The 72089-nt window shown below is 39.1% G+C and overlaps 1 protein-coding gene and 1 non-coding gene across 2 annotated transcripts; both read right to left on the minus strand.

The window, feature by feature from the left end:
* Positions 1–1603: 1603 nt before the first annotated feature.
* LPL (lipoprotein lipase) lies at positions 1604–28481 on the minus strand. The gene is made up of 10 exons (XM_008979195.4): positions 28207–28481; positions 19737–19897; positions 16283–16462; positions 14512–14623; positions 13603–13836; positions 11738–11980; positions 9576–9696; positions 7861–8043; positions 6329–6433; positions 1604–3566 (listed from the first exon to the last, which is right to left on the minus strand). Coding segments are annotated over exons 1-10 (1428 nt in total). The 5' UTR covers positions 28295–28481; the 3' UTR covers positions 1604–3565.
* Positions 28482–67089: 38608 nt separating this feature from the next.
* On the minus strand, positions 67090–67196 carry LOC118146980 (U6 spliceosomal RNA). Its single transcript, XR_004733163.1, has one exon. It is a non-coding gene; the product is annotated as a U6 spliceosomal RNA (small nuclear RNA).
* Positions 67197–72089: the final 4893 nt, after the last annotated feature.

Consider the following 72089-nt stretch of genomic DNA (forward strand, 5'->3'; position numbering starts at 1 on the left):
TTTCGCTCTTGTTACCCAGGCTGGAGTGCAAGGGTGCGATCTCGGCTCACTGCAACCTCCACCTCCTGGGTTCAGGCAATTCTCCTGCCTCAGCCTCCTGAGTAGCTGGGATTACAGGCACGTGCCACCATGCCCAGCTATTTTTTTTTTTTTTGTATTTTTAGTAGAGACAGGGTTTCACCATGTTGACCAGGATGGTCTCGATCTCTTGACCTCGTGATCCACCCGCCTTGGTCTCCCAAACTGCTGGGATTACAGGCTTGAGCCACCGCGCCCGGCCAGCAAAAAGTTTCTGAGGCGCATCATATTGTATCATATATCAGCTACTTGTTCTTTTTACTTCTGAATAATATTTCATTATATGAGTTTGCCACATTTGCTTATCTCTTTCACAAGTTCGTGGACATTTGGGTTATCCACTTTGGGACTAATCCGATTACTGCTGCTATATACATTTGTGTGCAAATAATCGTGCAAATAATCTCTTGGGTATATACCTTGGAGTGGAATTGCTAGGTCATATGGGTTAAATGCTATGCTTAGCTTTGTAAAATACCACCAAATTGTTCTCCAGAGTGGCCGTGCCATTTTACATTCCTATCAGCAACTTATGCAGGTTCACATTTCTCCACATCCTCAACAACACTTGTAGTTGTCTATTGTGTTGATTGTATCAACAGGCATTGATGGGCAGTGGCCAAGTGTAAACTGGGAGTCCCCTCCTGTCAGGGGAGACCCGAACTCCAGAAGACCCCATGCCTAACTGACAATAAAAGTGTGGGTCAAGGCTGGGCACGGTGGCTCACGCCTGTAATTCCAACACTTTAGGAGGCTGAGGAGGGTGGATCACTTGAGGCCAGGAAGTCAAGACCATCCTGAGCGACATGGCGAAATCCCATCTCTACCAAAAAATACAAAAATTAGCTGGGTACAGTGGCCTGTTCCTGTAGTATCATCTACTTGAGAGGCTGAGGCGGGAGAATTGCTTGAGCCTGAGAGGTGGAGGTTGCAGTGAGCCATGATGGCACCATTGCACTCCAGCCTGGAAGTTTGGGTCAGTGGCCACTGAAGCAATTGTTTTCTGGGCTAAATTCTTCCTGACTGTACTAAGAAGCAATCCCTACTTAGCTATTTAAATGGACGATATGCTATTATTTTAATTATCAAGGTAACCCAAAGCAAAATTCTAAAAAATGTAGCCACCCTCCCATCCCAAATGGTTCATTTTATTGCACAAATACTACTTGTATTATAACAGTGAGGACTCAGAAATACAGATGATGTATACTATAAAATGGCCAAAGATAGTTTATATTAGTCTAACATTTTGCTTGTGAAAAGGCATATTGTAGGCAAGAATAGTCCTGTGTATATTATGCAGGCAAAATTCTGTATCATTTTTTCTATAGTCAGTTTAAAGGATATCTAAGGTTTTGTATAGCTTTATACAAATATAAATGTTAAAAATATGTATAATGTGCACTATGATTCTCAGAAGCGCTTTGGTTTACTAAGTACAGTGGTTACTTAGTCAAAATATGCTAAATGAATCTGACCTAAGAATAAATTTACTTTAAAAATGATACAAAATAATGACTTTGTATTGTAATAAAATTGTCAATTTTATTAAAAGCTGATTCCATTTCTTCACACAGTTAAGTTTCTTTCTTGTTTTGTTAAAGCCCATTTTATTGTATTATTTCATAAGAATAAGTTGGCTCTGTGAGACCATCACTGGTAAAGACATGTACAAAGTTAGCACCACACATTTATAAATGCAGATAGCCACAATGACCTTTCCAATATGTACAAGCTCCTTTTACACATCCACAGATGTATTCACAGCTAATAAATAAAATGTAAAGCCAAAGCACCCTTAATATATATAGCGAAGTTTTTCAGAGCCAGAGTTCCCAGTGCTATATGCTGATTAGTGAATCTTTTAAGTAAATGCACCCTGGGTCACAACCCAAATCCAGAAATTTAATGAATTAGTAATAAGGGGGATGCCAACAACAAATCATATATCATTTTATTTTTAGAGAGAATTCATTCCAAGCCTAATGATGTCAATCACAACATTGGTCCTTCATTTTATAGGCACGATCATCTCTCTCAGAGAAAGGGTCAAAGTTCTGGCACACTGGGAACAATTTCTACTCCAACACATTTCAATGTACATCCCTTGATCTACTGTTTTCCCTTCTGAATTATGCTGAAGAATGAGCATACACGCAGAGCTTTCTAAGTCTGTGTTCAGATATCACACACTTTCACAGTTGGGTTCCCAGCTATAGCCTCTGAGATATTTGACTTGTTTATCATTTCATATTTATACATAGAAGAGCATTCTGAAAATATGAGATCTAGTTTATAAATAATTGTTCACTCACTCTTGATTAGTTGTTAAAAACAACAAATAGCAACCCTTATGGTGCTCCATGTGGCTCCTTGCACACAATGATTTATAAGCACTGCTTAGGAATCCACCCCAGGAACTTCTCCACCCTTTACTTAGTAAAAACCATCCTTGTCTAAAATCTGTAGAAGCTCACACAATGCAAAATTTGAACTCGATCACATCTTTTCATGTCAAAGCCGGGTACAAAAGAGACACACTGGAAGTACAAAACAAGCATGACTGAGGTAAGCCTAAAACTGAATAGTCACTATCAGATATTGAATGATTTCAAATTGATGAAAATCATTTGAAGAATCTGATAATAAAATTATGGTATCTTTTTTTTTCTGCACCATTCAGATTATGTGTCAGCCGAGGATTACAGGCTTGTTTCCAACACCTACCCAGAGAACATTATTAAAATTTTCTTTGTCTTGAGACAAAGAAGAAAGGTGGAGAGAGGGATTAAGCAATAAATGATAAAGCCTATTAAGAATTAATTGATGTAGATTTTATATCTCCCTGAATTTGTAACTTTGTCATGTCGCATGCCCAACAGTAGGAACTGTTTAAAGGTTGTGGGTTTGTCAGTCCCTTTCTCTATCCCTCTCCAAGTCACATGTTCCTGGTTGACTTCTGGACCACATCCCAGTAGCAAGAGGGAATCATTCCAGAAATCATGCATGCTGCTAGGTAGATGAGTCTGATTCATGCTGCAGAAAAGCATTTTCTGTATTCTTGGAGATTTGGAGTAAACTTTGAGAAGGCCTCAGTCTGAAAGATCCAGAATCCAATTAAAATAAGAGGTTCTAACCAATTATAGGCTATGGCCCAATATGCCACATGAAAGAGACTTATTTTACTATGCACCCAAACAATTACTTCTTTCTCAAAGGACAAAACAGTGCTTTTCATGATCTGCTGTCTTTTAACATTGGAGGATGTGCTATTTGGCCACTATACCCCACAAATTGAATTAGCCACTTTTTAGTGTGCTTGAGACTGTATCCTAAATAACTAACAAAGATAGAGCTGGGATTAATATTCAGCAAAATCCACTTTTGAAACACCCAAACACTGGGTATATTTTGTAAAAGTTACTTCCTTCACTTCATTCTTCACAGAGTTCATGTGCTGTTCTTCCTCCTGTAGATCCACCCAGTTTCTGAGAAAAAGCAGAGGAAAAGGGCAATTTATTATCTGCTGAGTGTTTTACAATCCCTGCCCCCACCACCGGTTTTAGGGTGAAAAAAGCCTTCTGCTGGAATTTCAGAACAAAGATTGTGAGAATAAACCCAGGGGAGATGTGTATAATGGATCAGGTAATGGCAGGTTGGTAGGAGTGGAAGACATTGGAACGACTATTTAGCCAGGTCCCAATAAGTTGCATCATTTTTGGAGGACTGGGCCAAATCACATCTAAATTTAGAGGATTTCTTATTCTAGAATCCTCTAAAAGCCTGTTCCATTTCTTTTCTTGTGATATGAGGTTTCTGAGGAGTTAGCAGAAGGTGTGAGAAAGAGAATATTTGATTTAATTGATTTTAATCACGGAAGAAAGAAACTATAGAAGATTATTAGTCTACTTTGTAATTACCTCCTAGATAAAGTTCAGGTGCATTTTTTAAAAAAATGCATCTGGCTGGGTGCTGTGGCTCTTGCCTGTAATCCCAGCACTTTGGAAGCTGAGGCAGGCAGATCACCTGAGGGCAGAAGTTCAATGACCAGCCAGACCAATATGGTGAAACTCTGTCCCTACTAAAAACACAAAAAATAGCCAGGCATGATGGCAGGCACCTATATAATCTCCAGTACTTGGGAGGCTGAGGCACAAGAAATGCTTGAATCTGGGAGGCAGAGTTGCAGTGAACCAAAATCTAGCCACTGCATTCTAGCCTGGGTAGCAAAGCAAGGCTGTCTCAAAAATAAATATAAATAAAATGCATCTGAACATTCTCTGCCTAAATAACTGTGCTTTCAGTAATCCTACAATCAAACAAGGAATGCATCATTAGGCTTTCTCAGATAAAGTCTTGTGACTTACATAAATAATATGATTGGATGTCCTTTACAAGCAGCTAGAGTTATTTCCTAATTTAATGCGGTTTTATTTTTACATTCACATATAGATTTAAAGTTGTAGATGCTCTGAGAGAATATGCATGCTATTTATGTGTAACACAAATGCATATATAAAACTTCATCTAAGGCTGGACACAGTGGCTCATGCCTATAATCCCAGCACTTTGGGAGTCTGAGGTGGGTGGATCACCTGAGGTCGGGAGTTCAGGAACAGCCTGAACAATGTGGTGAAACTTCATCTCTACTGAAAATATAAAATTAGCCAAGTGTGGTGGCGGACACCTGTAATCGCAGCTACTTGGGAGGCTGGGGCAGAAGTGCTTGAACTCGAGAGGCGCAGGTTACAGTGAGCTGAGATCATGCCACTATACTCCAGCCTGGGCAACAAGAGAGAAACTCCTTCTCAAGAAAAAAAAAAAAATTCATCTGAAAGTCTTTTTCTAAGAATTGAAGAAAGTATGATATTGCCTCAGATTTGTGATGAAGAAAAGCAAAGTAATAACCTCTTAGAAAAGTCTCCAGTTAGGTGAGAATTGCTTGATTTTCCTTTGCTCAATACTACTAACTATTCTCCATTTTGAGTTTATCTTGAATGTTGTTACATTAATACTTTTGATCGAGATGGTCTCATCTAGTCATTCAGAGTTAATCCACCTTAATTCCATTTTTGTAAAAGATGAAAAACATATAAACATTATGTATATATAATGTCAGAAAGGATAGAAATCAAAACGTTAATTGGGTTTGTCTCTGAGTGATACAGTCACAGTGATTTTATTTTCTTTTTGCTCATTTTTCCTAATCTATAGTAAATATGTATAAATTCTATTATAAAGTAGAAATTGAAGATATTAAAGATGTTCTATATGGGGTATTTAATATGCTTTTTGTAATTAGGTAATTCTTATTTTATATTTTTGTCTCTAAATGCAAACTAGGAAAAGAGAACAAACCAAAAGCAATTGCTTTTCCTATTTCCAGGTGACGCTGTGTCCAGCCTTTCCCATCATTTCTTGTGCCACTGGCTTGTATGACATGATCTAATATTTCTCCCCTTTATTCCTGTAACATATTAGCACTTGCTTTCTGGCCGGGGATGTGTGGAGGGATGAAAATGGCATATTCCAGGAATTCAGAACAGGAGTGGTGAAGGTCACATGCTTAGTCTCTGCTTAGTACTGACGCTCTGGAAAGATTCAGTTAACAGCTGCCACATGGATTACCCTTAAAGGTCAGGTAGGAAAGAGGCAGAGAGTTGTCTGGACAGAGAAAAAAGAACAGTCTCCTATAACTCTCATTCCATTCACTTGGCAGCTTCAAGGGTTTTGAGATGGGTGCTTGGGCCAGCCCTGTTGGCTGTCTGTCCTGGAGTGTGCTGGCACTTGGAGAATCAAGAACTATGTGGCTGCAGGTGATGCACTGAGACCTTTTACTTCCCTGAATACATCCTATGAAAAGCTGCACCCATAGCCAGAACCACAACTAATAAACTTGTGTTGCATGCTCTGCAGATGGCATCTGCAAAGACAGCAGAGACGCAATAGAGAAAAAAGCAGAAGTGAAGATTCAGGGGTAGGTCAAGGAGTAAAATAAAACCTAAAATGTGTGCCTGGGATGAAGGTCAGGGCTGGGAGAAACAATGGGAGGAAGAAAATAGAGGAAGTATTGCAAAAAGCAACAGAGCCATCTGATATGTATGCAGAAGGACTAAGAAAGACTGATTGAAGGTTTTGATCGTGTGAGTCAGGGCAACCTGTTGGTGATGGGGTGAAGAGGAATACATGAAGCTGTCTCCCTTGAAGTGCAAGCTCAGATACCCAGAGAGCTTTAGCCCAGAATGCTCACCAGCCTGACTTCTTATTCAGAGACTTGGCATGGCACTTCACAAATACCGCAGGTGCCTTTCCTTTCTGCAAATGAGACACTTTCTCCCTAGAACAGAAGATCACCCTGTGGAAGAAAATGCATGTGAATATGCTATGTAGAACAATCAAAATCAGTGTTCAAAAACGTACAGTTCTGTCAGGACTGTTTCAATACCACATGATCGTACTGGGTAATTGTTTTGATATTCCCAATAATTAACTGTCACACTCAGGCCATATCAGAATCACAGGGTAATTTGAGAGCCTAACCCAGTGTTCAGCAAACAAGCTAGTTAATTTAGATAGACAGGCATGCAGACAGCCTAGAGCAGCCTTATATCACTGGGCTTTCACCAAGAGATCATAAAAGATCAACTCTGCCGTCTCTTAGCATCTGCATTAAGGAATTAGGGCACCTGCCTTCAACTAGAACTTGCTAGTGACAAAAAGGTTCTGTATAACATTTCCATCCTCAAAATCTTTTTCTGTGTGTGTGGTACAAGCAAATGACTAAAGAGAAATAATTTGTCAATCCTAACTAAAGAGTTTTATTAGGTTTTATTAACTAAAGAGTTCAGTTTTATTAACTAAAGAGAAATAATTTGCCAATCCTAACTAAAGAGTTTATTTATAAACTCCTTATAAAACTAAAGAATTTTATTTATTTAGTTTTAATAACAGCACACTATAGTTTTCAGAATCCCAGCACATTTAGTATAAAAGTTTTAAATCCTGGCAGGGCATGGTGGCTCACGCCTATAATCCCAGCACTTTGGGAGGCCGAGGCGGGTGGATCACGAGGTCAAGAGATTGAGAGCATCCTGGTCAACATGGTGAAACCCTGTCTCTACTAAAAATACAAAAATTAGCTGGGCATGGTGGTGCAGCCTGTAATCCCAGCTACTCGGGAGGCTGAGGTAGAAGAATTGCTTGAACCCAGGAGGTGGAGGTTGTGGTGAGCGGAGATCGTGCCATTGCAGTCCAGCCTGGGTAATAAGAGCAAAACTCTGTCTCAAAAAAAAAAAAAAGAAGTTTAAAATCCTATAGGGTTCTTTATGTAATTCATTTTCTGGATACATGTGGGTGGGGCTGGGGAGACAGGTTGAGATTATCTTGGAATCTTATCCTTCTTGAAAGGCTGGTTTGAATCTTTGATGGTCCAAGTAACATCTCTCAAGTTTGTTCTTCAACGATGTTGTACTTGCAAGAAATAGTGCTAAATGAGAAGCTGAGATTCCTGACTTCCACTCCCAGCTCTCACTGAATAACTGCGAGTGATTTAGGGCTTATGTTTTCCTTACATGAAATACAAAAATACTGTCATTTTCCAAAAAAAAAACAAAAAAAATAAGAAAATAAAAGAATACACCTAAAGAAAATTCTAGGTCATATAGTAATATACACAAGGTTTTCTAAAGCTCTCCCTGAACCATGAAGGCCCCTGAAATACAACCCCTGGGTTATGACATCAGGTGGGGTCTAAAGTCAATGGAGAAAAATACATCTAATTACTTTTTCTGAGTTTCTCCTGCTTTGACTCTGATCTTCTCAATAGCAAAGCCGGGACTGCTCCACCAGTCTGACCAGCTGAAGTATGAATCGCTGTTCCATTTGAGCTTCAACATGAGTAGTTCTCCAATATCGACCTCTGTGTAAATCAGGAAGGAGTATGTCTTATTTGTGGAAACTTCAGGCCTAAACAAAAGAGCAATAAATTTGGTTAGTTATAGAAATCAGCTCCCTCCCCCACTTTTTTCTTCTCCCAATATATAAATAGCTTTCTTGTTTAGGGGATATTTTAAAAATGCAAAAAATGCCCAACAAAATAAAATGAAGGTCAATGGCATTTAGTGTATTTTAAATGATATCCACATCCCTTTGGTCTATTCCAGCATTTATCCTAACGACATGAACCATTTAATACAATTCTAAAAGAAAATCCTTTAGTCAGTCATTCAGAAATATAATTTTCATTTTCATGTATTCCTTTTCAATTTGTATTGATACCTGGTCATATTTTTATTTACATACAATAACAGCACACATAAGATTCTCTAGTCTTTTTTCTCTTTATATTTTATCTTCCATTTTTTACCATGTTTTCTTGTTTTGCTAGAATTACAGTTTTTAAAGGCTGGATCAATTTTATTGACTTGATAAGCCACAATGAATTTAACCATTGACCCAGTGTTGGATACTGAGTTTCTAATTTATGCTAGTATATGTACGACTGTAAGAGATGTTTGAAAAATTTTTTTGTTGATAATTTCTTTAGGATAAATATTAGAAAAAACACTTCCTTCTATGTAATAACATTCTGTAGCTATGGAAAGTGACTGACACGCTCCCTTCCTCACCTAGAGGGTTCTAGCCATGAACGACGCACAGTGGGTTCACATGTTCTGCTTCCACCTTATCTGCACTGGCTATTTTTAAAGATTTGTTCATCTAGTAATTGTAAAAGAATATTATGTTGCCTTAATTTTATATTTATTTTATTAATAGTAAGGGGTAGGCCTGGCACGGTGGCTTATGCCTGTAATCCCAACACTTTGGGAGGCCGAGGCAGGCAGATCACCTGAAATCAGGAGTTTGAGACCAGTGTGGCCAAGAAGGTAAAACACCGTCTCTACTAACAATACAAAAATTAGCCAGACATGGTGGCGCCATCTGTAGTCCCAGCTACTCATGAGGCTGAGGCAGAAAAATTGCTTGAACTTGGGAGGTGGAGGTTGCAGTGAGCCAAGCTCGTGCCACTGCACTTCAGCCTGGGCAACAGAGCAAGACCCCATCTCAAAACAAAAAGTAAGGGCTAACATTGTGTCATGGACTTCTTAGTACTTATATTTTCAATATATTTTATATAATATATATATACACACATACATCTATAGAGCCATTTTCTGTTACTATTGTTCATTTTCTTTAACGTCAAACCTTTTGAGATAATTTAATTGTATTGTTTAACAGCAACTTTATAAAAGAAATAAGCAGATATAAGATGACAAATAAGAAAAAATATAACTAGTAAGTGAAAATAAAATGGCCAGTTTAAAGCATTTTTCCTCATTATAAAATAGAGCAAAGACCTCAATGTTGAAATTCCGATTTATTAAACTAGAGACTTGTTTTCTAGGCATCCCTCTCTGCTTCTGCTTGCCACTCAGACCAAGGGTTATGGCCGGGGAGGGAGCAGTGCCATGATGACTGCCCCCTGTGCTACTCACAGGGTGAATGGGATGTTCTCGCTCTCAGCCACGGTGCCATACAGAGAAATCTCGAAGGCCTGGTTGGTCTGGGTTTCACTCTTAGTCCCAGAAAAATGAATCTTTACTTGGTAATGGAAGACTGTCAAGGAGGAAATTGGAACACATACTGATCAATCTTTATGAAAATATCACTACCCCAAACAATCAGGCAATTCAGAACCACAGAAGGTATCTCACTAGTGCCCAAACCAGAAGTGCACACACACGGACCCACTGGTATGGCTTGGAAAGACTTCATTGTGTACAATGTTCATACCTAGAAAATATAGACCTGGAATTCTATTCCTTTTCAGAAAAGTGTGGCTATATGCATAGGAAAAATCCAAATGTTGACCAGGCACGGTGGCTCACACCTGTAATCCCAGCACTTTGAGAAGCCAAGGTGGGCAGATCATAAGGAGTTCGAGACCAGCCTGACCAACATGGCGAAACCCCATCTCTACGAAAAATACAAAAATTAGCCGGTCGTGGTGGCGGGTGCCTATAATCCCAGCTACTTAGGAGGCTAAGGCAAGAGAATTGCTTGAAGCCGGGAGGCAAAGGTTGCAGTGAGCCAAGATCGAGCCACTGCACTTTAGCCTGGGCAACAGAGTAAGACTGTCTGAAGAAAAAAAAAGAGTACTTGGAATGTTTTTGTCTTCTATATCCCACTATCCTAGGTCAGATTTTTTTCTTATTTGTGTTACTATTAAATGTACTTTCTCTTAAGCTGAGACAGATCTCTTAAGACTGACGGTTTAGAATATAGCAAACTATACACTTTCATGCCGCTTTAGACTTGTTCAGGTGAAAACAATTTTCAATAAAAGTTGTTGTGAACTTCTGATAACAACTTCTATTTTGTTTAGAAATTATCTTTTTATATTTATAATTATCTCTTTTTATAATTAAACAGTAGCCAGATACTAAGCAAAAACAAACAGAAAAACAAGAAAATCCCACAGCTACTAAGGCTGTCCTCTCCCATTTTTCCACCATTTCTTTAGGTTTGGCTCTAAGCAAGAGGCCAAACTTGACATTCCAGTGTGAAACAAACTCTTGACAAAACAGCAATATCTTAGAAGGCGTGAGATATTCTTGCCTTCTAGGAATAGTTTCATTGAAGAAGACAGATGAGGCCAAGGAGGGCAGATCACATGAGGTAAGCAGCTCAAGATGAGCCTGGCCGGCATGGTGAAACCCCTTGTCTACAGAAATACAAAAAATTAGCCAGGCGTGGTGGCGTGTGCCTGTAGTCCTAGCTACTCAGGAGGCTGAGGCAGGAGAATCGCTTGAACCTAGGAGGTAGAGGCTGTAGTGAGCCAGGATCGTGCCCCTCTACTCCAGCCTGGGAGACAGAGCCAGATTTCATCTCAAAATAATTAAATAAATAAAAAGACAGATGGTTATTGCCTTCTGTCATGAACTTTCCATAAAGTGGCAGGGAGCAAATATTTTAGGCTCTGTGGGCTATCAACTCTGTTATGGTGGCAGGAAAGCAGCCTTTGACAACATGGTCACGAATGTGTGTGGCCGCGTCCTAATAAAACTTTGCATGGGCACATAGAGGGTAACAACAGACACTGGGGCCTCCCAGAGGGTGGGAGGAGGTAGAGCTTTGGGAAAAATAACTAATGGGTAGTAGGCTTAGTATCTGCGTGATGAAATAATCTGGACAACAAACTCCCATGACATGAGTTTACCTATTTAGCAAACCTGCATACATACCCCTGAACTTAAAATAAAAGTTAAAAATAAAAAAAAAAACTATTAAAAAAGCAGGAAGTAGGCTGGGTTTGCCTCAAGGGTTGTGGTTTGTTGACCCCAGGCAGATAGTTCCAAATGAGCTCTGAGCCCTGTGCTGATTAGCCACGCTAATGGCCACAGTTACAGGGCAGGGCAGCGAGCAAGGCTGTGAATCCCAGCCTGAGCACCAAGGTCTTGCTGGCAATGGGAATTAGGAGCAGCAGTCAAATGGATCAGTGCACCCCCTCATCAACAGAAACACCAGTGGGGGCTCAGGGTTTAGTAATATCAGTCATAGTCTCTGTTCCAGTGGCCAGAATCAGTACATGTGTTGTGCTAAGCACGATAAAAATAGGACTCCTTGCTTTCCTTATCTCCAGCAGTCTCCAGCCTACCTTTGTAGGGCATCTGAGAACGAGTCTTCAGGTACATTTTGCTGCTTCTTTTGGCTCTGACTTTGTTGATCTCATAGCCCAGATTGTTACAGCGGTTCTTTCTACAACTCAGGCAGAGCCCTTTCTCAAAGGCTTCCTTGGAACTGCACCGGTAGGCCTTGCTTGGATTTTCTTCATTCAGCAGGGAGTCGATGAAGAGATGAATGGAACGCTCATGGGAGCACTTCACCAGCTGGTCCACATCTGAGTAAAAAGAGACACAAAGAGTGTATCTCTGCAGACATCGACAGTGAATGTTTCACTTGGCATGTCTAAAATAGGTTAGATGTGGCATTAGGATAAAATGACTCAAGGATATAGTCCTGCGCATTTACGATGTAGGCCCTATTTCAGCAGATATTCTTGGTGGTAGCTGCCCCCCCGATCTCCAAGACAGTGAAAGTTGCAAGTTCACAGGGAATTTTTGACTTTTGTGCTTCTTACATTTATGAGTATGTTTATGAAGCCATAATAAGCCTCCAAGGTAGAGGTTGATTTCCTCATTTATCTCATCCTTTTCTTATATTGAAAGTGTCTAACACTTCTAGGTGCTTCTAGAAACATATACATGACCCTTACCTTACAATAAATTCATCATGAGTCAAAAGTATTGTAAGTCAAAATGCACTTAATACCCCAAAACCATTATAATGTCAAAAAGTTTAAGTTGAACCATCATATATACATACTCATGCTTCTCAACTTACAATAAGGTTACAGCCCAATCATAAAATTGGAAAAATTATAAGTCAAGGACAATCTGTATTTCTAGAAACTACATCTTAAGGGCATAATTGTTAAATGAATTTTATTCTATCATTGATATTATGTATAATTGAGGATTCTGCCCCTACTAACCCTCTTTTACATCAGATGAACTATAGAAATAATCAGCAATGCCATAAGAATAAATTTCTTACAAGTTTTTAAGACAATTGAAAATAGTAACGTTATTCTCTAAGATTTATAATGTACACAAAAATCACAAGAATACCCTAGGGAGGTCCCAATGTCTATAAGGTATGCAAAGGGCTTAAAAATAAATCATAAACTGGGCATGGTGGCTCACATCTATAATCCCAGAACTTTGGGAGGCTGAGACAGGAGGATCACTCGAGGCCAGGAGTTTGAGATCAGCCAGGGCAACATAGCAAGACCCATTTTTCTACAAAAAATAAAAACATTAGCCAGTCATGGTGGTGTATGCCTTAGTTCCAAATACTTGGAAGGCTATGGCAGGATGATTGCTTGAGCCTAGAAGTTCAAGGCCACACTGAACTGTGATTGTGCCACTGTGCTCCAGCTTGGGCAAGAGAACAGACTCTATCTAAAAAAAAAAAAAAAAATCACTAATTTAACACAAGCTAACATGATTATTAAAGTCAATACTAAGCTAATACTAAATTATGTTTTCTTCTGAAAATTTTGGAAGATTGTTGCTAATTAACATCTCTTTCCATTTCAATAACTTTAAAAATCCTTCCATTGGCTTTGCAAGTACATTCAAGGTATGACAACATATGGCCAGATAGCATTTTATGATGCCATTATTGAGGTCGGTGGAGTTTTCCTGTCTAAGTCTCACCTTTTTCTCTTGCTACTATAAGTGCACTTCTCAATATAGTCTACAATATAATACATAAAAGATAAATGGCTATCTGCCTGGCTCTAAGGTAGTCATGCTGAACACTGCAGAATTCTTCAGAAACGTAATTTATCCAAATGTGCATATGAAAACTACATACTTTGCAGCTACTGAGGAGGACATTGGGTCAATAAGGATTAAGGATAAGACTCAGTTTAATTCTCTTCTGAATCATACTTACCTCCAAGGCCTCTCTCTGCAATCACACGAATAGCTTCTCCAATGTTACATCCTGGCTGAAAAGTACCTCCATTTGGGTAAATGTCAACATGTCCAACTGGTTTCTGGATTCCAATGCTTCGGCCAGGGGACCCTCTAGTGAATGTATGTAAGACGTCTACAAAATCTGCATCATCAGGAGAAAGGCGACTCGGGGCTTCTGCATACTCAAAGTTAGGTCCAGCTGGATCGAGGCCTTAAAAGGGAAAAAACAGGCCCACAGATCTTTAAATCTCCATTCGTATGACATTAGCATGTCACTACTCATCATTTGAATGTACTGGCAGCTATTTAGATTCTTCTTAGCTCCTATTCTGCAGTCACTGGATCTTTACATTCCTAGAGATCCATAAAAGGAGGCTTGGCTCCTTCTAAAATGAATTTGAGTCTCTTAAACTAGCCTTACACAGTGATTTTCACTCAGGATGGCTGGATTTCCTTTTGTGGATTATTTCTCAATCTGTTGAGAAGATGTCTAAACAGAAGTGGGTTATTCGTCTTTGTGTGGATGCCACACCTTTGCATAGATTCTTTCCAAGTGGCTTTGATATTGGTCCTTTTTCTTGTCTCCTAGTACAGATGTGCCTTACACTACTAAAACAGAGAGCTGAGGAAAAATGCTTCCCAGAGAAATCTGCAAGAATTGTGTGTAATTCTGCTTTATTTCAGTGCTGTTGCCAGTGGACGGTAAGCCCGTCAGAGCATCTATATGTTTTCTTATCTGTAATAAAGAGCCCTACAATGAGATAATCAAGTGCTGGGCATAGCTACTGGAAGAACACTGCAGATTTAAGAAAATTTGTTCTGATTCTCTCTCAGAATGACAGTCTTCTCCACTCTTATAATAAGACCAGTGAAATTACTTAATTACCAGTAATTCTGTTGACTTTTCTATTGGTCAGACTTCCTGCAATGCCAGCAGCATGAGCTCCAAGGCTGTATCCCAAGAGATGGACATTGTCCAGAGGGTAGTTAAATTCCTCCTTTGGAAGAGAAAAAGAAAACGAAGGTCCTTATAGTTCTGCCAAAAATCAAAACTTAAAGAAACAAAATGAATATAAATATTGTTTTCAAACTATAGGAAATACTGAAAACTAATTCTACTTATTTTAATTTTGTGTTACAGGTAAGAGAGAAGATATTGCCTAGTGTTGCAATTTTCTCTTTTTTTTTTCACTTTTGCATAAACAAATCCAGTATAGATTTTCTCTTTCTTTAATAACAGATTTAAATTACAAAGGCTTTCCAAGCATCTGAAATAGCATTATTTATTATGTAATATATCTATACATATTTGTATATGTGTATGCATTTGCATATATAACCATATACTCTATGTACAAACATATACACATTTGTATGCATGTATGTGTATGTGTATATGTTTGTGTATGTAGTATATGGGTATGTATTTTCCCATCATTCCCTACTCTAAATACCTGTATCACTTTATCACGGAAGGTTAGCCAAGCAATGATAGACTCAGGAAACATTACAGTAGGAAGGATCAGAGACACATGGTCCAGCCCCTCATTTAACTGGTGAGAAGCCTGAGCCCCAGAAAGGTGATCCCATTTGCCGGTGTTCATTTGCCTGGTCAGCAAAAGAACCAAGAAAAGAACTTTTGTCCTTTGATGGCCAGTCTAATAAATACAGCTTATTTTTACTTCCAACTACCTGGTTAAAATAATTTGCCTCTGTCAGAGTATTCGCTTCCTTCCAACCCCAGCATACTTTTTTTTTTTTTTTTTTTTGAGACGGAGTTTCACTCCTGTTACCCAGGCTGGAGTGCAATGGTGTGATCTCGGCTCACCACAGCCTCCGCCTCCTGGGTTCAGGCAATTCTCCTGCCTCAGCCTCCTGAGTAGCTGGGATTACAGGTACGCGCCACCATGCCCAGCTAATTTTTTGTACTTTTAGTAGAGACGGGGTCTCACCATGTTGACCAGGATGGTCTCGATCTCTTGGCCTCGTGATCCACCCGCCTTGGCCTCCCAAAGTGCTAGGATTACAGGCTTGAGCCACCACGCCCGGCCTCCCAGCATACTTTTTAGAGGTACTTTTTAGGGAATGGTCTGAAAAAGTGGATCTCTTGCAGCTAAGTCAGAACTCTCGACCTCAGTTCCCTTCTATCCTATGCACCTTCCCTTCCAACATCTTCCTAGCTCCATTACATCACTTTCTAATGCTCAAAAAAAAATATTCATCCTTATTCCACACTAAAGAATAAATACTAATGTTTTCATAGAAGAGATTGGTATATCAAGGCGAGGATAAAATGTCCACAGGCCAGCCAACTGGTGGGGAAGGATTTGGCGGGACATACCATCTTTCCTTTGTCCTGAAATCACAAGCTTTTGTCTGTTGGGCCCACTTAGTTCTTGATCTCAGCAGATCTATTCACTATGAAAATATCAAACAATAGAGCACTGTAGGACTATTATTGTCCTTATAGACTGTTCTTATCAAAATGGTGCTTTTGGCTATAAAATAATACCCATGTTCATTCTGAAGTTCTGAATTGACCCTAGAAAATATTTATATCTTTATATCTAAGAGAAAAAGAAGAAAGAACAGCCATTTGTCTGGTTCCAGTCAACAACATTGTTTTGGACACATAAGTCTTCTTCTCCCAGTCTTACCTCCATCCAGTTGATAAACCTGGCCACATCTTGTCCCACCAGCTTGGTGTAGCCCGCAGACACTGGATAATGTTGCTGAGCCCGTGACAGCCAGTCCACCACGATGACGTTGGAGTCTGGTTCTCTCTTGTACAGGGCGGCTACAAGTTTTGGTACCCAACTCTCATACATTCCTGTTACCTGAAGACGATGACACAGTTTTCTTAAAATACCACCTACCACTTGTCATAGATATGTCAGCCTAATACACCTGCATGAGATGGAAAAAACAAACTTGGAAGTCCACTGGCACAGATAGAAAAATCAAATACCGGAAGAGTGTTCATACAGGTCTGTCCCTTCCAAAGCAGATCTAAGTACAGCAGGAAGGGATGGGTTGAGTTGAGGAACAGCAGATTGGAGTTCACCATGCTTTCCATTTTAAAAGTATATTTTAGACATTCAGTAAACTTTTGATTGTTTATACTATTAGAAGGAAAGATATGTCTGAATGCAAAATGGGTCTTTGAGGAAACTAGCAGGAGCTCCTGACTGGGAACAGAACCCTGAGGAATCGCTCCTACCCCACTCACCTTCTCCTCCCTACCTATCTCACCTTCTCAAGGTTGGGGCATTGGGTACCCTTTGTAGTTGACTTTCAGGATCAAGATAAGATGTAATTTCTTCAGAATATAATGTTCATGGCTCCCTGTTTTAGCCAGGGTCTCCGACTTCACAATGGAAACCCTGTACTTAAAGCCAGTGTCATCCAGGCAAGTGGCAAAGCTGCAGGACAGCTGTGTCTAAGCAGCAGGCTGGAATGTATCGCATGCATGCTGCATGCTAAGAGTTCTTTCAGGTCTCTAGTGACACAACTAGAGAGCCTCCTTGTCGCCCTTAGTCTGTGCCCTTGAGTCCCCAGGCAGCCTTTTTCAGATAAAGCAAGAAAATCTTGGTTAACTCTAGGTCCTGTTATAAGTTTTTCTGTATTACCAGCATTTGTTTCTTTTTTTCTTTTCTTTTCTTTTCTTTTTTTTTTTTTTTTTTGAAGCAGAGGCTCACTGTCTCCCCTAGGCTAGAGTGCAATGGCACAATCTCAACTCACTGCAACCTCCACCTCCTTGGTTCAAGTGATTCTCCTGCCTCTACCTCCTGAGTAGCTTGGACTACTACACACACACCACCACACCTGGCTAATTTTCTTGCATTTTTTTTTTTTTAGTAGAGATGGGGTTTCACCATGTTGGCCAGGCTGGTCTTGAACTCCGGAACTCCAGTGATCTGCCTGCCTTGGCCTCCCAAAGTGCTGGGATTATAGGCGTGAGCCACCGTGCCCAGCTCAGTGTTTCTACATTAAGCAATCTAAAAGGGCTGGCCATCCGACTTACTCCTATAGTGGCTGACACCTTTATTAACTGCACACCAACTAATTGAATCCTTTATATCTGATGAACATAAAACACTGATGGAAGTAACCCCAAACAAAGTGAGTGAAAAATCTAAGTACTCACCTTCGGCAACTCAAAAAGGGTTTTATTTTCTAAGTCCTTTCAGTCTGAGCTTTTCTTCTGAGGTTCAGTAATTACTATGTTTTAAATCTTTGGTTTTCAGACACGCAGCTGAACTGAAGCCCTCCCTGCCACCTGTACAAGGTGGGCCACCTGACCCTGCCAGTGAGTTCACTGAGATAAGCCAAGATCAGCGTGGCTGGCTTAATTCTTGCACAGACCCAACTCAGTCCCACAGCCAGACACCAGTCTCTGGGCTCAGGCACTCAAAGTGTCAGGACGCAGGATATGAAAGATGCAGGTGGGCTTAGTGGGGCTGTAGGACCGATGATAGAAGTGGCACCATCTGTTGATATTGGGTTGGTGATGTCATCTTAGTATAAAAAACAAATATGTTTTTCCACAACTTCCCAAGTCTCTCAGGGATAAGATTGAGATGTCTGAGACATTCAGTTTATTTCTGTTGTATAAATGTGTTTATTAAGCTCAAAATTTTTGAAAAGTATTCAAAGCCAAGTTCTGTATATAACCAAAGTGCCTCTACAGATTCCTTTTTCTGGGCCAGACAGAGTGGCTCATGCCTATAATCCCAACACTTTGGGAGGCCGAGGTGGGTGGATCATTTGAGGTCAGGAGTTCAAGACCAGCCTGGCCAACAGGGTGAAACTCCACTTCTACTAAAAATACAAAATTAGCCAGGTGTGGTGGCAGGCACCTGTAGTCCCAGCTACTCAGGAGGCTAAGGCAGGAGAATCGCTTGAACCTGGGAGGTGGAGGTTGCAGTGAGCCAAGATCAGCCACTGCACTCTAGACTGGGCAAGCAAGTGAGACTCCATCTCAATAAAAAATTTTTTTTTCCTACTTACACTTTTTAAAATATAAAAGGATTTATGTTTAGGAATTTGAGCTTTTATCATAAAATATTGAATTTACTATGTTAACACTAGTAAATGGGTATACTTTATTAAACATCAGTATGAATTCTGTTAGTAGCAGTCTTCACCTCTATAAAAATTATAGCAGTTTTCCTCTTCAGTCAGTAACAAAGGCATTTAAATTATGTAGGGAAAGAAATGTGGACTAGATCAATCTTATTTTTAGCTAGTTCTTCTCACTAGAAATTAGTATGATAATATTCACAAGCTCTGACATAATGCATAGATAATATATCCTTAGCAATCCATTTTACATAAATCCTTTTAAATAAGTAACAATCTACTCGGGATTGAAAAATTTTAAAACAAACTTAGCAAGGACTACATATGTAAAGTGACATATTTAGAGAGGAGACTTTTATCAATATTTTTTAAATGTAAATTTAATCACACTTTCACTTTTTCTAATCATCTGGCATTTCCCAGCTCTTTTTGTTTAATTTCTAGAAAAGCTCCCTAAAGTTTACACCTGAAAAGTTCTGGAAGTAGAGTGTCCTAAGATATATCTAGTACAGTCTCTGCTTTATGGATCAGTAAATGGAGGCCCAGAGATGATAAGTGACTTGACCCACTGTGCAGAGCTGGAGAATGGCAAAGCCAGCACAGACCCCATACTTTCTCACTCCACTCCAGCCCTCTCCTCACTCTTCCAGACTGTCTTCTTTAGAAAGGTTCTCCTGGCAATGTGCTGGATGATGCAGGATCATGCCAGGATTCCACCAGTTCCCCACAGCAATCACCTATCTTCTGCTCTGTGGCTGGGCAGAGCACCATTTTTCCACCTCCCAGGAAGCTCTGGCTCAAGGACACCAACCAGGTACAGTGTTACGATGAAGGCTGGCACTGCCTAGGGGGAGTTCTCATGAACCTGTGGCTTCAGATCCCACATGAGCCAGAACCGTATTCAAGTGTAAAGGAGAGCCATGAGAGATATGGGGTGTGAACCCATCACTGGGTCCCCAACAACTAGGGCAGGCCCATCAGGATACCTGGTCAACCCCAATCCAGTCTTCCACAAAGAGCCTCCCTTACCGTCCAGCCATGGATCACCATGAAGGTTTTGCTGCTGTGATTGAAGTGGCAGGTAGCCACAGACTCTGCTATTCCAGGAATGAGGTGGCAAGTGTCCTCAGCTGTGTCTTCAGGGGTCCTTAGGGCAAATTTGCTTTCAATGTCTATAAAATCTCTTCTGCCTGTAAAGAAAAAAATTGGATATGAGGTTAACTGGACAGTTGCTTGGTGTTATTTGTTGGAATGGTATGTTTTAGGTTCAGAGGCAACCACCGCTGATGCTATTTTTGTTTCTGAAGTTTTTTCAAAAACAAATGTGGATTTCAAGAGAACAGATCCCCCAGCGTTGATCAAAGTTGACAGAGAGACAGCCTTAACTCTGAGCCAAGATTGTCACAAGTCTTCCAGCCTCTCCTGTAGCTCTCCTCAGTCAGGGTGTGTGTGTTCATGATTTCAAGTATGTGAACTGCTATTTGGAGATTACTTAGTTAATTCAATCTTCACTCAAGACGTGAATTTAAGTGACTTGTCTGGAGTTATCCTACTATTAGTGGGAGAGTGAGGACCAGAACCAGGTCTCTGAGTTCTACTTCGAAACTTGCTTTCCTAGAGAACATCAACTCATGCATGGATCTTGTGTGCTATAGTTCCACTATTTGTGGATTTTTGTTGTTGTAGCTGTTGTTTTGAAACAGAGTCTCATTCTCTGGCCCAGGCCAAAGGAGTGCAGTGATGTGATCTTGGCTCACTGCAGCCTCACCCTCAAGTGATGCTCCCACCTCAGCCTCCTGAGTAGCTGGGACTACAAGCATGTGCTACCACACCAGGCTAATTTGTATTTCTTGTAGAGATGAAGTTTTGCCATGTTGCCCAGGGTGGTCTCTATCTCCTGGCCTCAAGTGGTCCACCTGCCTTGGCCTCTTGAGATTATAGGTGTGAGCCACCAGGCCCAGCTAATTTTTTTATTTTTAGTAGAGATGAGGTTTCACCATGTTGGCCAGGCTGGTTTCGAACTCCTGGCCTTAAGTGATTTGCCCACCTCAGCCTCCTAAAGTGCTGGGATTACAGGTGTGAGCCATCAGGCCTGGCCTCTATTATTAATAAAATAATTTTAAAAACATTTTTTAAAGAAAATTGAAAGCATGCAGAAGCTTTTGTATGAAATTTTTCCCACCCCATGGCAAGATATACTTCAAAATGTTCTAAGAAATCATTTAGTAGGTTGTTCAGAAATATTCATGCTAGGTATGAGCCATGGTTAATTCTCTTCCCAAATATTTATTTTCCCTCTATGTCACTGCAATCTTCCACACAAAGGCAAAACTTGAAAACTGCAGCAAAGCTTGTTGTAGAAAGGGTTCATTTTGGTTCTTCATAGTTAATTCCAAACTAGGTAAGAAGAGAAAGACAACCTAGTTTTTGAAACTATGGACAATGTTGATAAATGCTACTAAATCTTCACGGGGTACAGTGAATCAGTGAATCGCTGAAGTAAATTATTTTGCAAATAAAATCAGACTTCACAAAGCAGAGCACAATCAAAGGGAAGTTATATTAAGGGAAGTCATTTAATTCCTTTTCAAGTAAAAAAAGTAAAAAAAATAAATAAATAAACCCTACCTATTTACTATAAGAAGGTAATAACTTGTAGATTTTAGATTTTGCCATTCAAAACTTTCAGGAGATTAATGAGGCTGCTAGGACTACTTCTCATTTCTTAATCTGAATTTTCTCTTTTTTTCAACTCAAAATGAGAAAATCTATAAATTCAAAATAACTGCAGAAGTCAAGCCAAGAATAAAAATAAGAGTGACATAGTAACAACAGCGAAAGTACAGGCATTTGAATCAGCCTTGTCTAATTATCTGAGGACTCACCAACATCTTCCTTTTGAGTAATTATTTTCCACAATTCCTTAAACAGTATTATGGCTTAAGAAATACACAATGAGTTGGTTACACACACATACACACACGTGCGCACACACCTCCATCATCTAAAATGTAGGAGCAATTTCTTAATGATTCTAATTATGAGAAAAGGAGTTTTGTTACAAAGGGTAAACTAAGATCATCTATTCAAATAAGAATCTGTGCTAACCTACTGATCTTTAAAGCTCTTTTTATTTACATATAGTAAAACTGCACGTGAACCCATCCATTCACCAAGAATGTGCTCTATCTCTCATCTCTATTTGAAGATGTTGGTCATCTTCCTTCCCAACCAGAAAGCACTCTGGTAGCTTTACTATTTCTCTAATAATGGAAACGAGTATTGAGTACTCTTAGTATAATTCTCTTTAGTGCCCAAGAACTTCATTTCCTGTTAAAAAGTGCTTCAGAAAATTTAAAACTAAGTTAATTTTACCCTCTCCCACATCTTTCCACCTTAAATAGCTCATACCTCCTCTCTAGTCTTATTTTAACATATTCGATTATCAATCTTTTTAAAGCAGAGATGATCTGAACCACCTGGCAGACAAATCTAGCTTACCACCTATTTGCCGAGTTGATATTTTAAGAATATTGCTCAGGTGAAGGGGAGAAAGGAAGCAAAACACACTGCCATGTGTGTACCTATGCAACTGTCTTGCACGTTCTGCACATGTACCCCAAAACCTAAAATGCAATTAAAAAAAAAGAATATTGCTCAGTACAACCCAGAGCCTGCCATTCACTTTTAGTCCACTTCCCCCTACAAATTATGCAACTTGGTGTCCCTGGAATTGCTGGTGGTTTTGAAATAACCACAAATTTTCTTTGAAATGACTAAGATTGCTTTTGTATAGTTCCATGAAAAAAAGTCTATTCAATCCATAGATCCTATAGCAGATTGCATGTATGGCTCACTGACAGGTCCAATTTCCCTCTGTTGGGTCCAGAGCATGTAAAGAAAAATATGAAATTTACACATTCTCTAGGAAATTTGTATTTGGAGACTTTGATTTCACTTTTAAAGGAAATGATTTTAATTTGACAGGAAAATAGTGCCACTCTATGAGCTATGGGATGGTTTCAATTCAGATTTCATATGTCAGATATGAAATCTTAAATCTTACTGGCACTTAGTCAAACTTTCCTTTTCTTGGATGTTCTGATCATTTTCACACTACCTGTGTCTGCAACCCGCCGAGGATGTCTTGGTGTCCTAAAGATGAATGTGTTTCCTAAACGTCAATCAGCTCTCTGGCAACTGAACTTAGACCATGTAGAGATGGGTGGGAAGATGGACCCTGGCTGTAGGGCAGTCAGTATATTTAGTTGTCTCAGTGCACACTGTGATTGCTATTGGGTGGCAGATGAACTGAGTTGATGCAACTGTTACTAAGGAAACTATTATTTTCCACACATGGAAATAATGTTAGTGACTGCACTCATCCAACTAGACTGTCTTTTACTGTGTCCCTTAGAAATTAAGGCCACCTTAGAATTGAGAAAGAGAAGGAGTACACGAGGTGGGGAGAGAGGGAGGGAGGGAAGGAAGAAAGGAAGGGAAGGAAGGGAAGGAAGAGAAGGAAGGGAAGGACCTCCATCCTGAATTTAACTTAGCATCTCGGTACCACTTGCCAATCAGGCCTATTAGAAACATCCATATTAAACACTTCAGGGAAAGTTTTGGGTAATAAGCAAGTTATAAATTATGCTTTTCCTGACTATGTAATCTTTATTCCTAAATAAACAATACAAATCTGAGTGTGTAAACAAAGACAATTTATTCTAACATACATTATAACTCACAGAGAGAAAATTAGGTTGAGAAGTTAAAGCACATAGAGAAAGATAAATATATAGAGGAGAAGAGTGGGAATTCTTGTTGCTAGAAAGAGGGAAGCACTGAGCATCCCAGGAAAGCAACAGATGGTGCTCTAAAGGCAGATCAAAGTTACCACATGAGTAAGATTAACATTTATGCAATGACATGAGATACAAGAGCTCAATGATAATGCAATTATCTTTGGAATTTCTATAGTCCCTTTATCTCCCCACCCCTTTCTCTCTCTCTTCCCCCTTTTCTCTCACTCCTACAGAGCTTCCTCAGTAATTCATTTGCTCTTTGAGACTGATGGTCATAGTTACTGACTCAGGCAGTGTCTGTAGGATATCAAAGAACAAACTGAATTACTGATGTGGTCAATTTGGTGAAGAAAAACATCAATATCATGATCACACTGAATTCATCAGTCTGTTCAGATATTCCAATTCAAACAATGCTTATCAAACCAGCAGGTTTCCTTTTTATAAAAATTGTTTTATTATTGGAATAGTAAAAAATAATTCTGTATGTATCACCTGAAATTTATACTGAATTTTCTTCAATATTAGGGCTAATCTTCCACACTACTGAAGAGATGGGTTAGAAAATAGTTTCACAGATGTGTGTTAAAATTGCCCAGTTGAAGTAGACCATCAAGTGTGAACAGGTGTAAGTCATCATTATTCTTTGGGTCTTGTGGACTGGTTAATGGAATAACTTGGTTGAGTGTCATCAAGTAGGCATATTTAAGTCAAGATTTTTAAAGTGAAATACAAAATGTTTACATGGTTAATCTGAGACTACTTTTTTCTTGTTGCTGGAAAATGGCAACTGGAAACTTCCAGTTGTCTCAAACTCACACAATGAAAGTCAATGATTACTTTGCTAACAATTGTTCTATTGGACGGAAGCCTGGATAAAGACTGGGATGCTATTCTTTTTAGTTAAAATGTAAGTGCTGACTCTCACACTATTTGTCACCATAATTAATTCCGCAACCAATTTTTTTCAAAAGTACATTGTTCATGTCATGATAGCTGTATCTCAAATGAAGGGCTGTTGACAATCTCTAAATGCAGATCGATTGACCTACATTCAACACCATCCTTCCAAAAGCATCTGACTTTTCATGCTACTTAAAAGCTTCTCTAAACTTCTGCACTATACTCATATTAATCCAAGTCAGAATGGCATTACCCATACCTTACTGCATAGAAAGAGACTTCTACATTTATGAAAACACAGATGAGCGCACACAGAAAAGGCGATTGAGTACTGTGAACATGGTGGCTGGATTAGACAAAGTGTGGCCACGCCACCTGGGTCATCTTTGTTCTGTCAAATAATAGTGGGAGACATTTTCTTGTATTCATTCAAAAAGTCAAAATCACCGAACTACTTAGATAGCATTTGATCATTCTGAGAGCACAGACTGGGACCAGCAAAAAGAGTGAATTGGCACAAGTTTAATAGGCTCACTTTCAGCAGAATTTATATCACCTACGTAAGATCATTCATTCTTTTTTAGTAGATATTTATACGAAGTAACATTTGTTGAGTACCCAAATGGCGTCGATGCACACAATCTCAGAATGGCCACAAGACAGCAAAGTGCAGTTATGCAGTCTAATAAACAGACATTGTCCAGAGTAAATTTCAAATTCTTAGCCTCTAAGTAAGTTGGAACTCTATCCTATTACTCCTTCAGAAAGTAACGGAGCCTTCAACTTTTGCAAAGGCAGAATGTGACAAAAGCACTGTGATGAAGACTTTACTCCCAGGTTAGAAAGTCTCTGTTAATAAAAGGCATTTAGTTCACTGTGGTGACAAATTCATTAAATGGATAAATGCTCCCAAAGCTTTACACTAATAAGTGCTTTTGTTTATATTGCCATAAAAGTTGGAATTTACGTTATGAGCAAATCCAAATTGTCTCTTCATCCAGACCTGAAAAAATAATGATACTCATGTCTTGAATATTTTCCTTATACTTTGTGATCCAAAATCATCACCAAACATCATCTTGATGGCTAGAAAATCTTCATATTTAAGTCAATGCAGCCTTTGTGGTGGTCACAGAAGAAACTAGCAGCAAAATGTTGTAAGTTGCAAGGCACTTTCTTGAACAATCTGGCATAAGAAAGGCAGTAAACTGTATGACCTGGTTTTTCCTCCATAATAAAGCAAGAATAGAGAGCTGAGTTAAAAATAAGCTGCTGAAAGAAAGTGAAAATTTTCCATTGCAACTCTTCCCCCGTACCTGACTCCCACCTGTCAATACAGCTATTAATCACTCCCTCGCTGAGCTCTCCTCCAGTGACATCTGCTATTTTGCTCTCCTTTGCCATCACATTCAAATCAAAAGATAGACTGGAAATTCACGAAGGCCAGGCAAACAGAACTGCAGCTGCTAAGCACTGACCATATGCTCCTTTTCCTTAGCTCTTCACATTTCCTAATTGGGGCCAGGCAGAGAGGGTGGTGGCTCCCAGGACAAAGTACCTGAGGGCAGTGCCTCATACCTCACATTCTTCTCAGAAAGAATCCAGAATGAATAAGTAAACTCAAGAGCCCAGAGGAGGTGCTTCCCTCTGTTAGGAGGACCAGCAATGCTGTTACCACAGAGACATCTTTCTCACCCTGAAATTCTTACCTTCCTAGATGAATGCATCTGGAGGAGAAAGAGGCAGAAATTTGCAATGATGGGAGAGGCATGATATATAGGATAAGTAGAGTGAAAGTAGAAGGGTTGAGAGGGAGTTGTTTCAAGTCTACTTTGAAATAATCCTTCCTTAATGCATTTACAGCCAGGAAAACATGTGTTGGCTAAAACTCAATTAAACTAATTACTCACATAAGTGTCCACTTAAATAAAAGAATTAAGAGTTACAGTGGCCTCAGAGAACACCGGCCTCACCCAAACTCATCATTACGGAATTGAGGAAGCTAAACCCAGAGGGGTGACACTGACTCCCAAGAATTTAGGGACTTGAACCTCTAAGGGAGCCTAGCAAAAATTTGAATGTGCCGACATATTTCTGTGCTTGTTTTGCAATGAAAATAACATTATTCTATGGTGTGCTTTCTGAAATAAGAATTTGGAGTTGGCTCCTACGATCTTGTCAGTGCTAAGCAGTATGAAGGGGAACATATCCCCACATAAGATGTTGAAGACTTTCTCATCCACTCTACAGTGTTTTCAAACCGGTCCAATAGAAAAGGTACTTTTTTGTCTTAACCAATTTTGCTTTGATGGAATCAAAATTGTTTGTTTTAGACAGGGTCTCCCTGTCACCCAGGAAGGAGTTCAGTGGGGCCATAGCAGCTCACTGCAGTCTCCTCGAACTCCAGGGCTCAGCCTGCGGACTAACTGGGACCACAGGCACATGCCACCACGCCCAGCTAATTTTTGAATTTTTTGTAGAGATGGTGTCTCCCTATGTTTCCCAGGCTGCTCTCAAGCTGCTGGCCTCAAACTATCCTCGGGCCTCCGCCTCCCAAAGTGCTCAGACTACATGGGTGAGCTGCTGCTCCTGGCCAACTTTTTTTTAACCTGACAAAAATGTTGTTTCACAAATTAATGCCAAAATAAAACAAACGTTCAGCGGCAATCAATCTTGAACCACTGAGGACATGCCCCCTGAAAGCACATCTATGCTACACCACCTAATTGCAATTCCAGCAAGGAAGAAAAAAGCAAATGCTGGCCCCTGTTATGAATGGCTTCAGCTGCTGTCTGTGTTGCTGCTACAAGTTAACTGAATCAAGGTTCGCATTAAACAGGCTGCCTCCATTGCCGGCAGGTCTGAGACATTCCTGCCTGGCCTCGAACGCCTGGACCCCTGCGAGAGGGCGGCACCCTGGCGGCGGTGACAACCGCCTGCCCGCGGCTTCCGGCAACCGCACGTGCTCCCAGCCGCGCCGCCGAGAGCCCGGAGTTGGCCGCAGCCCCAGGACAGGAAGGGTGGCCAAGGGCAGACCAGGTAGCCCCCGAGTCGGCGGCCACAGATTTCTGATCGCTGCACCACGTTTTCGGGAGGGTCAGCCCCTCCCTGGGGCACTAAGAAGAGAGGGGCGTGCAAACCTGGGAGCTGGAGAGAGTCCCTGGCGCCCGATAGCGGACGGGACGCCGCGTCCCCAGGACTCCGCGCCACGCGTTCCTTCTCCACCCCACACCCACTGCCACTCCCACTGCGGAGCGTGTCTCGAGCGGCTGAGATGCCCGGAACGCCTCCCCACGCCCTGGCTTCCCCAGAAGGTACATTGTCGGCTCGCGTGTCCCGGGGCGAGGGCTGAGCCGCAGTCCCAGCCAAGCCGAGGTCACCTTGGCCCGCGAGCCTTTCATTCCAGGGCCCCTCCGGCAGGGAAGTGACAGCAGGTCACCGCCAGACGGGCCCTTACTCCCCGCCTCTGCATTCCCGCCCCCCATACCCGCAACCTCCCCAGCAGAGCCCGCGCGCCGGGGGGCAAGGTCCCAGCCTGAGTGAAAGGGGCAGCGCGGGAACCCGGGAGAGAAAAAGCGGGAACCGCGGGCCGCCGCTTCGCGATCGCGGGGTGATTCCCTCCTGGGCCCTCCTGGATTCCACTCCACGGACCCTTTCTGGGCCAGTGCCCAGACTGGGAGAGTCCCCGGGCGCAGCCGCAGCCCCTTTCAACTTCCTCCGTCCCATCCTCAGTTCGGGAGACAGCTGCCACCGCCGGGTCTACAGGTGGAGGGGAAATTGCGCGCAAAACTTACGGTCGGCGGCGTCCACCCCTCCGCGGGAGGCGGTCAGACTCTGGAGCCACACGGCCAGGGCCAGCAGGAGCAGGGCTTTGCTCTCCATCTCGGGGCGCGTCCCTCTGGAGGAGCTGCAAGGCGCGAACGGACTGATGGACGGGCTGAGCCGCGGGCGGGAGAGGGCTGGAGCCGCGGTTTGGCGCTGGGCAAGTCGCTCTTTAAGGGAAGGGCAGGGCAGCTAGAAGTGGGCAGCTTTCCCTTGAGGAGGAGGAAGAGAGGGAATGGAGTCTGACACTGTTTTCACGCCAGCGCTGCTTATGTGACTGGAAATATGCAAATAAACCTCATCACCTATTGGCTATAAAATCATAAGTTGGGGGGAGGGCCCTAAATTCATTTCCAAACGTTTGAGCAAACCATAATGAGGATCAACTCTGCCAACGAGAAGCAGGGGAAAGGGCAGATGGAAAAAGTTGCTCTGTTAGGCTCCTGTTGACTTAGCCTAAGGGGTTCCACTCTCCCGGGGCCCCCTGGCTAAGCACCAAACGCAAGGTTTATCTAGATTCGTGTTAAATGCTCAACAATCACCTGTTTTCCAAGGAGGGAAAGTATAGCTGTTAAATGACATTTGATCGGCACTTTAATACACCCCTCGTTTGATGAGTCCTGTTTATCACTTGCAGTCCTCCCCCCACCCCCGCAAAGTCAGTGTAGGGATTCAGGGACTCATATTGCCTCCCAGCTTGTGCTTGTACAATCTGGTATTTTAACATTGGCAAGATGGATCAGCTTATGTGATGGAGAAAAGCCCACTTGCTCTAACTAGTTTCTAATTTTTGCCTCATGCAAATTATTCTCAATCCTCAAACTCGTCAAGGAATGCAAGGATAATATATTATGTTCAGAGCCAGTACATTGAGGTCAAATAATCTAAAGACATCCTGAGTTATGACAAGTGAAAGAAGATAGTCACAAAAGACACATAGTGTATGATTCCATTTAAAGTGTCCACAAATAGATAAATCTATAGAGACCGAAAGTAGATCAGTGGTTGCCTGGGGCTGGGTAGTTAATAGGGGAGGGGAAGAATAGACAGATTTGGGGGGAGTTGATGACAATGCTCTAGATTACATGGTGATGCTGCACAACTCTGTAAATATACTAAAAACAACAGAATTGTGCACTTTAACTGGGGGAATTATATAGTATTTAAATCATAGGTCAAAAAAGCTATTTTTAAATGGGTGAGAGGCATGCACATAAAATAAGAAAAAAATCACATTGGATTCTGTGCTTTTCTGCCAAAAATGGTTGGAATAATTTTAAATATCTTCTTAAATATAAGGGATTTACAATAGCCAGAAAGGACAATGAACTCTATCCCCCACCCCCTCCCAGTTTATGGCTGAGAAACTGGCTCATCAAATCAGAACCTCCAATCCACTATATTCATGGTCTGAATATTTTAAATATCTCCTTCTACTTATCCTGCCATTCATCACACACACACGAACACACAATGTACATTTGTAGGTTAGAACAATGAAAGACTTTTTAAAAACTGGGCTCACTGTTTAATTTTTTCTCGAAAAATGAAAAAAAATTGATAATACCCAGATAATTCAAAGGTTGCTATTCTGCACAAAAAAGTTCTATCATTAAGTTGATGCATTCCATGCCACAACAGAGCACACTGGCACACTGCCTTGTATTGTGATTATTACACAATATGTTGTGCACGTTCACTTTGTCCTACAAAGTATGTAGAGAATCTTCAAACCTGCCAAAAATTAAACTCTGCAGAACTTTAGAAGTGGCTGAAGAAACCATGCAAGGGATGAATAACTACGATGTGGCCATCCTCCAAAAATCATGTATAAACTCTAATTTTAAAAAATGACAGAAGATGAGTACAATTGCTTTGGATGTGTTCATGGTGTAAATGGCATATAAACAGACGTGCAAACATGCCTGCTATCTTATATAGAATACTCCTGCCCCACTTGTATGCGTAAATGTCCTTTGATAAGACAACCAAACCAAACTGCACTTCTGTGCGTTTCAGGGAACTGCAAGGAGATTTTATGTAATTGCTAAGGGAAAGTCTGATGCTTGTAAAGTATTTTTTAAAATGGTTTCCCAGGCTAACCGGATAACAAAATCAAAGCACTCAAGAGTTTGAGGATATGTGATATTTAAATATGAATCCAGTTTGGAGTAAACTGTGCCATTAGCACATCCATTAGAGTTGCAGAGATTTCCAGGAAGACTTAATTCATAGCAGCTTAGCCTGGTTAAAAAAAAAAAAAAAAAAAAAAAAATCAGCAGGCAGGCTGGCTCCTCTCCCGGGGAAAGCACGGAGCAGGTGGGTGTGGTGGCAAGACATTCTCCTGATTGGCTGCGCTGGGAGCGATCAGGTGGCTGCCTTCTAACGCAGAAACTCACATGATCTCCAGGTCAGGATTGCATGTGCATTAGCAAAGCGACTCATCCAAACTTCAGCGAGGTTACTCGGCCTTCAGTAGCTCAAGGCTTCACTTTTTCCATAATTGACATTTAATTTGTAACAGACTGTTAGGTGAGAAGAAGCTAAGCATTTTATAAATGTTCATCCGCAAAACAGCATCTTTATAGCAGGACAGTTGCCCCTGGGACACATTTAAAATGACCTAAGTAAAAAGTTGAATGTGCATACCTAATGAACAATTGGAAATTCTGGATGGAGGGAAGCATTATTTAGCCACCCAGCTAGCTAGCTAGCTTATTTTGATTGAAGGATTGCTATTTGCACTGGGCACTTTTCATCTTCTACTGCCTTTAATCATTACAAAAGTGCTCCAAACTGAATAATATTCCCCTTCTACAGATGAAGGAAGATGAAACTCAGGGAAGATTAAGTAACAGCAGCCACAAATCGTAGGATGTTTTTTTCCTTTGGCGATCGCAGGAGAGAAGAAAAAAAATGTATTCGATGTGTTACGTTTTAATGTTGCTGCAATTGCAAACAGGAATAGGCTGGGAATCTGATTTTTTGTACACACATATTTTAATGTAGATTTTTATTTTGTGGCTTTCTTGCTAAACTAAAATAAAATGAAATGTGTAATTGGGCTCTAAAGAACATCAGCATTGAGTCAGATCTTGTTCTTATAATAAAAATTATAATTAATGTAAAAACACCTAATACAAACAAGATATATAAATACAGTCATAAATATTCAATTAAAATCCATTGACTTTTTAAACAAGAAAAACAAAGATGTTCACTAAAAATTGTCATAAAAGGCTTTCCCACCACTACCCACTCACATCTGTCTGCTAAATGGTAGCACAAACTGGCTCTGAACAGAGATGATGATGTGTTGCTGAAGGTGAGGATGAAGTTGAGGTCCTCAGCTCTGGGATCTGGGAATGTTGTGGGATGTGGGGAGAGCTGCTTCAGACCATAAAGTTACAGTATAAGATAACCTGGAGACATTTTAAGATTTCAGTTTTCCTGAGTTGGGGATATCCATGCCCTTTTCCTTTCCAGAAACAATAGAAAAACAAAAGTAAAGAGACAGGAAAAAATAATACTTTATCATCAGCATTAAAAGATTTGTCTGAATAAAATTTAGATAAATTTCAAAATAATTTTTAAAAAGAGAGAAGTTTTTAAAAAGCGAGCGCATTGCAATGATGCATCCAGGAAGAGACTTCATGGTAAGGGGAGAAGAAAAGAGCATGGTCGGGTGCAGTGGCTCCTGCCTGTAATCCCAGCACTTTAGGAGGCCTTGGCGGATGGATCACCTGAGGTCAGGAGTTGAGACCAGCCTGGCCAACATGAAGAAACCCCATCTCTACTAAAAATATAAGAATTAGCTGGGCATGGTGGCAGGTGCCTGTAATCCCAGCTGCTCTGGAGGCTGAGACCCCAGAATTGCTTGAACCCAGGAGGTGGAGGTCGTAGTGAACTGAGATCACACCACTGCACTCCAGCCTGGACGACAGAGTGAGACCCTGTCTCAAAAAAACAAACAAAAAAAAAAGAAAGAAAGAAAGAAAGAAAAGAAAAGAACACACGAAAAAAGAAAAAAAGAAAGAAAAAGAACAGAGGACACTATCCAGATGGTGTCCCAGAGGACCTGGGGAACTGAGGGGGAGCAGGATGCAGGTCTTTGCTAGAAGACAGCTCACAAAAACATAAAAGAATGTCCCACAAATAACCCACTGGATTTCTAACTCATGTTCATTTATAAGTGGTTTCCCCGTTTTTTCAAAACAAAACAAAAAATTAAAAATTTAAATCTGTGTAGAAGAAGAAAGAAAACTTTGAGACTCAGTTAATAATTGGAATATGCAACATCATTGATGTTTTTGCTGATGGTTTCACATTCAGAGATAACTCCAGACCCATGTCAAATGCCTGCTCTGAAAATGAGTTTAGCCCCATTTAGCAGAAGATGAGTTTGAGGTGCCCCCTGCTGACTTCCTGGTGATACTGTAATATCCCAAACAAGCTCTTGGAAGAGGTTTGAAAGAGAATCGACCTGATGAATGAAAAAATTCTAAACTCATATTGTTATTTGAGCTTTCTTTTTTCTTTTTTCTTTTTCTTTTTTTGAGACAGAGTCTCACTCTGTTGCCCAGGCTGCAGTGCTGCTTCAAACTCCCAGGTTCAAGCAAGTCTCCCACCTCAGCCTCCCGTGTAGCTGGGACCACAGGTGTGCGCCACCACGCCCGGCTAATTTTTGTATTTTTAGTAGAGACAGGGGTCTTGCTGTGCCCAGGTTGGGTTCGAACTCCTGGACTCAAGTGATCCTCTTGCCTCAGCCTCCCAAAGTACTGGTATTACTAGTGTGAGGCACTGGGCCAGATCGGAGCTTTCTTGTTGCTTTTGTTCAATCATAAGTAACCTGAAGGAAGTATTGCTCTTCTGTGTCTGAGGTATTTCCCACAGCATCTAATGGTGCTGGGAAGTTAGGAGGTTCTTAGCCAGTTGTTGTCAGGTGAATTAACAACACTGAGTAAAAGATGATCCAGTGTCAAATGGGGTAGAAAGCAGGGTTCCTTTTATTTTAAACTTTCACTAGATTTATTAATTATGAAACTACAACCACAGACACACACACACACATACACAGACCCACATATGCACACAAACACACTCTGCCACAATTAAGTTTATGTAGCCCAAATCTGGGTTAGAAAAATTGAGGACAACTTCCAACTTAGTTTGATTGGAACTTTTTGCTGGTATCATATCTTTGTCTTCTTTCTTTCTTTCTTTCTTTTTTTTTTAGACAGAAGTCTTGCTCTGTCACCCAGGCTGGAGTGCAGTGATAAAGTCATGGCTCACTGCAGCCTCTACCTGCTTAGCTCAGGCAATCCTCCCAGGCTCAGGCAATCCTCCCACACCAGTCTCCTGAGTAGCTGGGACCACCAGTGTCTGCCACAACACCCAGCTAATTAAAAATTTATTTATTTCTTCTTGTAGAGATAGAACTCTCCCTTTGTTGCCCAGGCTCATCTCCAAATCCTGGATTCAAGTGATTCCACTGCCTCATTTTCCCAAAGTGCTGGGATTATAGGTGTGAGCCACCTTGTTCAGCCTCTTCAAATTAACTCTTTATTTGAGAAAGTAATCTGTTGTTAACCAAAAACAAAAACACTAAAATTGAAATTTCAAATAGTACAAAATTATGCACAACCAAAACAAAAGCTTTCTGACCTAAGATTTCCAATCCCCTATTCATTCTCCACATGTTGTTAGTTTCCTTTCTGATAAAGTTCACCCTTCCAGAAAAGTCTATGAACACACAAGCATTAATGTGTTGGTAAATGTGTACATGTGTATGTATTTATCCACATACATACAACTTATTTTTTCCAGTAGTGTCAGCATGCCATTAGTAGTCTTCTGCAATTTATATTTTTCACCTAACAATATATCTTAGATATTAGCTAATTGTGGAAGAGTTTTTCTTTTTTTTTTTTTCTTTCTTCTTAGGGCCACATAAGATTTTCTTATTTGATTTTAGCTTCATTTATTTAATCAGTCACCTATTGATAGTTATTTAGATCTTTTTGCAATATAAACCATGCTATAATAAATATAATTTTTTTATAATTATTGAGTCAAAAAGCATAAGTATTTATTATTCTAATAAGTCACCTGTCTGCCAATGAAACTGCACAAATTTACATTCTATCTACAGTGTAGAATAAGTGATTGTAGAGTTTCTGGCTGTTACTGTGTAGTGCTGAACTATTTCACAATCTCACAAGTGTAACATGGTCTCTTCTTTAGTTTATATTTTATATTATTGTCATGATAGTAACTAACCTTCATATAGCACTTACTATATACCAGGCATTGTTCTAAAAGCTTCACGTATATGAGCTACTTTAATATAAAACAGATTTGTTGAGATATAGTTTAAATATACAATTCATCTGCTTATTATATAATTAAATGGTTTTTAGTTTATTTGCAGTAATGTGAAACCATCACCAATTTTAGGCCATTTTAATCACCTTTCCAAAGAAGATCTGCACCCATTAGCAGTTAATCCCTACTCCTCCCTGCCTTCAACTGTAGACTAGTTTCTGTCTTTACAGATTTACCTATTCTAGACATTTTATATACACAGAATCATATAATATGTGGTTCTTATAACTGGCTTTCAGTTAGCATAGTGTTTTTAAGGTTCATCCATGTTGAAGTGTTTATCAGTACTTCATTTTTTTTATTGCCAAATAATATTTCACGGTATATACCACATGTTATTTATCCATTTATCAGTTGACAGACGTTTGGGTTGTTTCTGCTTTGGGACTATTTGATTAATGCTGCTATGAGCATTTGTGTAGAAGTTTTTATATGGACAATATGTTTCCAGTTCTCTTGAGGATGCAAGAGTAGATTTGCTAAGTCACATGGTAATTCTATGTTTAAGCCTTTGAGGAACTGCTAGACTTTTAAAGATCTCTTTCTCCATGGAATTTTCCAGGGTTTTCTCTGAGAGTTTGTCACCATTTCCTTGTGTTACAAAGTGGTGTTCATATCTTGATTGTTGTACTTATATCATATTATTCACTATCTGTGTATTACATGAAACTGTGACCTCCCCCATGTTGGGGATGAAATCTCATTTGTAGTCCTGGTATCCTTACCAATGAGAATAGAGCTGGGTAGCAGAGTTTGTACTCAAATATTTACATGAACAAGTGATTGATTAAAAGAAGCAGCAAAAGTTTGAAAGGTAAAAATTAGTATATACTTCCAGCTATTTATCTTAAAACTCATTTTAAAATTTTCTTCACAAAATAATTAAATAAAAGAGCCAGAATTAAAAATCTGCAACCATCTGATCTTTGAGAAACCTGACAAAAACAAGCAATGGGGAAAGGATTCCCTGTTTAATAAATGGTGTTGGGAAAACTGGCTAACCATGTGTGGAAAGCAGAACCTGGACCCTTTCCTTACACCTTACACTAAAATTAATTCCAGATGGATTAAAGGTTTAAACATAAGACCTAACACCATAAAAACCCTAGGAGAAAACCTAGGCAAAACCATTCAGGCTATAGGCATAGGCAAGGACTTTATGACTAAAACACCAAAAGCATTGGCAACAAAAGCCAAAATAGACAAATAGGATGTAATTAAACTTAAGAGTTCCTGCACAGCAAAATAAATAATGATTAGAGTGAACTGGCAACTAAAAGAATTGGAAAAATTTTTTGCAATCTACCCATCTGACAAAGGGCTAATATCCAGAATCTACGAAGAACTCAAGTAGATTTACAAGAAAAAAACAAACCTATTCAAAAGTGGACAAAAGATAGGAACAGACACTCTACAAAAGAAGACATTTATAAGGCCAACAAACATATGAAAAAATGCTCATCATCACTGGTCATTAGAGAAATGCAAATCAAAACCACATTGAGATACCATCTCACACCACTTAGAATGGAGATCATTAAAAAAATGTGGAGACAACAGATGCTGGAGAAGGTGTGGAGAAAGAGGAACACTTTTACAGTGTTGGTGGGAGTGTAAATTAGTTCAACCATTGTGGAAGACAGTGTGACAATTCCTTAAGGATCTAGAAGTAGAAATAGCATTTGACCCAGCAATCCCATTACTGGGTATATACCCAAAGGATTATAAATTGTTCTATTATAAAGACACATGCACACGTATGTTTATTGTGGCACTGTTTACAATAGCAAAGACCTGGAACCAACCCCAATGCCCATCAATGATAGGCTGGATAAAGAAAATGTGGCACATATACACCATGGAATACTATGCAGCCATAAAAAAGGATGAGTTCATGTATTTTGTAGGGACATGGATGAATCTGGAAACCATAATTCTCAGCAAACTGTCACAAGAACAAAAACCAAACACTGCATGCTCTCACTCATAAGTGGGTGTTGAACAATGAGAATACATGGACACAGGGAGGGGAGCATCACACACTAGGGTCTATTGGCGGGGCTAGGGGAGGGACAGTAGAGAGTGGGGAGGTTAGCAAGGGATAACATGGGGAGAAATGCCAGATAGGGGTGATGGGGGGATGGAAGCAGCAAACCACCTTGCTATGTATGTACCTATGCAGCAATCCTGCATGGTCTGCACATGTACCCCAGAACCTAAAGTACAATTTTTAAAAAAATCATAAATTTAAGTCTTTGAGTCTTAAAGGAGTTTATGTATAAATTAACATGGCAGTCTATCATTGATGGGCATTTGGGTTGGTTCCAGGTCTTTGCTATTGTAAACAGTGCCGCAATGAACATACATGTGCATGTGTCTTTATAATAGAACAATTTATAATCCTTTGGGTATATACCCAGTAATGGGATTGCTGGGTCAAATGGAATTTCTATTTCTAGGTCCTTGAGGAATCACCACACTGTGTTCCACAATGGTTGAACTAATTTACACTCCCACCAACAGTGTAAATGTGTTCCTATTTCTCCACATCCTCTCCAGCATCTGTTGTCTCTAGATTTTTTAATGATCACCATTCTAACTGGTGTGAGATGAGTATCTCAATGTGGTTTTGATTTGCATTTCTCTAATGACCAGTGATGATGAGCATTTTTTCATATGCTTGTTGGCCTCATAAATGTCTTCTTTTTATGTCTGTTCATATCCTTTGCCCACTTTTGAATGGGCTTGTTTGTTTTTTTCTTTTAAATCTGTTTTAGTTCTTTGTAGATTCTGGATATTAGCCCTTTGTCAGATGGGTAGCTTGCAAAAATTTTGTTGGTTGCCAGTTCACTCTAATGAGTGTTTCTTTTGCTGTACAGAGCCCTGGAGTTTAATTAGGCCCCATTTGTCTATCTTGGCTTTTGTTGCCAATGCTTTTGGTGTTTTAGTCATGAAGTCCTTGCCTACTCCTAGGTCCTGAATGGTTTTGCCTAGGTTTTCTTCTAGGGTTTTTATGGTGTTAGGTCTTATGTTTAAGTCTTTAATCCATCTGGAGTTAATTTTAGTGTAAGGTGTAAGGAAGGGGTCCAGTTTCTGCTTTCTGCACATGGTTAGCCAGTTTTCTCAACATAAGGAAAATGTGGCACATATACACCATGGAATACTATGCAGCCATAAAAAATGATGAGTTTGTGTCCTTTGTAGGACACACCACATTGCCATGCATGTAGCTATGCAACAGTCCTCCATGATCTGCACATGTGCCCCAGAACCTAAAGTACAATAAAAAAATAAATTAAAAAAAAAGAATTAGGGGCTGGGCGTGGTGGCTCAAGCCTATAGTCCCAGCACTTTGGGAGGCCGAGGCGGGTGGATCACGAGGTCAAGAGATCGAGACCATGCTGGTCAACATGGTGAAACCCCGTGTCTACTAAAAATACAAAAAATTAGCTGGGCATAGTGGCGTGTGCCTGTAATCCCAGCTACTCAGGAGGCTGAGGCAGGAGAATTGCCTGAACCCAGGAGGCGGAGGTTGCGGTGAGCCAAGATCGCAACATTGCTCTCCAGCCTGGGTAACAAGAGCGAAACTCTGTCTCAAAAAAAAAAAAAGAATTACCTGTATGATCTGCACGACAATTCAAAAAAAAATGAACATGGCAGTGTGATCCTATTTATAATTGAAATAAATACGAGAAGTCAAAACAGAAAAAGACTATTTAGATCTGAGTTTACATTGTCATAAACATTGCTAATTATATGATACCATATTTACTCTTATTATGTGACTAAAATATATTATAGCAATGAATACAATTTCATAGGTGACTCTTTACTCTTACTTTTTAATGTAAAGCTAATTGCCATTTTAATGAAACTTTTATGAATTTATTTTGTCATCACTGTCAAAGTTCGCATACTGTTTTATCCAAAAATTATTTCACATCGTTCAGTACCAATTCCAATATCTTTGGCTTGAGATATTTAAGTAGCTAATAATAACACAATGTGTTACATACTAACAGGCTTCACGGTTGTGAAAACAAAAGCATCACACTCAGAATTGAACATTTGCCTGGGCATGGCCTTGACTCTCAAAGAACTGCCCAGGAAAATTAGCACGCAAGTTGATCTTCGGAATTATGTCTAAACACTCTACTCTCCGACTTCACACATCAATCACCTCTCAGTATGCAGGACATATTGACTCATGTCCAACCTTCTACACAGCCATTCTAAGCCTACTGCATACACCCTACCCTAGACATACTCATGTGACCATTTCATGCTTCAGAAGGTGAACCCAGTTGACTTATTACTTAATAGCAATGTAAGAGGGGCAGGAATCTGCCAGGACCTAGAGCCTATATTACAAAGGTCTTCTCTTGAGGCCTTGAACCCAGTTTGTCTGCTTGACTGGCCAGAAGACAACAGGTAGTCCCATCGGCTCAGTCTTACGTGAATGAGGGGTTTTTTTGTTTTTTTTTTTTTAATCTCAGACTTCAGCTCCAGTGGTTTCAAAGAAAGTGCCAAGGAAAACAGATCTCATTAGGAATTGATGAAGAAGACTGAGAATAGGTGGCAAGGTCTACAGTGAAAGGGCAGGAGACCACAGGAGTTGGAGCTCTGGGCCAATTCCTGGGCCAAGTTGGAGTGGGCTCCAAGGTCACCTGGATACCAACAATCTCAGATATTTAACATGGAAATGCCCTGTTCACTCAAGCACTGTAAATCTTCACATGTAATGTGCTAAAGCTGGCGACAACAGCTTGATAAAGCTGATTGTAAAATCTTTGGGAATCGTGCAAGCATGTTGACAGCATTTGTGTAATAGCTTGAAATAAGCCACTGAGGAAATATTTACTCCATGGAAATCAGCAAACAGAATAGACAAAAGCTTTCCCCACTGAAGAGAATTGTCTATTAAATGTCTATCAGTACACCACTGATTCCCACCCTACAAAAACCTAGATATAATTCACTGGTTCTCAACAAGAAGTTATTTTGTCATCTAGTTGTCATATGGCAATATCTGGAGACATATCTGGTTGTCAGAATTGGGGACTGGGGGAGTTACTTCTGGTATCTAGTGGGTAGAAGGCAGAGGTGCTGCTAAACATCACTACCACCCAACACAAGAATGAATAGGAATTATTCAGCCCCAGGTGTCAATGGAGCTGAGGTTGCAAAATCTTGGTGTAGACCTTGAGAAAGTAGAGCCTCCTGATCAGGCTTACTTACTAAGACTAAAATAGATTCCCAGTGGTGGAACTGACTAGCATATCCATATAAGTATTCTCTTTCCCCCATCAAAAGGCTCATGTGACTACTTTAAGCCACTGCTAAAGCTCATATCCTGAAAGATTAAGCTTGCAGGTGCTTCATACTTGAAATGCACATTCTGCCTCATTCATATCTACTCAGATGTTCAGTCCTGCCCATCTCCCAGGGCATTGTGACTTATTGCCTCTTTCTACCTGCTCCAGTGACTCTCTGCTACCTGAAATCACATCCTCCCCACCCATCTTTTCTTCTAAACAGCCTTATTGTGTTGTAACTTGTATACCATAAAATTCACATTCACATACCATGACACTCATAAAGTGTACACTCCTAAGTATACTCCTAAAATGTACATTTAGGAGTGTACGCTTTAAATGGGTGAAATTTATGGTATGTAAAATGTATGTGTATAATATACACAATACTGCAAATAAACTAAAGGCATACACTTTTAGTATATTCGTGCTACCCTTAACATAATTTTAGAACATTTTCATCACCTCAAAATCAAACCCCAAACCCACCAACAGTCAATCCCCATTATTCCCCAAGATCCCCAGCCCTAGACAACCCAGATCTACTTTCTGTCTCTATAGAGTTACCTACTATGAACATTTCATTCTAATGGAGTCATACAATTTGTGGTCTTTTGTGAATATCTTTTTTCACTTAGCATAATGTTTTCAAGATCCATTCTGTGAAACCATGTGTTAGTATTTCATTCCTTTCTGTTGACAATAATATTCCATTATATGTATGTATCACATTTTATCCATTTATCGGTTGATGGACATGTGAGTTGTTTCCATTTTTTGTTGGACAAATTAAAATGCTACTATGCAAATTTATATATACAAGCCTTTGTGTGGACATATATTTTCACCTGGGGGTAGGATTATGAAGTCATATGGTAACCCTATGTTTAGTCATTCAAAGAGTTGACAGACTGTTTTCCAAAGTGACTGCACAGCAGTGTGTGAGAGTTCTGATTTCTCTACATCCTTTCCAAGGCTTGTTTTTATCTTTTTGATCCTAGCCAATGAGACGTGGTATCTCATGATTTTGATTCACATTTTCTTCATAGCTAACAACATTAAGCATATTTTCATGTGGTTATTGGCCATTTTTATATATTCTTTGAAGAAATGTGTTTTCTGATCCATTACTCACTTCTAGTTGGGTTATTTTTCTTTTAGTATTGAATGGTAAGAATGTTATTTACACATAATAGATACAAATCCCATATAGATGTATGATTTACAAGCATTTTCTCTAATCTGCATATTTATTTTTACTTTCTTGATGGTGTGCTTTGAAACATAAATGATTTTAATTTGCTTTCCCGGTCAAGATGGCCAAGTAGGGACAGCTCTGGTCTGCAGCTCCCAGTGAGATCAATGCAGGAGGTGGTTGATTTCTGCATTTCCAACTGAGGTACCTGGTTCATCTCATTGGGACTGATTAGACAGTGGGTGCAGCCCATGGAGGATGGGCAAAAGCAGGCAGGGGTATCACCTTACCCAGAAGGCACAAGGGGTCAGGGAACTCCCTCCCCTAGCTAAGGGAAGTCTTGAGGGATCATGCTGTGAGGGACGGAGCTATCTGGCCCAGATAGTACACTTTTCCCACAGACCAGGAGATTCCCTCGGATGCCTATACCACCAGGGCCCTGGGTTTCAAGCACAAAACTTGGGGGTTGTTTGAGCAGACACCAAGCTAGCTGCAAGAGTTTTTTTATTTTTTTATTTTCCATACCCCAGTGGCTGCCTGGAACACCAGTGAGACAACCATTCACTACCCTGGAAAGGGGGCTGAAGCCAGGGAGCCAAGTGGTCTTGCTCAGCCGTTCCCACCCCCATGGAACCCAGCAAGCTAAGATCCACTGGCTTGAAATCCTTACTGCCAGCAGAGCAGTCTGAAGCCAACCTGGGATGCTCAAACTTGGTGTGGGGAGGGGTGCTCACCATTACTGAGGCTTCAGTAGGCGGTTTTCCCCTCACAGTGTAAACAAAGCCACCAGGAAGTTTCAACTGGGCGGAGCCCACCGCAACTCAGCAAAGTTGCTGTAGACAGACTGCCACTCTAGATTCCTCCTCTCTGGGCAGGGCATCTCTGAAAGGAAGGCAGCAGCCCCAATCAGGGGCTTATACATAAAACTCTTATCTCCCTGGGACAGAGCACCTGTGGGAAGGGGTGCCTGTGGATGCAGCTTCAGCAGACTTAAACATTCCTGCCTCCTGGTTCTGAAGAAAGCACTGGATCTCCCAGCACAGCACTTGAATTCTGCTAAGGGACAGACTGCCTCAAGTGAGTCCCTGATTTCAGTGCCTCCTGACGGGGAGACACTTCCCAGCAGGGGTCGACAGACACCACATACAGGAGAGCTCCAGCGGGCATCTGGCAGGTGCCCCTCTGGGACAAAGCTTCCAGAGGATGGAGCGGGCCACAGTCTTTGCTGTTCTGCAGCCTCCTCTGGTGATACCCAGACAAACAGGGTCTGGAGTGGACCCCCAGCAAACCCCAGCAGACCTGCAGAAGAGGGGCCTGTTAGAAGAAAACAAAGAAAGCAATAGCCTCAACATCAACAAAATGGATGGCCATGCAAAAACTCCATCCAAAGGTCACCAACAGCAAAGACCAAAGGTAGATAATCCATGAATATGTGGAAAAACCAGTGAAAAAAAGGCTGAAAATTCCAAAAACCAGAATGCCCCTTCTCCTCCAAAGGATCACAACTCCTCACCAGCAAAAGAACAAAACTGGATGAAGAATGAGTTTGTCAAATTGACAGAAGTAGGCTTCAGAAGGTGGTTAACAACAGACTCCTCCAAGCTATAGGAGCATGTTCTATCTCAATGCAAGGAAGCTAAGAACCTTGATAAAAGGTTGGAGGAACTGCTAACTACCATAACCAGTTTAGAGAAGAACATAAATGACCTGATGGAGCTGAAAAATACATCGCAAGAACTTTGTGAAGATTACACAAGTATCAGTAGTTGCACTGATCAAGCAGGAGAAAGGATATCAGAGATTGAAAATCAACTTAATGAAATAAAGTGTGAAGACAAGGTTAGAGAAAAAAAAAGAATGAAAAGGAGCAAACAAAACCTCCAAGAAATATGGGACTATGTGAAAATACCAAACCTATGTTTGATTGATGTACCTTACAGTGATGGGGAGAATGGAACCAAGTTGAAAAACACACCTCAGGATATTATCCAGGAGAACTTCCCCAACCTAGCAAGACAGGCCAACATTCAAAATCAGGAAATACAGAGAACAACACCACAAAGATACTGCTCGAGAAGAGCAACCCAAAGACACATAATCATCAAATTCACCAAGGTTGAAATGAAGGGAAATGTGTTAAGGGCAGCCAGAGAGAACCCACAAGCAAAGCCCATCAGACTAACAGTGGATCTCTCTGCAAACCCTACAAGTCAGCAGAGAGTGGGAGCCAATATAAAACATTCTTAAAGAAAAGAATTTTCAACCCAGAATTTCATATCCAGCCAAACCAAGCTTCGTTAAGTGAAGGAGAAATAAAATCCTTTGCAGACAAGCAAATGCTGAGGGATTTTGCCACCACCAGGCCTGGCTTACAAGAGCTCTTGAAGGAAGCACTAAATCTGGAAAGAAAACACCTGTACCAGCCACTGCAAAACCATACCAAAATGTAAAGATTGACACTGCAAAGAAACTGCATCAACTAATGGGCAAAATAACCAGATAACATCATAATGACAGGATCAAATTCACACATAGCAATATTAACTATAAATGTAAACAGGCTAAATGCCCCAGTTATAAGGCACAGACTGGCAAATTGGATAAAGAATCAAGACCCATCGGTGTGCTATATCCAGGAGACCCATCTCATGCGCAAAGACACACATAGTCTCAAAATAAAGGGATGGAAGAATATTTACTAAGCAAGTGGAAAGCAAAAAAAGCAGGGGTTGCAATCCTGGTCTCTGATGAAACAGACTTTAAACCAACAAAGATCAAAAAAGACAAAGAAGGGCATTACACAATGGTAAAAGTATCAGTGCAACACGAAGAGCTAACTATCCTAAATATATCTGCACCCAATGCAGGAGCACCCAAATTTATAAAGCAAGTTCTTAGAGACCTAAAAAGAGACTTAGACTACCACACAATAATAATGGGAGACTTTAACACACCCTACTGTCAATATTAGATCAACGAGACAGGAAATTAACAAGGATATTCAGGACTTGAACTCAACTCTGGACCAAACAGACCTAATAGAAGTCTACAGAACTTTCCACCCCAAGTCAACAGAATTTACATTCTTCTCAGCACACATGGTACTTATTGTCAAATCAAACACATAATTGGAACTAAAACACTCCTCAGCAAATGCAAAAGGATGGAAATCATAACAGTCTCTCAGACCACAGTGCAATCAAACTAGAACTTGAGATTAAGAAACTCACTCAAAACTGCACAACTACATGAAAACTGAACAACCTGCTCCTGAATGACTACTAGGTAAATAATGAAATTCAGGAAGAAATAAATGAATTCTTTGAAATTAATGAGAACAAAGACACAATGTACCAGAATCTCTGGGACACAGCTAAAGCAGTGTTTAGAGGGAAATGTATAGCACTAAATGACAACAGGAGAAAGTGGGAAAGATCTAAAGTTGACACCCTACCAACACAATTAAAAGAACTAGAGAAGCAAGAGCAAACAAATTCAAAAGCTGTCAGAAGACAAGAAATAACGAAGATCAGAGCAGAACTGAAGAAGATAGAGACACAAAAACCACTTCAAAAAATCAATGAATCCAGGGACTGGCTTTTTGAAAATATCAATAAAATAGATAGATCATTAAACAGACTGATAAAGAAGAAAAAAAGGGAAGAATCAAATAGACACAATAAATAAAAATGATGAAGGGAAGATCATCACGGATCCCACAGCAATACAAACTACCATATTATACTATAAACACATCTATGCAGATAAACTAGAAAATCTAAAAGAGATGAATAAATTCCTGGACACATACACCCTCCCAAGACTAAACCAGGAAGAAGTCGAATCCCTGAATAGACCAATAACAAGTTCTGAAATTGAGGCAGTAATTAATAGGATACCAACCAAAAAAAAGCCGAAGACCAGACAGATTCACAGCCTAATTCTACCAGAAGTACAAAGGAGAGCTGGTACCATTCCTTCTGAAACTATTTCAAGCTATAGAAAAACAGGAACTCCTCACTAACTCATTTTATGAGTCCAGCATCATCCTGATACAAAAACCTGGCAGAGACACACACATGCACAAAGAAAATTTCAGGCCACATCCCTAATGAACATCAATGAGAGAATCCTCAATAAAATACTGGCATATAAAGACACATGCACACGTCTGCTTATTGCAGCACTGTTCACAATAGGAAAGACATGGAACCAACCCAAATGCCCCTCAATGATAGACTGGATAAAGAAAATGTGGCATATGTACACCATGGAATACTATGCAGCCATAAAAAGGGTGAGTTCATGTGATTTGCAGGGACATGGATGAAGCAGGAAACCATCATTTTCAGCAAACTAACACAACAGAAAACCAAACACCACATGTTCTCACTCACAAGTGGGAGTTGAACAATGAGAACACATGGACACAGGGAGGGGAACATCACCCATGGGAGCCTGACAGTGGGTGGAGGACTAGGGGAGGGACAGCATTAGGAGAAATACCTAATGTAGATGACAGGGTGATGGATGTGGCAAACCACCATGGCATGTGTATACCTATGTAACAAAGTTGCACATTCTGCACATGTACTCCGGAACTTAATGTATAAAAAAAATACTGGAAAATTGAATCCAGCAGCAAATCAAAAAGCTTATCCACTGTGATCAAGTTGGCTTCATCCCTGGGATGCAAGGCTGGTTCAACATATGCAAATTAATAAACATAATCCATCACATAAATAGAACCAATGACAAGACCCACATAATTATCTCAATAGATGCAGAGAAGGCTTTCAATAAAATTCAACACTGCTTCATGCTAAAAACACTCAATAAACTAGGTATTAATGGAACATATCTCAAAATAGTAAGAGCTATTTATGACAAACCCACAGCCAATATCATACTGAATGGGCAACAGCTGGAAGCATTACATTTGAAAACCAGCACAAGACAAGGATGCCTTCTCTCACCACTCCTATTCAACATAGTATTGGAAGTTCTGCCAAGGACAATCAGGCAAGAGAAAGAAATAAAGTGTATTCAAATAGGAAGAGAGGAAGTCAAATTGTCTCTCTTTGTAGATGACATAATTGTATATTTAGATAACCCCATCATCTCAGCCCAAAGTCTCTTTAAGCTGATAAGCAACTTAAGCATGTTCTCAGGATACAAAATCAATGTGCAAAAATTACAAGCATTCCTATACACCAATAATAGACAAACAGCCAAATCATGAGCAAACTCCTATTCACAATTGCTACACAGAGAATAAAATATCTAGGAATACGCTTACAAGGGATATGAGAGACCTCTTCAAGAACTACAAACGACTACTCAAGGAAATAAGAGAGGACACAAATAAATGGAAAAACATTCCATGCTCAGGGATAGAAAGAATCAGTATCATGAAAATGGCCATAATATCCAAAGTAATTTGTATATTTAATGCTATTCCTATCAAACTACCATTGACTTTCTTCACAGAATTAGAAAAAACTGTTTTAAATTTCATATGCAACCAAAAAAGAGCCTATATAGCCAAGACAATCCTAAGCAAACAGAACAAAGCTTGGAGGCATCATGCTACCTGACTTCAAACTATGCTACAAGGTGACAGTAACTAAAACAGCATATTCCTGATATCAAAACAGATATGTAGACCAACAGAATAGAACAGAGGCCTCAGAAATAACACTACACATCGACAACCATCTGATCTTTGACAAACCTGACAAAAATAGGCAATGGGGAAAGGGTTCTCTATTTAATAAATGGTTTGGGAAAACTGGCTAGCCATATGTAGAAAACTGAAACTGGACCCCTTCCTTACACCTTATGCAAAAATGAACTCAAGATGCATTAAAGATTTAATTGTAAGACCTAAAACCATAAAAAACCCTAGAAGAAAACCTAAGCAATACCATTCAGAACATAGGTATGAGCAAAGACTTCATGACTAAAACACCAAAAGCAATTGCAACAAAAGCCAAAATTTACAAATGGAGTCTATTTAAACTAAAGAGCTTATGCATAGCAAAAGAAATGATTATCAGAGTGAACAGGCAACCTACAGAATAAGAGAAAATTTTTGCAATGTATCCATCTGACAAAGGGCTAATATACAGAATCTGCAAGAAACTTAAACAAATTTTCAAGAAGAAAACAATCTCATCAAAATGTGGGCAAAGAATATGAACAGACACTTTTCAAAAGAAGACATTTATGCAGCCAACAAACATGAAAAAAGCTCATCATCACTGGTCATTAGAGAAATGCAAACTAAAACCATAATGAGATACCATCTCATGCCAGTTAGAATGGTGATTATTAAAAAGTCAGGAAACAGATGCTGGAGAGGATGTGGAGAAATAGGAATGCTTCTACACAGTCGACGGGAGTGTAAATTAGCTCAACCATTGTGGAAGACAGTGTGGCAATTCCCCAAGGATCTACAACTAGAAATACCATTTGACCCTGCAATCCCATTACTGGGTATATACCCAAAGGATTATAAATCATTCTGCTATAAAGACACATGCACACATATGTTTATTACAGCACTGTTCACAATAGCAAAGATTTGGAACCAAACAAAATGTTCATCAATGTTAGACTGGATAAAGAAAATGTGGGACATATGCACCATGGAATGGTTTATATGGCTCTGCGGCCATAAAAAAGAATGAGTTCATGTCCTTTGCAGGGACATGGATGAAGCTGGAAATGATCATTCCCATCAAATTAATAGAGGAACAGAAAAACCAAACATTGCATGTTCTCACTCATAAGTGGGAATTGAACAATAAGAACATGTGTACCCAGGGAGGGGAACATCACACACCGGGGCCTGTCAGAGGTTGGGAGGCAAGGGGAGAGATAGCATTAGGAGAAATTTCTAATGTAGATGATGGGTTGATGGGTGCAGCAAATCACCATGGCATATGTATACCCATTGTAACAAACCTGCACGTTCTGCACAGGTATCGCATAACTTAAAGTATTAAAAAAAAGATTTTAATTTTGACAAAATCTAATTTACCTATTTTTTTCTTTTTATTGCATATGTTTTTGGTGTTATATCTAAAAAACCATCACCTACTTCAAGATCATGAAGATTTACTCATGTTTTATTCCAAGAGTTCTATAGTTTCAGCTCTTACTTTTAGGTCTGTGATCCATTTCTAGTCAATTTTTTATATACTCTGTGAGGTAAGCATCTGAGTTTATTATTTTGTCCGTGTATCACAGCGCCATATCCAGTGACTCAGCACTGCTTTTGAAAAGACTCTTTTTTCCCCACCCTCTTCAAAAATCAATTGACTATAAATGTGAAGATTTATTTCTGGTCTGTCAATTCTATTCCATTGATTATGTCTCTTGTTTTGTCTCTACCACACTGTCTTGGTTGCTGTGGTGTTACAGTTTAAAATCAGGAAATTGCTCTCTGATTTTGCTCTTTTTAAAGCATTCTTTTGGCTATTTTGGGTCCCTTGAATTTCTATATGCTATCAGTTTATAATCTCACTGTGGTCAGAATACATACTTTGTGTAATTTCAATACTTCTAATTTACTCAGGCTTGTTTTATGACCTAGCGTGTAGTTTCTCCAGCAGAATGTTCCATGTGTACAAGAAAAATGAATTTTGCTGTTGTTGGACAGAATATTCAAAGATATCTATTAGATCTAGGTCGTTTACAGTGTTCTTCCATTTTTTTGATTCATCTTCCACCTAGTTGTTTTATCTGTTATTGAAAATGGGATATCGAAGTCTCCATCTATTATTGTTTCTTGTTTTTGTGTTTTGAGACAGGGTCTCACTCTGTCATTCAGGCTGGAATGCAATGGTGTGATCATAGCAATCTTGACCTCCTTTGGACTCAAGCAATCCCCCCACCTCAGCCTCCCAGGTTGCTGGAACTAAAGGCATGTACCACCATACCAGGCTAATTTTAAACTGTTTTTGTAGAGATGGGGTCTCACTATACTGCCCAGGTTGGTCTCAAACTCCAGGCCTCAAGTGGTGCTCCTGCCTTCACCTCCCAAAGTACTGGGATTACAGACATGAGCCACCATGCTCAGCCTTTAATATTGTTGCCGTATTGCCTATTTCTCCCTCCAATTATATCAATTTTTGTTTCATGTATTTTGGGGTCTTTTTTTAGGTGCATATATGTCTATAACTGCCAAATCTTCTTAATGGATTGACCTTTCTATCAATATAAAATATCCCTCTTCATCTCTTTCTTTGGTTTTAAAGTCTATTTTTTTGAGTAATGGTATAGCCAGCTTTCTTATGGCTGCTATTTGCATGATATATCTTTTTCTGTCCTTTTACTTTCAATTTATTTGTAGCTTGAAATCTAAAGTGTATTCCATACACAGCATATAGTTGGTCTTGTTTTTTTAAAGTTAGTTTGACAGCCTCTTCACTTTGATTGCTTAATCTATTCACATTTACTGCTGTTATTAGTACAGTTGGATTTACATGCCACTTTACTTTTTGTTTGCTTAGTGTCACATCTTTTTTTCCCTCTATTCATCCTTTACTGCTTCTTTTTCATTGCTTGAATATTTCTAGTGTGCTATTGAAATTCTTTTTATGATTCTTTTTTTTTTTTGAGACGGAGTTTCGCTCTTGTTACCCAAGCTGGAGTGCAATGGCGTGATCTCGGCTCACCGCAACCTCTGCCTCCTGGGTTGAGGCAATTCTCCTGCCTCAGCCACCCGAGTAGCTGAAATTACAGGCACGTGCCACCATGCCCAGCTAATTTTTTGTATTTTTAGTAGAGACAGGGTTTCACCATGTTGACCAGGATGGTCTCGATCTCTTGACCTCGTGATCCACCCGCCTCGGCCTCCCAAAGTGCTGGGATTATAGGCTTGAGCCACTGAGCCTGGCCTTTATGATTCTTTACTATAGTTATTGAGGTACTTTCTTAGTGATTGCTATATACGTAGTTTTTGTTTTAAATTTTCTAAAATTGTAATGTCCTATTTCTCTCAGGCCAGAAAGAAATAGTAGGTTTTTTTTAGGGGTCTAAGAGATTTCAACTAGGAAAAGAAATTGGCATTGGTCCCTGAGCAGAGGAAGATGTTGAATTAGGCCAGGTCCCAAATGGCAGTTGATCAGATGGCATGTGGAAGCCAGTTGGCTGAGAGACGGGGAAGCAAATAAGAGAAGAAACCAAGTCTTCTCTTAATAATAAGGGAAGGTAGTAAGTTCCTGCATGTTACTGCCCATGTACCTGTATCCAGAGGATTTTCTTTTGGAATGAGTACATTTTGCAAACAAAACAACCTACTTCAAATGAAATGCTTTGGATCAGGCATCTATTTTGAAATTTGTATTATTTCATTATTTATTCTTTTGTTCTTGAATGAATGTTTTACTTGCAATTCCAGGGGTTAAAATATCTCTTGATTTTAAATTAAGATTTTTATAAATTGAGATTAAAGTTACATAAAACAAAAAATAACTGTGAAGTTCAATGAGCTTATTTTATTGTGGTAAAATATGTTTAACATAAAAATTTACCATTTTAACAATTTTTAGGTATATAGTTCAGTGGCATTAGTATACTTATATTGTGGTGTAATCATCACCATCATTCAACCCCAGAATTTTTTTATTTTCCCAAGTGAAAACTCTAATCCCATTAATCTACAAATCTGCATTTCCCTTACCCTCCAGACCTTGGTCGGTAGGCACTACTCTACTTTTTTTTTTTTTTTTGAGATGAAGTCTTCCTCTGTCACCCAGTCTGGAGTGCAGTGGCACAATCTTGGCTCACTGCAACCTCCAGCTCCCAGGTTCAAGTGATTCTCCTGCCTCAGCCTCCCAAGTAGCTGGGATTACAGGCATTCACCACCATACCTGGCTAATTTTTGTATTATTAGTAGAGACGGGGTTTCACCATGTTGGCCAGGCTGGTCTTGAACTCCTGACCTCAAGTCATCCACCCACCCTGGCCTCCCAAAGTGCTGGGATTACGGGCATGAGCCACTGTGCTCAGCCTCTACTTTCTTTCTCTATGACTTGACTATTCCAGGTCCCTTGTGTAAGTAGAATCATATATCATTTGTCTTTTGTTTTGGGTTTATTTCATTTAGCCGAAAACAAAAATTTGCTCTTCAAGGTTTGACTATATTGTAGCGTGTATCATAATCTCATTTCTTTTTAAGGCTGAATAATATTTCATTGTATATATAGACCATATTTTATTTATCCATATTCCCATCACTGAATATTTGGTGGTTTTCACCTTTTGGCTACTGTGGATAATGGTCCTAGGAACATTGATATACAAATATCTATTCTAGTTTCTGCTTTCAATGCTTTTGGGTTTATACCCAGAAGTGGAATTGCTGGATCATATTTTATCTCTATGCTTAATTTTCTGAGGAATCTTCATACTGTTTTCTTCCATAGCTGTATCACTTTACATTCCCACTGGCAGTACTCAAGAATTCCAATTTCTCTTCCTCCTTGCCAACACTAGTTATTTTCTGGATTGGGTTTTCTTTGTGTGTATGGGAAAGAATCATTCTAATGAGTATGAACTCTCACACCAGCTTCTATTTGGGTCCTTAGGTGCCATTGTATGTATCCACCCACAATCACTTGCCCCAGGTATACTTGACAGGGTTCTCCAGAGAACACAAAGGATCTGTGAGTGTATGTATGTATGTATCTCTCTACCTATATGTAATTCATTTTCACATATATGATTTTTATTATAAGATATTGACTTACATAATTATGAAGGCTAAGAAATCCCATGATCTGCCATCGCAAACTGGAAACCCGGGAAAACGAGTGATGTCGTTTCAAGGCTCAAGAGCAGAAGAGCATTGAATGTATTTGTCATTTAGGGTGAGCTGATACCTTTATATCCACATCCTCACCAATACTCTATCTATCTATCTATCTATCTATCTATCTATCTATCTATCTATCTATCTATCTATCTATCATCTCTATCATCTATCTATCTACCTACTTACCTACCTACGTGTTTAGAGATGAGGTCTCACTTTGTCACCCAGGCTGGAATATGCAGTGGTGCAATCACAGCTCACTGCAACCTAGACCTCCCCAGGCTCAGGTGATCCTCCCACCTCAGTTTTTGCCTTTTTAGTAGAGGTGGTATTTCACCATGTTGCCCAGGCTGGTCTCAAACTCCTGGGCTCAAATGATCTGCCCACCTCAGCCTCCTCAAGTGCTAGGATTACAGGCATCAGCCAGCACGACCAGCCAACACTTTTCATCTTTCATCTTTTTGATAATCATTTTAACAGTTGTGAGGTAATAGCTCATCATGATTTTCATTTGTATTTCTCTGATGATTTGTGATGTTGAACACCATTTTCATGTACCTGGTGTCCATTTGTGTATCTTATTTTGAGAAATGTCTATTCAGGTCCTTTGCTCATTTTTGAAATAATATTATTTGGGTTTGTTTGTTTGTTTGTTTGTTTTGCTATTGAGTTGTATGATTTCCTTATATATTTTTGGATATTAATCCCTTATCAGATATATGCAAGTATTGCCTCTCATCCTGTAGACTGCCTTTTAACTCAGTCAATTTCTCCTTTGCTGTGCAAAGCTTTTTGGTTGATGCAAGCCCACTTGTCTATTTTTACTTTTGCTGCTTGTGCTTTTGGTGTCATGGCCAAAAAATCTATGCCAAGACTAATTTCAATAAGCTTTTTCTCTATGTTTTCTTCTAGCAGAGTTGCAGGTCTTACAGTTAACTTTTTAATCCATTCTGAGTTTTATTTATTCTATGAGATAATGATCTAATTTTATTCTTCTGCAAATCGTTATCTAATTTTCTTCACACCATTTATTGAAGAGACTATCCTTTCCCTATTGTGTGTTTTTTATACTTTTGTTGAAGATCAGTTGACTGTAAATGTGTAGATTTATATACCTCTATTCAGTTACATTTATATATGTGTCTGTTTTTATTCCAGTACCATACTGTTTGATTGCTATAGCTTTGTAATATTATACAATCAGAAAGTGGAAAATGTTTATCTTTGTTATTTCTCCAAAATTGCTTTGGTTATTTGGGGTCTTTTGTGTTTCTGTGAGTTTTTTTTTTTTCTACTTCTGTAAAGAATGCCACTGAGATTTTAATAGAGATTGCATTTGAATACATAGATCACTTTTGGTAGTATGGGGATTTTAACAATATTAATTATTCAATTCATGAACTAGGGCAGTCTTTTCATTTATCTGTGTCTTCTTTAATTTCTTTCATCAATGTTTATACTTTTTAGTGTGCACATCTTTCTTAGCTTTTTTTCTGCAGCTATAACAAAATAACATAGAGTGGGTAATTTCCAAGGAAAAGAGATTTATTTGGCTCATGGTCCCAGAGGCTGGGAAGTCCAAGGCAGTGATTCTGGAATCTGCTTCATCATCTATTAATACTCTGGGTTATAATATAGTAGAAAGCATCACAGTATATCTATGTAACAATCCTGCATGATCTGCACATGTACCCCAGAACTTAAAGTATAATATAAAAATTTAAAAAGAATATATGCCAAAAAAGGAAGTAGTAGTAATAAGATTAAATTTATATGTTATCTTAAAAAAATGTAAGTACTCAAGGCAGAGAGAAAATGGGGAGCCCATTCCCACAATAACTCACTCCTGCAATAATGGCATTAATCCATTCTTGAAGGCAGAGCCCTCATGGCCTAATTACCTCATAAAGGTCTCACTTGTTGCTGGACCCAGTGGCTGATGCCTGTAATCCCAGCACCTTAGAAGTCTGAGGCAGGAGGATTGCTTCAGGCCAGGAGTTCAAGACTATCTTGGCCAACAGAGCAAGACCCCACATGTATAAAAAATATAACTTAAAAAAACTTTAAAGTCTCATCTCCTGACACTATTACATTGGAAATTAAGTATCCAACGGATTAACTTTGGGGGTCACATTTAACCCACAGCAAAGTTTTTCACTTCTTTGGTTTGTTCCTGAGTAGTTTGTTCTTTTTATTGCTATTGTAAATGAGATTGTTTTGTTAATTTCCTTTTTGGATAGTTCCTTGTTAATGTATAGAAATGCGCCAGTTTTTGTATGTTTATATCGTATACTGAAACTTTACTGAATTTATTAGCATTAACGGTCTGTAGTTGTCATTTGGATATTTAGAGTTTTCTATACGTATTATCGTGTTATCTACTAACAGATAATTTTACTTCTTTCTTTCCGAGTACCTTTTATTTGTCTTTCTTGTCTAATTGCTCTGGTACTGCACTCAGTAGAAATAGTGAAAATGAGCAATCTTGCTTTGTACCAGATCTTTGAACAAAAGCTTTCAGTTTTTCCTCATTAATTATGATGCTAGCTGTGTGTTTTTCATATGTAGACTTTGTGGCATTGAGATAAGTTTCTTCTATAACTATTTTGTTGAGGGTTTTTGTCATAAGTAGATACTGACTTTTGTCATTCATTTTGTATTAATGTGGTGTAAGCTGAACCATCCTCACATCCCAAGAGCAAATCCCAGTTGGTATGCAATACTTTTAATATGCCACTGAGTTTGGTTTGCTGGCATCTCACTGAAGATCTTTTGTCTATATTCATTAGGGATGTTGGTGTGTACTTTTCTTTTCTTGTTATGTCTTTGTCTGGCTTTAGTATCATGGTAATGTTGGCATCATAAAATGAATTTGGAAGTGTTCTCTTTTCTTTCTATTTTAGGGAAGAGTTTAAGTGAATTGGTATTAATTTTTTATTGAATATTTGTTAGAATTCACCTTTGAAGGCATCTGATCCTGGATTTTTCTTTGTTGGGGGGGTTCATATTTACTGATTCAATGTCCTTATTCATTACAGCTCTGTTCATTACTGCTTCCTATTTCTTGCTTCAGTTTTGGTAGGTTGTATATTTCTAGGAATATATCCATTTATTCTAGGTTATCCAATTTGTTAGCATATTCTTGTTCATAATAGTCCCTCTGATCCTTTTTATTTCTGAGGCAATCATTGTAATGTCTCTTCTATCATTTCTGATTTTATTTAATTTAGTCTCCACTCTGTTTTTCTTTTAAAGTTTACTGATTTCATCTGTTTCAAAGGCCAAATATTTGTTTACTGATTTTTTCTTTTTTTCTATTCTCTGTTTTATTCCTGCTCTAATATTCACTTCTCACCTTCTAATAACTTTGAGCTTAGTTTGCTTTGTTTTTAGTTTTCTGAAGTATAAAGTTTGGTTGTTTATTTGGTATCTTTTTAATATAGGCATTTTTGATACGCACTTCCCTTTTAGAACCCACTTCTATTGCTTTATACCACACACTTACGTGTGTTGTACTTGCATTCTCATTTGTCTTGTGATATTTTAAAAATTTCCTTTTGATTTCCTTTTTGATTCAATAATTGCTCAAGAGTGTGTTGTTTAGTTTTTCATGTTTGTGATTTTTTTTTCTCTTTCCCACTGTTATTCCTTTCCAGTTTCATTCCATTGTGTCCAGAAAAGATATTTGGTATGATATCAGCCATTTAAATTTGTTAAGATCTGTTTTTGTGACCCAACCTATGATCTATTCTGGAGAATGTTTTGTGTGCATCAGAAGAAATTCTTTCACTCCTGAATGGAAAGTTCTATATATGCATATTAGGTCCATCTGGCCTATAATGTTGTTCAAGTCATTTGTTCATTTTAAAATTGATTTTCTGCCTGGATGTTCTATACAGTATTGCAAGTGAGATATTTAAGTCTTCTACTGTTATTGTATTGTTGTCAACTGTTTCAAATTTGTACATATGTTCTTTATTCTATGCTGTTTCTTAAATCTATTTGTGTATCCTCATCCCAGTATTATACTGTCTTTACTGTAACTTTTCTGCAAATGTTAAAATGAGGTCATTTAAAACCTCTAATTTGCTCTTTAATGAAATTATTTTGGCTACTCTACTAGGTCCTTTGAATTTCCTTTTAAGTTCTAAAATTATCTTGTTGATTTCCACAAAAAATGCACTAGTATTTTTATTTGAATGACATTGAACCTATCTATCACTTTGGGATGAACTGACATGTTAGTACTGAATTTTCTAATCTATGAACACCCTACCCCAGGTACATCTCACAAAATTTGATATATTACATTTTCACTATCATCTAATCCAAAATGTTTTCTAATTTCTCTTGTTAATTTTCTTTACCACATGAGCTTTTTAGAAATAATTTCCAAATATTGATAGGTTATCTAGATATTGCTTTAAAATGTCTTAAATTTAGTTCTTTTGTGGCCAGAGGACATATTCTGTATGATTGTAATCCTTTGAAATGTATTAATAATTATTTTATGGGCCACCATATGTTCTCTCAGTAATTGTTCCAAGTGAATTTGAAAAAGAAAGTATATTTCACAGTTGTTGTACATAGTGTTCTGCAACGATTAATTAGGTAAAGTTTGCTGAAAGTGATGTTCAGATCTACAACCTTACTGGTATTTTCAATCTACTCATTTTATCAATTACCAAGTGAAGGATATTAAAATCACCAAACATAATTGTAGAGACCTCATTTTAGTTCTGCCAGTTTTCGCTTTATATGTTTTGAAGTTCTGTTATTAGTTGCATATGTATGTAGGATTATTATCACTTTTTTGTAAATATTATCTCCTTCTCTCATCAGCAACTGATCCTCCAATGTGGCATCCAGGAGCAGGTAAAAAGAAAAAAAAACTAAAATAAAATTAAAAAGGGCTTGGACTAAACAGTAAGGCAGGAAAAAGTGAATTTGCTCTTTTCTGGAGCTGGGACACCCATCTTCTCTTGGTCTCAGACATCAGAACTCCAGGCTATCTGGCCTTTGGATTCCAGAACTTGTGACAGTGGCTCCCAGCTTCCTAGGTCTCCTACCTTGGACTCAGAGTGATACCATCAACTGCCTTCCTTTTCAGGGCTTTGGGCTTGGACTGAGCTATGCCAAAAGCATCTCTGGTTCTGCAGCTTGCAAATGGCATATAATGGGACTTAGGTTGTATAACAGTGTTAGCCAATGCCCATAATAAATCTCCTCTCATCTATCTACCTGCCTATCTATATCTATTTATCTGTCTCCTATCAGTTCTGTTTCTCTGAGAACCCTGACTAATACACTAAGTAATATTGCATTTCCCAGAATTAGGTATCATAGTTTGTTTATCCATTATGCACTTGGATGATAATTTAGTTGTTTAAAACATTTAATGATTATGAATAAAGCCAACATCAACATTGGCATACAGATTTTAGTATGAATATACATGTTCACTTCATTTAAGTAAACATGAAAGAAAGGGATTCTTGAGTCATATGATGAGCGCACGTTTAACATTATAAGAAGCCACCAAACTATTTTCCAAGTGGTTGTGCCACTTTTCATTCCCTCCAAGCATTGCTCTAAATCTTTCTTAGAAGATGGTATGGTAAAAAAAAAATTATGCCACTCTAACAGGTGTATGGTGATACATCATTGTGGTACTTATGTGCATTTCCCTAGTGACTTCTGATGTTGCGAAGATTTGCATGTGGTACTTCATCACTTTTGTGTCTTTTATTGGTGCAGATATTTTTAAATACTTTGTCTATTTTTAAATTGGTTCATTTGTTTCCTTATTACTGAGTTTATAAAAATAAATAATTAAAACTTAATCATAATTTTTGGAACCCTAAAAATTATGTTGAGCCTTGAAGGAAATATGACCATGTGGTCTAAGCTATGCAACAAATAACTGCAGCTTCTGCTTCTCCTATTATACATTACGTCTCTTTGTCATTGCTCTTGTTCTGTACATTGATTAAGAAAGACTAAATGGAATAAAAAAATAAGGGAAAAAAAGAAAGACTGAATGGTGCCAGAGATGCGACCTCCTCCACTCCTGATTTCTGACCTTTCTTCCTTTACTATTTTCCACTTAACTCAGTATCAGATGGTACAAAAGACCCCATTATTGTTACATCTTCAATGCAGATTGTTAAACATGCCTTTCCCAAAAAGAACAGTGTTTTAACTAATCATATTAGTTCAACTATAGCTGGTCATATTATAATATAATTATAATAATTATGAGTAGTCAAACTTCAACTCATCATATTTATTGAGGGCTAGCACTATAACTGTGTGCTAGCCTTGTGAGGAAAATGTGGAAACCTTATTAATCTTCCCAAGCCTTAGCTATATAAACAACGCCAAACTTCCCCACTTTGGAGCACTGACTTCCATTCTTTGGAATCTGTGTTCCCTGGCAGCTGTTTTCAAACTCTGTACTAGAATAACCTCAATGTTTAGTAATATTTTTGAATCTCTTTATTTTGGGTTATCTATCAAGTTTTTCTAGTTATTTATATATTCTGTAAAAAAAACTTTACAGATATATGTTTGCAAACATTTTCTTCCAGTGTGTGGTTTTTATTTTCTTAACTCTGCCCTTCTAAAGAGTACGAGTTTTTTAATTTGGTAAAGTCATACTCACTAACTTTTAAAGTTTTGATCATGTACTTCAGTGTTCATTATTTGTCGTAGATCTAAATTTCCATCTTGTATCATTACCCTTCAACCTAAATAACTTATTTTTTTAATGTTTTGTAGTGTGTGTTTGCTGGCAATGAATTGTCCCTGATTTTTTAAATTAATCTGAAAGTATCTTTATGTTGTAGGGTACTTTTGTTGTGTATAGAATTCTAAGTTGCCAGTTTTTTGTTTTGTTTCATTTTTTCAAAATGTCTTTTTTTGGCATCAGTTTTTGTGATGAGAAATCACTTGTCATTATTATCATTGTTTATATGTGTCCATGTTTTTCTTTTTTGGTTTTCAGTAGTTTAATTATGATGTTTGTAGATATGAGTTTTGTTTTTTGTTTGGGGTTTGTTTGTTTTGTTTTTGCATTTATCCTTCTTGGGATTTTCTGGAATTGACCAATGTGCAAATCTGCAAGTTGCTCTTTTTCCTCAAATTTAGAAACATTTTGGTTAATATTTACATACTTTTACTCCCTCGTTCTTGGTCTATTTTGTTCCAGGGCTCTGTTTACACATACCTTGATACCATCTTGAAGGATCTTTTGACTGTTTTAAGTCTGTTTTCTACCAGTGCTTTACTTTGAATAATTTAAGTTGATCCATTTTCAAGTTCACTTGTTCTTTCTTCTTTATGGAAAATCTGCTATTAATCCCATCCAATCAATTTTTTATATAAAATACTCTTTTTTTTCCTAAAATTTTCACTTAGTTCTTTATTATTGTTACACTGATACTCCTTACTCTTGTCACATATATCCATCTTTCTCTGTAGATTTTAAACATATTTTCAGTTATTTAAAAATGTTTATCTGCTAATTCCAACATCTGGGTCATCTGTGGGTCTATTTTGCATTGCACTTTTGTGCCTGCCAAGCTGTCATCTCTTCTCTAGGTTCTTCATTGCCTTGGGCCGTGTGTAGTTCAGAAGTCAGCAAGGGACTTGAGGGGATTTATACTCAAATATTATTAATCATTTTTCATATTATACTATAATGAACTATATATTTTAAAATTAAGATTATCTTAATTTATAAGAATAAGACTCCAGAAGTTAAAATTATACTTTGCTTTGAGATATCATTATAATTACATAATTAATCACATATGCCACAAATGTGAACAAGTAATAAATGTAAAACAATAAAATTTTATGGGAAGATCAACTTCTAATGCGATGGATGGGCTTTTTTTTTTGACAGAATCTCACTCTGTAGCCCAGGCTGGAGTGCCCTGGCAATGATCTCAGCTCACTTCAAGCTCTGCCTCCTGGGTTCAAGTGATTCTCCTGCCTCAGCCTCCCCAGTAGCTGGAAGCCACCATGCCCAGCTAGTTTTTGTATTTTTAGTAGAGATAGGGTTTTACCATGTTCGCCAGGATGGTCTTGAAATCCTGACCTCAAGTTATCCACCCGTCTCAGCCTCCCAAAGTGCTGGGATTACAGGTGTGAGCCACTGCACCTAGCTGGATGGGATTTTAAAAGTTTAATTTACTTACGTGTTGGTTAAACATTAGTTATTTCTAGAATGATTCAGCATCAATATTATTCTACTTTCATAGGTGTAAGCATATGGAATACTATTGCATGTAAATAAATAGATAAAATTGGAGGGAAATTTGTTAATACGAACACCATTCTATTCTTAGAATTCCTTCCTAATACATGCTAAAAAGTCATGAACTGTTCTAACATTAAAAATGATTTTCAAGAATTGTTGGCTTACAACTGGATTAGGGCCTACTACTTTTTTTTTTCTTTAGAAAACAAGGAACTAGAAACAATTTTTTTTTTTTTAACACAGTGAATAGAGTCATTTATTTTCTCAAGACTGGAACCAATATTTTGAATTGTCTCATTGTTTGGTGTTCTGAAGGACTTTATGTCCCAGGGCTAAGTACTCATTAAGTGGTAGCTATTCTCACTTTTTGTGGGTCCCAGAGACCCTCAAGGCACTGACTAAACCTCTACTGTGACAGTTTCTGCTTACTACCTTCAAAATATCCAACATTAATTCACAGTTTCTTCTAGACTATTCAGAACTATGTAGATAATCTCTTATCTTCTTTATAAAATTATCCTTAGTGCTTCCAGCCCTCAGAGGTCTTTTCAGAACTCTTCCAGCATACAAACTATTCTACATGATTACCAGGGTTAGCTACATGCTTTTTTTTATAATGTTTTCTTTCTCTTTATTAATCATGTGGCCCAAATAAGATTACATCCTTTCAGAGAACAACATTCTGATTTATAATTCTACAGACTACACACATACCTCATTGCTGAATATTTGATCAGGTTTTAAATGACATATGTGCCATCTCACATTTTAATCCCTGTAGTGTATCTTGGCTTCTGATCACCATAAGCTGGGTTTCTAACAAGAATTTGCCCATTGCGCTTGATTGTGATTTGCGTTACACTTCCAAGAAACTCAATCTCAGGAATTACACAACGCCTCAGTTTCAATCTCAAAACTAAAGAGAGAGAAGGGAAAGAACATTTAACTCCTACATGGAGGAAATAATATTTACATAACTAAAATTGTAAGCAATTGTTTTATAGTTTTCATCATTAGTATACCTGAGTTTTGTGAATTTACTTGTAAATAAATAGAAGAATGCGATATGTAATAGATAAATGATCAAATTACCCTGATTAATTTTATATTATTTTTAAATGATAGAGGGGTTAATGAAAAATTATGAGATTCCTAGGGGAAATGACTAGTCAGCATTTCATATTAACTTTCCCATAATAATTTTGGATGTTTGAAGCAGTGTCAATTCTGACAAACCCTGCTAAAGAAATGAATTTGTGTTTCTTCACGAATCACTTCCTTGTTTTTTTTCATTCATTATGCATTTGTTTACAATGTGTGGGTCACACAAAGATGAATGTAATGTGCAGTTCTGGCCTTGACTCTATTCTTTGTTCCTGGCTAGCAATGGGTTAACTGGGCAGTTACTCTCCTCATGCCATCTCTATTTCTTCCACCCCTTCCCACAAACAGACAAATACACTGAAATTCCAGTTAGTACATGGTATTCTCAAAGTCACCCAAAAGTTTAGGAATGTGGCTCACAGCAGAATTTCTCGATCTTTTAAAAACGTATTATCCTTTTGAGGATCTTAATAGATCTTTTTTTTCTAACAGTGCCCAACTCATGAAATTTTAATGCCACAAACATACTATATTTCTTTTTTGACTTTATTTTTCAGACATAGTCTCACTTTGTTGCCCAGACTGGGGTGTAGTGACACAATCACGGCTCACTGCAGCCTCGACCTCCCAGGCTCAAGCCTTCCTCCCAATGCAGCCTTCCAAGTAGCTGGGACAATAGGCATAGGCCAACACACCTGGCTAATTTTTAAATTTTTTTCTGTAGGGATGAGGTCTCCCTATTGTTGCCCAGGCTGCTCTCAAACTCCTGGACTCAAACGATCCTCCTGCCTCAGCCTCCCAAAGTGCTGGGATTATAGGTGAGAACCCCTGGCATCCACCCATACTATATTTCTGTTTAGTTATGTTGGCCTTTTAGAGGGCTACAAACTATTACAATATGAGAGGTTCTTTTCACGTGCTATAAAACAATTACTGTACCCTTGACGATGTTGCTTCTCCCATTAAGCATGCACGGTCTTGAGTATCAGCCACACATATTCTGCTGGATGTCTGGCTGGCCCTTGGTATTGTCTCATGACTGTAACTAAGAGGTCTGGGAGGATCCAGAAACTGCTAAGTGCTAGGAATGTATCTTTAGGCAAGATAGTGATTGTCCTTGTTTTTGAAGAAAATAAAAATGTTTTTCTTCAAAATATTTTTGACATATTTTGTAATGGCTGTTCAGAGAGCCAGCAAACACATGTAACCCTGCAAAGCTATTTTTGTTGGGGAGGGCTAGTTTTTCAGGGCTGGGCACATTACCCAAATCAAGCCAATGATTACCAAGCGCATCTGTAGAGAATCTGCACTGAGGCAGCCAGGCTGTCCCTTGACTGGGTCTAGGAAAGGTGAGAATGTGACACCTTTAAACATGTGAAAGAAACATTTGCCATATTTTCTTTCTGAGGGCTGCTACCTATGAGGGTTCATGTACATAGCAAGACCACCTTTGCCTCCTCTTCTCCCTTGCCATAAACTGGCCTTAATTCAAGACCCCATTCTTTCTGTAACCCTAAGAGGGTACGTAAACTTCTTTTTAAATTTTTTTATTTTTTATTGCATTTTAGGTCTCACTCATAGATGGGTGATGAACAATGAGAACACATGGACACAGGGAAGGGAGCACTACACACTGGGGTCTATTGGGGGAATAGGGGAGGGACAGTGGGGGCGGGGAGGTGGGGAGGGATAGCATGGGGAGAGGGTACGTAAACTGCTAAACCCCATTGTTGTGGCAGGAGGGAGGTGGTAAATCGCTGTGATTCTCTCCCGTGTGCACAGTAATGAATTTGTATGTCTTTTCTCCAATTACTCTGCCTTTCGTCAGTTGATTTTTCAGCAGAACCTTTGGAGGGCAAAGGGAGCATTTTCCTTTGGCCCTTACATACTCATGCTTATGGAGTTTATTAAATTGCAAAAATAATTAAATTACAAATATGAGGCTAGGCCTGGTGGCTCTCTCGCCTGTAATCCCAGTGCTTTGGGAGGCCGAGGCAGGTGGATCCCTTCAGGAGTTCAAGATGACCAGCCTGTGCAACATGTTGAAACTCCAACTCTGTAAAATAAAAAAAAAAATTAGCTGGGAATCATGGCACATGCCTATGGTCCCAGCTACTTGGGAGGCCAGAGCAGAAGTATCTCTTAAGCCCAGGGAGGTCAAGGCTTCAGTAAGTCATGATCTTGCCACTGCCCTCCAGCCTGGGTGACAGAGAGAGAACCCATTTTTTTTTTAAATTACAAATATGGCTTCTGCATCTGAGTAAGATGTACATAGCAAGACCACCTTTGCCTCCTCTTCTCCCTTGCCATAAACTGGCCTTAATTCAAGACCCCATTCTTTCTGTAACCCTAAGAGGGTATGTAAACTTCTTTTTTAATTTTTTATTGCATTTTAGGTCTCACTCATAGATGGGTGATGAACAATGAGAACACGTGGACACAGGGAAGGGAACACTACACACTGGGGTCTATTGGGGGAACAGGGGAGGGAAAGTCATTACTTTCTGCAACATAAGGAATTGCCCACTTCTCCTCCCACCATGGATGGACTGTTCCTGGGTAGGGGAGTTTTATCATTCTCAGGAGACATCCTGCAAGATCGAGAAACCAGCTCCTCCGTTTCTATGATGCACTTCTTCATTTTTATGTTTCCTCCTTCCCTGCCTCACTTCCTCTTTCCCCCCTATTCTTATTTCCCCGGGATTGCATCTCTCCCCCAACCCCCATAAAAGTAACAGCACATATGCTTTTGATTCAAGCTTTGTTATTGTTTTCTAGGAAACCCAGGATAAGTCATTAGGAAATTAATTTATAAATCTGTCTCCATAGCTACAAGGGTTAGGAGTTTTACTTAGTAAAGTAGGAGCCAAGAAAATTTCATTTTCTACATTTTTCACTTCCTAACTCTCAACTATTAGCAAAAATAGCACAAACCGTTTGAGACTTGAGTCACCTTTCTAGCCTATTTCTTTGAGTAAGGCAGAGATTATTTAAAGAGAATTGTTTTTGTTAAGTTGTTAAATCTATGTATTGCCTCATGAGGGAGGCCCTCTATATTTTTATATGAGTTGAAAAAGCCTTTAGCCCCAACATAGATGTATTCAGAACAGTATTTTTTCACTGAATATTCTGAATGCCTAAGAGGGCTGCTTTTATGTTGGATGATAACCAAGACAAGCAGGTTTTCCCCAGTTCAGGTATAGATTCTGCTGAAGCAGACAATCTTTCTAAGGACATTGACAGTAGCATTCTACAGAAGCAGGAGGGAGAGGAGTGAAGAAGGTTGGAATTAGCTATTTAAGGAAGGCGGTGGACTCTTCTGTGTCAATGAAAAGAGGTGAAATTCTGTAAAATATTTGAAGAGATTTATTGTGAGCCAAATATGAGTAACCATGGCCCGTGGCACAGCTCTCAGGAGACCCTGAGAACATGTGCCCAAGGTGGTCAGGGCGCAGCTTGGTTTTATACATTTTAGGAAGATATGAGACATCAATCAAATACATTTAAGATATACATTGGTTCAGTCCAGAAAGGCAGGACAACTCGAAGGTGAGAGGTGGTTCCAGGTTCCAGGTAGATTAAAAACTTCCAATTGGCAATTGGTTGAAAAAGTTATTATCATTAGAAGGGAATGTCTAGGTTATATTAAGAGGCTGTGGAGATCAAAATTTTAGCTTGTAGATGAAACCTCCAGATAGCAGGCTTCAGAGAGAACAGATTATAAATATTTCTTAACAGACTTGGTGTCTGTGTTGATGTTAAATGCTGGTTGGCTTTTCCTGGATTCCAAAAGGGAGGAGAGCATAATGAGGCATGTCTGACACATACCTGCCCCTCCCATCATGGCCTGAACAAGTCTTTCAGGTTAACTTTGGGGTGCCCTAGCTGAGGAGGGAGCCCATTCAGATGGTTGGGCAGGGGGAAGGGGACTTAGAATTTTATTTTGGTTTCCACCTGGATCTTTAGTGTTGTCCAAAAGGGCCATGGAGAAGAAGCAGTGAAAGAATAAATATAGATGCAACCATAAAGAAAAATGAGTTTATGTCCTTTACCAGGACATGGATGAAGCTGGAAACCATCATTCTAAGCAAACTAACACAGGAGCAGAAAACAAGACACCACATGTTCTTGCTCGTAATTGGGACTCAAACAATGAGAACATATGGACACAGGGAGGGGAACATCACACATGGGCCTGTCAGGGTATGGGGAAGGGGAGGGATAGCATTAGGAAAAATGCCTAATACATCTGGAGTTTAAAACCTAGATGATGGGTTGATAGGTACAGGAAATCACCTTGGCATATGTATACCTATGTAACTAACCTGTGAATTCTGCACATGTATCGCAGGACTTAAAGTAAAATTTTTTAGAAATAGAAATTTGTCTTTACATATAAAGTTGAAATAAAAGTTTCCTCTTTGTGATATTATAAAAAAAAAATAACATATTAGCACAATATGGGCAAATTCACAGGATTCTTTTTGTTTGTTTCAGTCAAGTTTTTTACATATAAACTTAGTAGAAGTTCAGTGTGAAGTGTCTGTGTAAAAAGGCCTGTTCTCTGTCTTAATGGGAATTCCTGATAGCTAGTAATAGTGCTAAGTAGGACCCACACCTGGAAGCAGTAGCAGTTAGGGCTGTGCTTCCCAGGATATATAATCAGACCAAATTATTATTGTTGTTGTTTTACAGATCAACCCCTGTATTACATCTATTTATCTATCTGTTTACTTTTGACCATTTGGACTCCCCACTTTTGGTCAAAGCACTCTACATTTTTATACCACTCCAATATAGATCCATGTTTGGGAGTAGAATTAATCCCTACTTCTGGATCTAGGAGTGGACATGGTATCCATGTCTAGCCAATTAGTATATCCCATCCCTTAGTCAGGTTAGCTTTTCGGAGCTGAGCAGATTACTCAAGTCAAGCCAATCATTATCAGGTTTGAAGGGCAGAGAGAGAAGTGAGCCTGCCTGAACAAACCCAACACAGAGGTAGGCTGGCACAAGTGCAGGTCCTGGTCTCCTTCTGTGGTCTCTGATTCTGGTCCCACCAGAGCTTTTTCCATTAGTGTCACATCCCCAGTGAAAGAAAGGAGGATTCAGAGTACCAGATATGTTCCCCCATTGGTCTTTGATTTTTCTACATAAAATGATGAAATAGCTACGTGAAAAGGGAAAAATTCAGTCACTGATTCATGTTATCTACATATTTTGATGCATATAAATATATCAAACAAAAGTTTATACAGTTTGATATATGTGACTATTCAGTGCTATTTAAGTACAATGTACATTTTCAGGTTATTTTCTTAAGCAGTTGATATCCCCATCACTAAATATTTCCTGATTTTTTTTCTGTGTAATATTCAAATGAGTATTAAAGAAAAAAGCTACAATTTGTCCTTATGTTTATGTATTCTGAAATTATTTGTGGTTTATTAGAACTGAAAGCAAAGTCACCAGAGGTCAAGAATCAAGGGTGTTGTGTTATTATTATCAAATTATTAATATTTTGTTAAGGGAAATATGATACATGAACAATTACTATCCAATGCTGCTGAGAGGGGAAGATTTAAGTCCTTTTTCTATTAATAATACTTAAATCCCTTTTCTACTAATAATGTCAGCTGAGGGTCAGCAACTGACCCCACCACTCTGAGCTTCTCAGTTTCTTTATTTGTAAAAATGATGTTATGATATTTTCCCTGTCCACCTTACAGGGGTATTTTGAAATCAAATGGGGTCATTTTTTTTTTTTTTAATATGGAACGCTTCACGAATTTGCATGTCATCCTTGTGCAGGGGCCATGCTAATCTTCTCTGTATCGTTCCAATTTTAGTATATATGCTGCCGAAGCGAGCACTCATTTTTTTTTTTTTTTCGAGACAGAGTTTCGCTCTTGTTACCCAGGCTGGAGTGCAATGGCGCCATCTCGGCTCACCGTAACCTCCGCCTCCTGGGTTCAGGCAATTCTCCTGCCTCAGCCTCCCAAGTAGCTGGGATTACAGGCACGTGCCACCATGCCCAGCTAATTTTTTGTATCTTTAGTAGAGATGGGGTTTCACCATTTTGACCAGGATGGTTTCGATCTCATGACCTCGTGATCCACCTGCCTCGGCCTCCCAGCATGGGGTCATTTTTAAGAGGAACTTGTGAATTAAAGAGTGCTACATAAATGTTGGAGTTTAGAGATTATTTGTAACTTCTTAATGATGTTTCTTCTTTTTGAGGTATGACATAGTATCATTTTGAAATGTTATCTTGCTTCCCAAAAAGAAAACCTCTCAAGCTAATAAGTAAAAATAATGACAAGAAACAAGTTACATGTTGTAGTTACTCAAAGTAATGACGTATCTGAAACTGTGCTGACGTCTGAGTGGAAAGTGAATTCCACTCAGAATTGCTCTGGCTCAGTTTCTACTATGGAAACATGCAAGAGCTTTTTCTAATTCTCAGAATTTTACCCTTGAAAAATCACAGTCCCGAGAAGTACACCAGGAAATGACTTTGGAACCCAGAGCCCAGAGGCCAATTCTCAGTATGGGAACTTAGAGAAAAAGTGGAGATATATGTTTATATGTGTTCAGTCAACCACCTCCAGGGAGCTGGTCCTTAAATGGATTGATTTCTCTGCTTGCAATTTTCCTAGAGCGTGGAGTCTTATAGGAGAGCTGTTTCTTGCACTCTGCTACCTTTACATCACCCTAGAAGAGTCCATCAGGAGATAAGCCTGTTTGATGCCTTAGATTCTTATTTATATTTTCTTTAAGATGCTCTGAAGGCATCTGTTCAGATGGTATCTGTGGATATGGAGGCTTTGGAAGGACTTAGCAGCCAGTTGATGGCCACTGACCTTTGTCCCTTCATTTTGTTGACAGCTCGACTTGTAATGCCCAGTGGTCTTGATCGAGGTAAGAGGTGGTGCTCCCTGGACTGAACCCTAGACCAGAATATCATAGGCATCGAGTCTGTGGCTGAACAGGTCCCAGATTTGCTCCTCCTCCCTTGTTTGCTTTGCCTTGGAAAAGACCTAATGAATATAAATAATCTGAACCTAAGTTCCTGCAATGATCTCAACCAGGACAATACAGCAGGGAGGTTTTTCTGTGAGAGGAAGACTACACTCTGTTCCCAAGTATGATCTTTTATTTCTTATTCTCACCAATTCCTGTTGGGTGCTTGTCTATCTCCTAAAACTAACCACCTCAATCATCTTATGAGAGAGAACTTCTTGTCTTTAGATCTAATTGATTGGAAAAGAAGAAATTAATTTTTGTCTATTTTAATGTTCTTCTTTATTATAAAATGGCATTATTCTTTAAAAAAATTTAAATTATACTTTAAGTTCTGGGATACATGTACAGAATGTGCATGTTTGTTACTTAAGTATACATGTGCCATGGTGGTTTGTTGCACCTATCAACCCATCGTCTACATTAGGTATGTCTCCTAATGCTATCCCTCCCCTTACCCCCATCCCTTGAAAGGCCCTGGTGTGTGATGTTTTCCTCCCTGTGTTCATGTGTTCTCATTGTTAAACTCCCACTTATGAGTGAGAACATATGGTGTTTGGCTTTTTGTTCTTCTGTTAATTTGCTGAGAATGATGGTTTCCAGATTCATCTATGTCCCTGCAAAGCACATAAACTCATTTTTTATGGCTGCATAGTATTCCATGGTGTATATATATACATATATATATGCCATATTTTATTTACCCATTCTATCATTGATTGACATCTGGGTTGGTTCCAAGTCCTTGCTATTATGAACAGTGCTGCAATAAACATATGTGTACATGTGTCTTTATAGTAGAATGATTTATAATCTTTTGGGTATATATCCAGTAATGGGATTGTTGGGTCAAATGGTATTTCTGGTTCTAGATCCTTAAGGAATTGCCACAACTGTCTTCCACAGTGGTTAAACTAATTTATACTTCTACCAGCATTGTGAAAGCCTTCCTATTTCTCTACATCCTCTCCAGCATCTGTTGTTTCCTGACTGTCTCACTCTGTCGCCAGGCTAGAGTGCAGTGGCATGATGTTGGCTCACTGCAACCTCTGCCTCCTGGGCTCAAGTGATTCTCCTGGCTTAGCCTCCTGAGTAGCTGGGACTACAGGCATGCACCACCATGCCCGGCTAATTATTGTATTTTTAGTAGAGATGGAGTTTCACCATGTTGGCCAGGATGGTCTCAATCTCTTGACCTCATGATTTGCCCCCTTCAGCCTCCCAAAGTACTGGGATTACAGGCATGAGCCACCATGCCTGGCCTGTTTCCTGACGTTTTAATGATCACCATTCTAACTGGCATAAGATGGTGATTTTGCATTTGTTTGAGATTTGAGATGGTGAGATGGTTTGATTTGCATTTCTCTAATGAGCAGTGATGATTAACTTTTTCTCATATGTTTGTTGGCTGCATAAATGTCTTCTTTTGAGAAGTGTCTGTTCATATCCTTTGCCCACTTTTTGATGTTTTTTTTTCTTGTAAATTTAAGTTTTTTTGTAGATTCTGGATATTAGCCCTTTGTCAGACAGATAGACTGGAAAAACTTTTCTCCATTCTGTAGGTTGCCCATTCTCTCTGATGACAGTTTATTTTGCTGTGCAGAAAGCCTTTCGTTTAATTAGATCTCATTTGTCAAGTTTGGCTCTTGTTGCCCTTGTTTTTGATGCCTATGTCCTGAATGGTATTGCCTAGGTTTTCTTCTAGGGTTTCTGTGGTTTTAGGCCTCACGTTTAAGTCTTTAATCCATCTTGAGTTAATTTTTGCATAAGATATAAGGAAGGAGTCTAGTTTCAGTTTTCTGCATATGGCTAGCCAGTTTTCCCAAACAATTTATTAAACAGAGAATCCTTTCCTCATTGCTTGTTTTTGTCAGGTGTGCTAAAGATCAGATGGTTGTCGATATGTGGAGCTATTTCTGAGGCCTCTGTTCTATTCCACTGGTCTATGTATCTGTTTTGGTATGAGTAACATGCTGTTTTGGTAACTGTAGCCTTGTAGTATAGTTTGAAGTCAGGTAGCATGATGCCTCCAGCTTTGCTCTTTTTGCTTAGAATTGTCTTGGCTATAGGGCTCTCTTTTACTTCCATAGGAAATTTAAAGTAGTTATTTTCTAATTCTGTGAAGAAAGTCAATGGTAGCTTGATGGGAATGGCATGAATCTATAGTTACTTTGGGCAGTATGGCCAAAATGGCATTATTCTTAAGAGGTCAATAATAACCGTATTACATGTAAATAATGTATTCTCAAAATTAGGCATTTTATTTTTATAAAGCAGAGTTGGTATTGAATGTAGATTTGGAGATTTGTTTCATGAGGCAGTAGTATTTTTTATATGTGGCCTTTGGTTTGGGTTTGGATTTTCTGTTTTTATAATTCTTCTGGGAACACTCATATTTGGTTGTTGTTTTTCCTATGGCTGTGGAACCATTCTGTACTTTCAAATATTTCACTGTGAAAATGTTTGCCCTTGGAGATTTAATTCACTAGAATTCATTTTTCCAAACATTGGAAATTTTGGTTGATTGTTTTTAAATGGTTGAAATTTTTTAGCCCAAAATCTGCTAATAGTTTATCAGGTTTTCCCTTAAAAATATGGAATTGGGAGCCGGGCGCGGTGGCTCATGCCTGTAATCCCAGCACTTTGGGAGGCCGAGGCGGGTGGATCACTAGGTCAAGAGATCGAGACCATCTTGGTCAACATGGTGAGACCCCGTCTCTACTAAAGATACAAAAAATTAGCTGGGCATGGTGGCGCGTGCCTGTAATCCCAGCTACTCGGGAGGCTGAGGCAGGAGAATTGCCTGAACCCAGGAGGCGGAGGTTGCAGTGAGCTGAGATCGCGCCATTGCACTCCAGCCTGGGTAACAAGAGCGGAACTCCGTCTCAAAAAAAAAATATGAAAATGGACACGTAATCTTGTGAGGTTTCTATAATTTGGTGCTTTTCAGTGGGGATCAGCCCATGTTTTGGGAAGACATGCAAGAGAGAGATGAAAAGAGTGCCTGCTATTGTACAGTGTATTTGACTACCAAGGAGTCAGTAAGTGAAGCTATCATTTTTCAGACATTGGTTTGGTTTCGCAGTTGGCAGTTAAGAAGAATTCTGCAGTAGCCTAGCACCTCATTATTTCAAATTTGTCTTTATTACACCAAGACAACATAGAAGTTATTGGACAAGTTACCTACATGACATCAAGTACCTGAGTATTTGCAAATCTTTTGATAGCTTTGCATATTTTTCCAGTTTTCAGTCTATACATGTAGTAGTGTCTGAACCCAATGTAAGAATGCTGCTGCATGATGGTGATTCATTGCATAATACAGACAGGTCATCAGACATTTAATTTTGCACCACTGCAATCCTAGACACCATGTTTTCCTTATACACCTTACCAATAATTACATCATCATTACATAATTGCCAGTGGGTTGTAAATATATATGTGGAGAAGGTTTCAGAATGACCAGAAGGGAGTCAAGTAAATTCGTCAATTACAACTGAATTGTTGGTTCATTTTCCCAAGAAGTTCCCTTTATACCATTCCAGGTGCCTATTTTCCTGCCTAAAATGACTAAGAAAACATGGGAGGAGACAGCCATCATTTTCTGAAGGCTCTGAAGGTCTTTGGACCATCTGTCTACAACTCCACTGCCTAATGAAGGTTTGCCCTCTTTGAGGCACCTAAAGGAAATTAAAACTTGGAGCTAATAATAGGAAACACGTGTGATGGCCTCCTTTGCA

The sequence above is a fragment of the Callithrix jacchus genome, chromosome 13 (genome assembly GCF_049354715.1).
Source record: "Callithrix jacchus isolate 240 chromosome 13, calJac240_pri, whole genome shotgun sequence".
NCBI classification, from domain to species: Eukaryota; Metazoa; Chordata; class Mammalia; order Primates; family Cebidae; genus Callithrix; species Callithrix jacchus.

Coding starts and splice junctions, on each gene's coding strand:
- LPL (XM_008979195.4), bottom strand. CDS start 28,294: ATGGAGAGCAAAGCCCTGCTCCTGCTGGCCCTGGCCGTGTGGCTCCAG. Junction 19,898..28,206: donor AGGGGTGGACGCCGCCGACC/GTAAGTTTTGCG, acceptor TTTTCTTTACAG/GCAGAAGAGATTTTATAGAC. Junction 8,044..9,575: donor GAGAACATCCCATTCACCCT/GTGAGTAGCACA, acceptor TCTTTTGTTTAG/GCCTGAAGTTTCCACAAATA.